This window comes from Fringilla coelebs (genome assembly GCF_963513975.1).
Source record: "Fringilla coelebs genome assembly, chromosome: 8".
Lineage (NCBI taxonomy): Eukaryota > Metazoa > Chordata > Aves > Passeriformes > Fringillidae > Fringilla > Fringilla coelebs.
This window is the reverse complement of record NC_140066.1, coordinates 20,501,146-20,573,234: the sequence shown is the minus strand read 5'-3', so window position 1 is coordinate 20,573,234 and position 72,089 is coordinate 20,501,146. Positions and strand designations below refer to the sequence as shown.

Here is a 72,089-nt window from a genome sequence, read left to right as displayed (position 1 = left end):
GGCATTGAGGACATAACATCTGACTTAAAACTCCATGAGGAGAAAAACTTGATTCTGGGTTTCCCTCAGCCCTCCGCTGACTACCTGGACTTCAGGAACCGTCTGCAGACAAACCTGGTCTGCCTGGAGACCTGCACCCTGCAAGAGAAGGTCCTGTCAGGCACTGTGAAAGTAAAAAATGTCAGCTTTGAAAAAAAGGTTCAGGTTCGTATTACTTTTGATACATGGAAGACCTACAAAGATGTTGAGTGTGTGTACATGAACAATGTTTACAGTGATTTTGAAAATGATACCTTCTCATTTGCCATTGATTTTCCTCCTGCCATTTCCTCTGAAGAGAAGATAGAGTTTTGCATTTCTTACCAAAGTGGAGAACATACCTTCTGGGACAATAATGAGGGGCAGAATTACAAAATCGTACATGCAGAGTGGAAGCCTAATGGAGTTCGGATACCATCTGCCAAGGAAGCCTATGTAGATCTTCAGACTTCAAGGAGAGGCCAAGAGAGAGAACCTGACCAGCTGGGCAGTCCAAGGTTGTCCAGTGGCCTGTTTCCCCAGTGGCAGAGCTTGGGTCAGATTGAAAGTTCTTTACCATATTGGTGATCCAGTATGGACCACCACACTGGGGAAGAATCCTTCCATTTGGCAACAGAACAGTGCTAGATTTCTGGTTCACATGTGGCATGGTGAAACCACCTGGCAGGTTTTGTTTGCTGTCTGAAAAAATCCAAGTTCATTAGACTGTGGGACTTGTTAAACCATATTATGCTCCTGAAGTTCTTAGCCAAACTTTATCCTTGGAAGGAAAGAAAACCAAGGTGCAAATCATGTGTATGCTACATACTATAGGAGTAGCTTGCCTGTATCTCAAGTATGTGCTGCTTTCTTCCTGCTGTCAGCTCTCCTGGGTCACTAGGAGAGAGACTTGTGAAGTAGTATGGAAGTATGGTGTCTCAGCAAGCTGTGGTAACTGTGTGCGAGTATGTGTGTGCACAGGGGTGGAAACAGAATGTCACAACTCATTTTGCACCTCTCAGGAGTGCAGTGGATGCTGTCAGGAGGCTTGCTGTGATCCTCTGTGTGCTTGTGGCAAAGGCAGGTAGGGGTGCATGGCAAAGATTTGTGGCTTCAATATACATGTTAAGAAACTTGGAGAGGATAATGGACAAGTGGGAAATGGGGAAGAGGTAGGATGTGCTACATAACGTGGAGATGTGCAATGTTCTGATTACTTCTTTCCAAAGCTGTTTTTCTTAATCTCAGAGAAAGATCTATGGGATAAAAAGAAGACTAAAGAAAATGATGCAAAGTGAATAGTAGAAGTGACCACTGCTTTAAGAAGTCATCTCTGTCCTTACTGTCTTTGTGAAGCCTTGCATTTGATAACAAATGTAACCTTGACTTCACCATCCTACTTATTTAGCAGGCAGATGGTTGCCTTTCAATGTTAAAAGAATAATGTGCCTTTGAAAAAATTTTAAAGCCACCCTAATATGACAAAAATAGGGTTAGGCAACAAAACAAAGTGATTTGTGAATTTCCTACTCTATAGCGTCCTTAGGTGATTCCACTGATCACCAGATCTAATCTTAGAGCATCTGATGGTTGAGTATCTTGCTCTTAATTGCAACATTAGCCATGACTTTTCACAAGTAACAGAGGCAAGGTCCTTCATATTGAAGACAGTGAATGAGCTGCACTTTGTGAGAGCTAATTTCTTTAAAAGAGCAGAGTTGTTTTTCCAAGACTGAACATAGGCTTGCACATAGAAAACTGTTCTGGTTTACCTCATTTTTATAAGTTTATTTGTTTTTAGACTTTAGTAAACTAATATATATTTTGTATCTGTATGCTTATAATTTAGCTTTCTGAGCTGTCAAACTTAATATGTTATCTGGGTTTCATGCAAGACTTGTGTGAGAAATTGTCCAGTACATGCTCAGCAGGTGTGAATGCTGGCACACCTTTTAGCTATACAGAAATGGTGTTAACATCAAAACATAAATCACATTTTTGTCCACGGCTAAGAAGTATAATAGCCTGAGTGTGAAGCTACTTGCAGTGCAGCGAGATGTTAAGTACTAAGGTGAAATAAGCCTCCTCCACTAATTGCACTTTTCCTTATGTAACCTTTGCTGTTGTGTGTAAACTAGTAATTTTAAGAATAAATTTTATTTTGATACATCTGGTTCTCACTGTGTCAGCTTAATCTATCTATTTTCTCAGCTTCTGTAAAACAAACTTAGCTGTGATACAAGGTACAACCAGTTTGTTCTGTGCCATGGGATCTGCTAAAGCTGGCTGTGGTATGGCATCTCAGATCAGAAACTGGCACCACCCTGAAAATGAAATCCAACCTCTTCACTAAATGAGAGTATTCACCTTGCAAGTTGTATCATTTTAAGAAACACTGCATCTCTCTAAATTTACCTGGAGTATTTTCGTTTGACAGATTTAGTCAAGGATCTTGCTGTGCTGTGGGCAAGTCTGGCAGGAGCGCATCACAGTCTGGGGGCCAGACTGACCTGCTGAGCTAGAGCATATGTGATGTGTGGATGGGTGAATCTGCAGAGCAGCACTTAATGTTTGCTGGCTTGGTTTCACCTGAACTCGGCTAGCTGTGCTGCCTCCTCAGCTCTGCTGCTGTCCGGGGCAGTGGGAGGTGGTACCCAGGAATTCACGGAGCTGCCACCAGTCCCAAAGGACTCGCTGTGAAATAAAGTGTCTGCTGTGAGGCAGCCATGCCCTGCTGAGGCTGCAGCGTGGCCTCACGGGCACTGAGAATGCAGAGGAGGGTGAGGGTGGTTTCCAAGGGCCCTCGTGCCCTGGGCTGGGGGCAGAGGGCATCCCTACTTCCTCCATGGCCGTGGGCAGCTGGACAGAGGATTTCTTAGTACGTCAGCTCACTGACGAGATGCAGTTTAGTTCTGTCTGCTGCACACAAAGTCGAGGGTTTCCAGCAAGAAACCTAGCTTTAATTGTGAAAAAGCAATTCCCAAAAGGCAGAAGACATGAAGCTAACAGCAAATGGCTGACCTAAGGAATTAATTTAGTGCTTCCACATGGCTGGACACAGAGCCCACCTACCAATCTCAAACTCAGTTACTAAGTACACTGGGTCTTAGTGGGCAGGAGCTCTTATGTACTGGACCACCCTGCTCTAGGAAAAAAAAAGGAACTAAAAAACTAAGTGACTTGAAGGCTGCTCTGCCACAATGTGAAATTTGGCTTCAACTACCACAAAGCTCCGGGGTGAAGCAGAAGCCCTCTAGCATCAGGAAAAGAAGCATTTATCCTCCAGCCAGCCCAACTGCCCTGCTCCTGACTGAGACATAAATCACTTAAAAATACCAGAAGACAGATTCCTTTGACCAAGCCTTGGCTTTAAGCCAGCTGCTTTGCAAAGATGCCTTGCAAGGTCCTACTTGCCCAGCAGAGAGGCAATGTGGTACGGCAGCCTTGCTCAGCAGCTTCAAAGCCCTCCCTCAGCTGAAAGGAGAAATCCTTTGCCCTTTCTCCACTCCCTACCAAAGCAACACAGTTTCATTCTTTCCTCTTTTAAAACAGCTCATGTTTCACGCTAAAGCTTGCATCCATCAGAAAGGTAACAGGCTCCTGGAGAAAAGTATTAGCAACACTCAGGTATATTAACTGAGAAAAATACTAGGCTTCCAAATCTTTTTATCACTCAAAAAACCATCACCATTGGAAAATTGTCTAGCATCTTAGATGCTGCCTTTTCAGTTCCAAAACCTGAAGGTGTAAAGCAGATGTAGTCCTTGAAAAAAAAAGCTTGTAACCTGTGGCGTTGTCTCATTCTCTTAGGAAGTCACTTTTTCAGCTGCACTGTAGGTCTGTATTTCCACCACTAATGTGACAGCAGTGAGTAACTGGATTCACTCCTATACCTTTGCAGTGTCTGACTTTCAGTTATAGTCTATGGGTGGCACAGTGCTTACAGACTTTATTCTTTAAACACAAGTGTTTTAAGTTGGGTTCCTAATAGCTGTGCTCACTTTTGAGAAGATAGATCTAATTTTGCCATGCAAAATTAAATTAAATTTTGCTGGTGTTTTATATTAACAAAGATCTATCACCCTGGAAGATCAGTGTCTGAACATTTCCTGAGAACATAATTAGAATTTTCATGGGCAATTAGTGAATGTCTTTTTCTGTAGTCAAATATAGCTAAGCAAATCACCACAATTTATATGGTAAATCTGGTATATTAATGGTAATGTGGTAGACTTTACAGTGCTAAATATGCTTAAAGCAACAACTCCCATCTCTCTCAGACACTTCTGAAGTTTAAAATGAAATGTAATCAAGAATAAAATAATTCTGTGAGGCTAAAAATAAAGGAAAGTAAGAATGTGCTTAATCCTCTTGAGAGGTCTCTGCTCCTGTTTCAAGAACCACCTGTACTTCAGCTTGTCCTGGCTGGTACTCCCTTCACCCATTCTTACAGCCCTTCAGTGGTGGTGGCTTCCAAATATTCTTTCCTCATTTTAAGAGTCTCCTCAGGTTCTAGCCTGATTAAAACAAAGCTCTTAGCTTCTTGTTTTATTCTGCATAGGCAAGAAAAAACATCTATTTCTTTCTTTTTACGATAGCCTGTAATGGCTTGAGAGTAAAGAACAGCTCTCCCCCCTCTCACCACATCCCTTCTCTGGCTATGTAAAACTTCATTTCATTAAAATCAACATTTTGACTTTCTATCCTTGTTTGGGAAGAACCTGTTACAGCTTTGTGTTTTCCTTAAAGCAGAAATATCACTCTTGACTAGTCTGGCAAAAGCCTCATGGTGTGGTCTTCAACCTCACCAGTGAAGACTCAGCACAGCTCAGTACCCATTTTTCATTGCTCAGCTGGCTTCATCTATCTCATTCAGCAAGGCCTGGGGAATGTACAGCTCACTGCAGTGCTCGAGAGCTGTCTGTGGAGATCATGCCAGCTGGGCAGATTGAATCACTGATGCACTCACTGACCATTTATCCTAACTGGTATCCTGACCATGATTCTAATGGCATTTCCTCCATTAAAACCGTTAGTCTTTTTCCTGTCCCTCCTCCCTATATCACAAGGGTGCCACACAAAGAGATTGGTCTGCAATTTACTATATTGTAAACAGAAATAAATGGGGAAGAATTAAATAAAAGTATTTGCCTCAAAGGTGTTATTGGGGAAAAACATCTGCTATCTCTCATATTTCAGGCCCTTGTAATGTTTTATATGCTTCAATCCTTACTTTCAGGAACAACATGGAACTGGCTGTTGCTACAGACTTGGTGGCAATTAGAGTGAAAGGGCAATTCCCCTTGCTTGCAAAAATGGGAAAACAAAACAAAAACCTCCACACAGCAAAACTCCAGCCCTAAATAGTTCCCTCATTCCTGAATCACACACACAGCAGTAGTTAACCATGAAGTCAAATCTATGAAATTGTTATACCAAAAGCAACTATCTCAATATTTTATTTTTCAAAAAATGTTTCTTATTGATAATCCCTGTGACAAAACAACATTTTAACAGACAAATTCAGAGTATGCAGCAACCATCATTACCTGAAATCAGCAGAAGGTCAGGGTGAGGGTTTTCTTGTGTGTGTTCTTTTGGTTTTGTTTGTTTCTATTTTTTTTTAAGTGCTTTTCTTCACAAAGCTTCGTCTTTTTCTCCTGCCTTCCCACTCACAAATCCCCTCCACTTTTCCTTGCCTGGAGCTAAATCAATATTGAACCAGGAGACACATAAATTCTCAAAGCATCCAGCCTTACTTAGGCCTAAAAGTGAATGGCATTTATAGAGATATAGCAACCCTCAAATACAAACCCACACCAACAAAGTGAAAAACCAAACTCCCAGTTCTTGTTCTTAGTTTAAAGCTAATTACACACTACAGGTCTATCAGGTGAGGCACCAAGAATGTTATGGCACAGCACAGACATCTTTGATTTGGCTTGGAGCACCACAGCAGATCCACTGACCCCAGGAAATAGACCTGTCCATAAACTCAGAGCTCAGCCACAACCATTAGCAGCCACCCCTCTTCTACCCATCAGAAACTCAGGTCACACACTGATACAGCACAGAAACCCACAGGGCCTGCAGAGCTGGATGGGGAGAGTTAAAGGTGATTTTTGTGTTCAGGTGACACAGTCATATGTCAGATATTGATACCCTTCAAACTCTCCATCTAGTAAAGACAAGTAATGGAAGACCTCATAATATTTTTTGCTCCACTTTTTTATTTTCTTGGAACACTCACATTCTTCCATAGTCCAAACCAGCCCATGGTCTCTGTGTCTGCAACTATCACCTCAGCAGCTGCGCCACCAAAAGCATTTCCCTTTGCTCTGCATTGGGAAGTCAGGAAAAATTAACTTCCAAACCACACTCCCCAGCCCTAGAGTTTCTTTACCTTTTTATCAGGCTGTAAAATCCTCCTTTTCTTACTGCTGTAATCTTCTGAAAGACCATGGTTGTCTGAATTTCTGGAAAATTCCACTTTCGGAGGTCTGTCATGATTTTTGTTCAGGAAGGACACCAGGCAGGATTTAATCCCAGTGCAAAGGAATTGTCTGCTGGTGCAAAAGTGACCCCAGCAACTGAGATAGGTGGGGTTAGGATCAGTCATAGCTCCAAAGGACAGGAACCAAGAGCCACTTCCAGTGGCAGGAGATGGAAATGATCCTTTAGGCATAGCTGCTATCGCTGAAGGAAATTTCCTGCAAGCTTGATGTCATCCTGGGGGTGGTGGGTGAGTGCTGCATTGGCAGCACCTGGGAAAATGGGCAAAACAGGTGCTGCTTGTATGGCACACCTTGTAGTTATTTGCTAAATAACAGAATTACATTCCTCTTCCTCCAAATCAAACTTTTATCATGCTGAAGAAAACCAAAAGGAGTGTTTCACAGGCCCCTGTCTCTGCATCCTAGGTGTACTGGGATCAGTTGCCCAACTTTGTGCATTGAATCATGGTGAAGTCAAGTCACCAACAGAAAGCAGCTGGGGCTGTGCTGAATGCAGTGCATACCCTGCTGGAGTAAGAGCTGTGGTACTTGAGCATCTCTACTCATCTGCAAGAGAGCAATCAGGCACTACATTACATGATAAGAGTCTGCTCCTCTATTGCAAAATCCATGAGCAGCTGAATACTGAAGAATTCAACTCCAATATTCATTTTACCTAGTAATTAGAAAAAAACCCAGTATTTTTTATTTTGGTGAACTGAAAATGTCAATTATTGTATTATTATTCTCAAGATCAGTAACATAAATAACATTGCATTTTATTCTATACAGTGAAAAAAATATGCTACCTCAAATATAAAATGTCATACAAATGCTACAGGTGTACATCCTGGGCATGTGCAATTTAAGGTGTCATGTAGCTACTCATGCATTGTACTGTGTACTATTTATTTTGTTTTGACCCAGGAAAAGCAAATGCTACAGCCTCAAGCAGCTGACTGACAGAGAAGGTTGTGCTGGATTTCTCCGATCACGTTTCAGTCATTTTTCAGAAGGGGGGAAAAAAAAGAGGGATGAAAAGTGTTTCTGAGATCACATCCTGCTAGCTATTTATTAGAACTCCCATCTTTACTCCTACCAGCTCCAGGAGAATGCCCAGGGCAGGGTCATGGTGGCTGTGAAGTCAGTCACCCTGTAGTCTTTCTTCTCTCTTGTGGTAGTGTGGGAAAGAGTTACTTTCTGTCAGCATGGCAGTGATGAAGAATGACAGAATCAAAGAGAGGTGATTCTGTCACAGAGTCAAAAAGAGAAGTCTGTGAAGTCATTTTGTATAGTCAGTCACCTTTCCTGGACTAAAAGCTCCTTAGAGAAGGAAAATTTTACCCCTTAGGACCTATGGTTCAGAGGTGTGTACTAATGCCTTCTTCAGCCACTGGTGAACGATTGCACTGCCTTTACAAGGAATAATTAGGCAATATATTAGACATATATTTAGAGTTAATTATCTTGTTAGGGCAGCAAGAGCAGAGTGAATTCCAAATGCAAAATAAAGGCCCCCCTTCCTTCCATATGGATTATATTAGCCTCTCTGGTGTTTGCTTATTCCTCTTGGGAGCCTTTTCAAAGATTTCTCAGCTCTGAGATTTAATGCCTGGCATTGCTGACGTGCAGAATTAAAAATGTAAAGCGTATTTACTGCCTTCTGTTTTTAGATTAGCAACAGAGAAAATGGCCCTTGACCTGCACATAAAGCCAGAAGGGCCCAAGGGACACAGCTGCAGTGTGAGCAGAGTGGTGAGAAGAAGCCCATTGCAGGCAGCCCGGGGGGGCAGAAATCCCTGTGGAGCTACAGGAGCAACTGGAGGAGAGGGAAGTCATGGAGAAAAGCCCTATCAAATGTTCATGGCTGGCATGGGGATCTGTTGAAGTGTTATTTCAGGAGACAAGAGAAGAGTGGTTTTGTCTGTAGGCCAGGGAAAGGATTGTGCTGCAGCTTTTCTCATATCTGCAGTTAGCGATCAAGTGGTTTGAGGGAAGAGTAAAACCCCACGATTTTCACTGGATGTACAGAACTAAAAATCTTTAATTAAAACAACAAAGAGAATAAGAAGAGTGTTTTTTCCACTTTCAGTGGAACATTATTAACAGTTCTAGTGTTTGCTTTTTGAAGTGGCCTACAGATAGTTTCCAGACATCATTCTACCTATTTTCCAATTTGTCTTGTTTACAGAATATTTTTTAAACCCTGAAGGCATAACTATTAAATCAGTACTTACAAAAAAGTTTCTCATTACATTTTTGAAGTATTTTCTCAGAAAACAGGGTTACCACACCACCCTTGCATGACTAGAAACTAGAATAAATTCCTAGTATTTTAACTCTATTTTTATACTGTTCTTTTGGTAAATAGAGCAGTGTCATTCACAGGTACATAGCTTGAGACTTAGGTGCCAGAGGCTTATTTGCCACAGCTTTAAAATAATCTTGGGACAGTGGTGGGTTTCTTTCATCTATGGTTTCAATTTTTGTCAGAGCAATTTTCTGCCTTTCCTGGTCTGAGTCACAAGTTTGTGAGAACAGAAAGCATCTCCTGAAGTAAATTTACATAGGGGTTTATTTGTGTGCCTTTCTAGAGACAGCGCCCAGTGCTTTGGGATGTGTTCTTTCTCAGCTGAAGTTCTGGCCCCCTGCAAATAACCTTTCATGTTACTATGAATTTGCTGGGTTTGTGACTACCCTGGTGAGGGAGAAGTGTCAGTAGGGCAGTTCCTCTGAAACTCATGCCAGTCCTGCTGGAAGTGACTTTGGCTCCTTATGTTCAAGCACCTTTTGTTCTCCAAAGGGCATTCCTTTTCAACACCATGAGCCCACATGATTTCTTGGACAGTTCGGATTTTCCTTGGCATAATGGTGCAAATTAAGTGCCTCTGGCCTTCAGTAAAATTGGGATATGTGTGACTGCCTCTCAAACTGGCAAGAAGCACAAAAGTGAAGAAGGACAGCTCGTGGACTGAAGTCCCTGGATGTTTTCCACCATCCGGCCATAGCTCCTCACTTCCCACGCTGGCTGCCAAGCAGAGCCAAGTCAGCTCCAGACACAGGGGGAAGGGGAAGGCTCAGCAACTGAGGGCTGGGTTGCAGCTCAGTGCTTCTAGAGGAAATATTCCTCTGCTCTAAGGAGATGCTAAAATAGCTGTACTGCCAGCATCTGCTTCCTCTTAGACACCTATTTTACTCCTACATTTGACAGATGGACCAGTGAAGGGGAGATGAGTGCCGAGAGCCTCCTGCTAATTTCACTGATTTGGAAACAAAACTGAGAAATACATGTATTTTTATCTCTCACTTCTTTCAAAGGCCTTCTACTCCTTCATTCAGCAAGGCCGGAGCTACAAATCAAACGTGGATTTTGTTTAGCAAGGAGTGGAGTAGAAGATGGAGGTGTGGCTGATCTAAACCATTTCACCTGTTTCTGCAGGCCTGAATATTTAAAACACAATTTAAAAATATATTCTTGGTGCAAAGATTCCTTCTGAAGTAGAAGGAGCTATTTTTCAGTATCCAGCTGAATTTCCAACTCTATTCTGAACATGCAGTAAACAGTTAAGATTTTTCTTGGATAGCTCTCAGTTCTGTAGGTCAGGTGACACAATAATTCTATTGTGCTTGCCCCTGTTCTTGGGCTTCCTGCAGTTTTTCCTGTCATACACCCTCGACTCCCAAACTTGCTGTGGATCTATTCTCACCTCCTGCCCTGCCTGAAATTCACAGGCTGTGTGTGCTAGAGTGAGTCAGCAGTAATTACACTTCATCTGTAGGAAAGGCAGCGGAGAAGGAGTCGGAGGTGATTCAGCGGAACACATTATTGGCAGTATTGCTCTGGAAATCACCACACCTGAGTCCTCAGGTTGAGGGCTTCACAGTCATAGATCATTGTGTAACAGACAGCCATCCTAAAGGCTTTCTGCAGCAGTGTGAAATTTGCTATCCCATTATACTTAGACTGCCAATCGAAGCACCATGGCAGGGCAGGGATAGCGCCTAAGTGCTGTGAGCAATTTCCCATTTGTTCTCCGTGTCAAACGTTCCCACAAAACACAGCCCTGGAGCTGGAAGTCATTTGAGTCTGATGAGTCAGAGCACACAGTATTATTCTGGCACAATGGAGGCACTAGCAATTAAACCTTATTCTCCAGTTGTTCTGCCCTTTTAATCACTGCCAGTTCTCATGTGTTTCTGGCTTATTGGTTGCTTTGAAGGAGATGGAAGTGGACAGCTGATCAGGTATCACAGAGATGTGCCATACTGATGTCAGTCTAACTGCAGAGTCAAAATCTACTGTCTGATCAAAAATGATTGGATTTTTATAATGAATCCACCATGGGATTACGTTGCCACATTCATTAAAACAAGAGCAAAACAGCACTGCATACCAATATTATAAAAGGAACCAGCAGTTAATTGTGTGATTGGCTTAGTTAATTTTTGTTATAAATACAGTAATTAGCTGTGTAAACCAAAGTCAAAGTAATTTCTGCCAAAATGTAACTATTTCTATTTTTTTTAACACTGTATGGCTGGGAATAGCTCTTTATGAGGCTGAGGGTGAGCCCTCACTGGACTGGGCTGCACAGAGCAGGCTGCTCTGTGGGACGTGTAAGTCTGCAGGTTCCTCCCCAGCCCTGCCAGCACTCTAACCCTGGGTGTGGTGTCTTCCTTTCTGGTCTCCCCTTCCAACCAGAGCCTAGGAATTGCATGAGAATTTGTACAAGACAAATCAATAAAGGATCAACACAAGAACAAGAAACTCCTAGTTTGTGGCTTAAGAAATACAGCGCTTAGCATATTTTTCCTATAAGTATTTTGCAGCAATGACATGCTGTCCTTGCAGTGCTTTATAAGGCCAAGGCAAGATTATCTTTCCTTATCTCCTAAATATGTATAATACCCTGAACAGCATTTGCAAATGCTAATAAAGACAGTGTATTTTATGGATGCTCTAATTTTACAAAACCACGTTTTATTATTTGCTTATTTAATATATTCTCCAAATATTCTCCTTAAGACTGGCAGTATTTTGAACACATGTCAGAACTGTAAGTACTCGGTGTTTAATGTCAACAGAAGAGACTGTGTGAAGGCCAAGTAGGGAAAGATGTGAGTGGAATGAGAGCACTGTGGCCATGCAGGGGGGGTCACATTCAAGAGCAGATGTGAAAGCTGCTAAGCCTATTACTGAATCTAAAACATGCAACAATTTTTCCTTAAATTCAGAACTGAGACTTCTCTTCCTAAGGGGAATAAAGGCATTTCAGGAATAATTCTGTAAAGGCTACAAGGTTATGGAAACCATTGAAGTCAGCCAATATGAAAGTGTGTGTTAAGTCTTGCTCCTTTCAATAACTTCCTTCACGTTTTACTAAATTGTACTTCAAAATTTTTTCATAATTCACTGCTGCCAAATGCTTTGATGCTTTTGGTTTTCCCTTTTTCCTAAAAGCCTGAATTAAAACCTACCCATCTCCTTCCAAGATTCCCATTTCTGTCAAATAAAAGAAACAGAAAGAGGGATATAAAGATAGCAGAGAGAGACTGAGATTCAATGGAAATAGGATTTTGGTAGCTTGGCTCTGATAGCTCCATCATTTCCTCCCTCTTTACAGGCACTGAACCACAAATGAGCCCCTTGCAAGCACAGGGCTACTGAGCTTCTGCTCAGCACTTTTCCTTCCTGCAGGACTCTGACAGCACTGCAGGCACCCAGTGCTGTAAGGAGCATCCACAGGCACAGAGCCAGTCAATGCCCTCATCACCAGCTCAGTGCTGGCCCTTCACTGAGACCACATGGAATTCAGATGGCAACAATAATTCAGATGCCTCAAAATAATTCAAACTTGCCTCATGGAGCACAGGCTCAGGGAGCTCCTGCAGCCACTGGTGTCTAAAACTCTCATTTTTAGATTGTCATTAGCTACCTCAACACCACTACAGGACATCCAGTTTGATTCCATTTCAAATCTGAGAAAACTAATAAATATTTTCAAGAGGCATCTCCTGCTCACAAGCTAATGTTCCCTTTGGATCTAAGTGAAAATGCCTGGAAACAGCATTTTCAGGGTATTGCACTATGTGTTATAGTAAAAAAGCTTCCTTGCATGCAATTAAAAAAATTAATATATCTTGACTAATTTATTTTAGTCTACTGTTTGAAGTATTACCTGGCTTGCCCTGCCATATGAATACTTAAGTATTTTTAAATTGCCATTGGATAAAATGCACAAGCAATTCCTGAAGATGTTCAGGGGAAATATATTCCTCCACTTATCCACAACAGGAGGAAAATGAGGAAAATGGTAGAATCCCTCTCTCAAATTCATACAGTATTTGCCTTTTCCAGAAAAAAAAAAAAAAACCAGACCAGATTTCTTTATATGGTTTTGCAGAGTTCCTATACAGTTCTTAGCTATGAAAAGTTACATTTTTTCCAAGTATTAATTGAGCATTTAACAGTGGCTAGAAACAGTCAACACTGAAGCATGCATCTGAGCTGTAGATAAATACCTTGTTTAAATGTAGTCAAGATACCACAAAATATTTTCCCTAATAGGAAATAAAACACAGTCATCAGTTCTAATTTCAGTGATGCTGATATAGCAAAACATGTATTCATCAATTCACTTTATCAGAGAGTACTATAAGGACATGACTACCACATTTCCAAGGAGATCCCACAACAGATCACATTTAAACAATGTTTCAGCTTCATTTTCAAAGAACAGTATTTTCTTTTTGACTTAAAAATGAGACATGATCTGAAATGTACATACCCTTACTCAAGCTGTGGATTAATGAGGCCCTGTCTCCAGCTGATGCCTCTGTTATGGACCTCATAAGAGAAAGTGTTTTATGCTCACCTGAAGCACAGCTTTGCCTACTTTTGGTTAAAGCTCTTCTTTTTAGAGAGCTGATGGCAGAGGTGAGCTCACTCAGCCTGTTCTTATTGCCTCATTTACATATTTTTTATATCATGATTCTCTATCTAGATTATCCCACCTCACCCTTTTTCTGAATAATTGAGCAGTGGGTATACAGCAGAATTGGGTAATGGAGAAGAACTTTTAACTTACAGCAGAGTCAGAAGACAGATGTATTTATAGCCTTAAATATCTGAAAAATGAAGGGTATGAGGCCTCTTTGTCTGCCCTCTGGACTCCATGTGCTTTTGGGATCTAGCAGTCATATAATATCTCTGAGAACCTGGAACTAAGTGAACCTTAAAAAAAACCACAAGAGCAATTTAAGAGGTGAGGAGAAATGCCAGAAGTGTCAGTGGTAGGTATCCTGTCCGACCCCCAGCCTACCAGCCATGCTCAGTGGGAGGCTTTCCTTGCTGGAGCTGCATTAAAAACACTTTGTCCTGGACCTGACTTCTGTGAGAAGTACTCCACATGCCCATGCCAGAGCTTGGCCCCAAGCTTACATTCCTACTGTCAGAAGGTACTCTTATGCTCAACACAACTTGATTTCAACCTGCAAACCACAGACAGTTTTAAAGTAAAACAGGGGAGATTTAGACTAAATATAAGAAAGAAATTTTTATGATGAGAGTGGTGAAACACTGTATCAGGTTCCACAGAGGGGGTGGTTGTCACTCTCCCCAGAGGCATTAAAGAGATGTGTTGTTAAGGGACATGTCTAGTGGAGGACTAGACAGTGTCATGGTTATGGTTGGACTCAATGACCTTAATGGTAATTTCCAACCTAAATGATTCTGTGATTACTCCTGAAATCCACTGTAGACAGCGAGTCCTGATTGCCCCTTATGCTTCCCTCCCCTTCTAAAAAATTCCCCTGCATATACCTCAGCTCAGGGCACACAAGTCCAAACTCTTCCTCCACTCCTTTGGATGCTAGAAAACAAACAAACAAAAAAAGAATTTCAAAAACAGTGTTTCTTTTAATAAGGGAGAGAGTTCATGTGAAAGCAATATGCTATGCTGTAAGAAACTCATTTTCTCTACAGAAAATGAAGAAAGGACCAGTGAGACAGTGGCACTCAAGAAGTGCTTTTTTAAAATCCTGTGCTAGCCTCATTGCTTCCTGAGAAACATCTTTCTGGGTAGTTCTCTGAAGAATTCATTATTCCACCCAGTGACTTCAATTTATTCCATATAAAGCAGTTATATTTGGAAAAGTTGCAGTCAAAACCATATGATGCCATCACTGATTTATGTGCATAGCAGCAACAATGAGTAATAAAGTTAAAAAGCAATAAGAGAGGTCTAGCAGATGGGCAAAGCATAAAAATAAATGTTCTGTTAAAAATGCAGATTCAGCAAACCACCAAGCCCAGCAGATTCTTGGGAATTGGCTTTATTTGGGTTAACTAAGTAAATTTGCTCAGAATGTTGTTACACTATCATAATATTAAGGCACAGAGCATAGCCAAGGACAGTGGAACATAATCTGGATATCAGATGAGGATATCAGAGAGAAAAGGCAGAACATACTGTAGCTCAGTTGCACTTTGCCCCCATCACATAAACTTATAAATCCTTCTAGAAGAGCTGCCCTTTCCCACAATCCACGCCACTAAAACTAGATGCAGCAGTGGTATTTGTGTACACAAAGCCCTCAGCTACTGTTCCCCACATCAAGCCTTCCCATTTTGTATGAAATTGCTTTTATTTCAGGAAACTAGGCTCAAACTCAGGGAAGAATGTACAATAATGCAAGTGTATAAAATACTGAACCATCGAAACGGGACAGGTCAATTTGGCAAAGAAATTCTCATTAACAAGGTTTTGGGTCAACTGGGTTCCTGTTTCCTGCATCAGGATAGGAAATATTAGTTTAATAATACTTTTGTATTGGGGAATGTGGCTTCATTATCACTGGGGAATCCAGTGCCATTGCCTGTAGTGCCTTGGGAGAAGATTCTGAAACTCAGCAACTCCCTTACTTCCCATATCCAAGAGCTTTGAACATGCTCCCAGACGGCTAACCCCTCCTTTTGATCAGAAAATGACAGTCACAGGCTTTACTCTGTGATAATGAAAGATGATTTTTAAGTGGACAGCCCTGCTGCACAATCCATTGCAATCAGGAAGTTAAATGGAAAGATGATGAGGAGCATGGTTTTCTTGTATACACAGCTTCTGTACAGAACTAACATTTAATTATATCTTTTTATGCTAAAAAGTTCTGAAAGTAGCTTCCAACTGTAATTATAACCTGAGGATGGTAGAACATATTTCCAGAGATAATCATCTCTTCTGGGCAGATAATGAGATTTACATGGCCTGAGACCAAGATAGAAGTTTAGAATCACTTAGAGAAATAATTTCTAGCATGATGATTTCTCAACAACTCAAAATCAATCCAGCTGTAGGGTGCATTTGCCCTGCCATCCTCCACTGCCTGTATGTTTCCTGCCTTGTGCTGGACCTGTGGAATCAGACAGTGGCAGGAGCAGGACACTGTGAAACTCATCTGCAAACCAGGCTCTTTCTCAGCTTTCTCAGTTTTAGTTACAGCAGTGCTTTTGAGCCATGTACAATGCCAGCAGTTCTTTGAATGCTATAAATGAATAACCTGGTTTGTGCTGCAGCAGCAGCAGCTCAGGAGGATGGGAGCTGCAGCGTGCTCACCCCAGCCCTGTGTGATCCCTGGTGCCCAGAACTTGCAGCCTGGAGCCCTGTGCCCACCAAGGGACTCCCAGCCTGGGCAGAAACCCTCTGCACGACTGGGAGCAGGGCTGGAGGACCTGCCTTCTTGCTGCCAGCTATAATCTCTGGCCCTGAGCAAACTTCCCAACCTGAAAACTCACAATGAATAGAGTGTTATAGAAAAATATGCCATGAAACTCATATAAGGAGGTTTAACCAGAAAGAAAGGCTGAATACTGTATGAAAGAGGAAATTTTGGTCACAGGAGACTGTAGAGCACTTTTCTCAAATATGCATTTGTTGGCTATGGCTGCCTCAGTCCATCAATTCAACATTTTCTAAATTAGGAGGGATTTATATAAACAGAGCACGGTCTCTAAGGTGCTGTTTATGCTCTGTCTGGTATAAATATTTATGGTCATTCTAAAATTAGTGATTTTTCTAAAGTGTGCTTTTGTTTAATACAGCTCCTGAAAGTCTCTCTGGTAAATATGCAGTTTTGTTTTTTAGGAGAGCAACAGAGGCAACAGAGAAACCCGCTGAAAATACTGCTACAAAGGTGGCTAATCAATGGAGGGTCGTTCTCAGCTGTGAGCTGCAGACTCTGCTGTCTGAGAAGAATTCCCTCCTACACACTTTTCCCCAGGGCATGCAGTCCTTTTCCCACGTGCCAGGCAAACCTACCCATGCCCCGCAGGAATATATATATAGGAACAGGGGGCTGGGAGGAAGTGCTGGAGCTGCTGCCTCCTGCAATAGAACACGTGTGATCACACGGAGTGCATCTGCTTACTCAGATCTGGTGTCAGAATGATAATTCATGTCCTCTCTGCAGAAGTAAAAATAAACTGGGTTCAGGCTGAGTTCAACAATCTAAGGTTGCATATTAGCAGTTGTCAATCTTCCTGGGAGGTGAGGCATTTTTCAAGTTCCCACTAAGAGGAAAGAAACCAGATAAAAGCCTGGTGCATGATGAGGGGCACGGTGCTCACAGTGACGTGACTCATACTCATTGGTCGTGACTTCAGTGGGCTTTTGTGAGCCATGACTACAGCATCTTTGAGCAGGATTTCCTTGAGTCACTGGCCTGTCTATTACAGATCTATAGATCTGTGGAACCTGAGCAAGCTCACAGAATAGACTGTTCCTGTTCGTGTACTGCATTATGAATTGTAAAGTGCAACTGTGGGTAGACTGTCAGCTCATTTCTATCTTAATCTCTCTTTTGAATAACAAAGCTGTATTAAAAAGTTGTAACTATCTCATTGCCAGATCTTGCAAGTAAAGTCTGCTCTTAGTAAAGAATCACCAAATGAGATTAATAAATGACTGAAAATTATTATGAACTTCCAAATTCAGTCATTCAAACAGTGTCCCTTCTTCCTCTGCTTCTTTCCATTCTCACTATTCTCCCTTGTTACAGAGCTAGGAACATGGATTTCAGAACAAGAGTTAAGCAAGTTTGCTATGGTCCTCCACTTGAACCACTTCAGCAAATCTCAAACACAGAAAAAATTTGAATTCATTTATGACAATTTACCAGGAAGATGGAAAACTGGCAAACTGTAAAGAGGACAATCCACTGCTATAATTCAATCTGCACAAGCTGACAAGATGAATGATTAATGTACTTTTGCAATTGGGAATAAATTTTTCCAAACTCAGAGAAGACAGGCAGTAGACATTGAAAGGGAAAGAAATGGGTTCTACAAAGAATTTGAGGTCACAGAGAATAATTAACTGAACATTGTATTGCTGTTGATAAATACCTGATAATTGTGGTGAGAAGAAAAGAAGAATGAGTCAGACTCTTCTCTGCAGTGACAGGACTGTGACAGGACCAGAGGCAATGGACAAAACCTAAAACACAGAAAATTCCCCTTAAACATAAGAGAACACTTTTTCACTGGGGTGCAGTGAAACACTGAAACAGGTTACCCAGGGAGAGTCTGGAGTATTCACCCTTGAAGATATTCAAAGCTGGAGCAGGCAGACAGCCCTGGACACCAGCCCTGGCTGCAGCTGCTCTGAGCAGAGGACTTGGACTTGACAGCTCCCAGAGGTCCCTGCCAACATCCACCTCTTGTGATTCTTCTGTACCTACACAGAGATCAGAAATATGAGAATTGAAAGACCAGAAACTTATCCGTGGGACAAGATTCAAGAAACAGGAGCTGATAATAAATGCTTCAAGTTAATTGCGAAGTTTTGACCATTTGATTTGCTGGAGCAATTTGCTAAGGACTATTGTGGACATTCCAACAATAAATACCAACTTTAAAATCAAATTAGATTTTATTCTAAATATAGTGATGGGACAAGGTGGGTGGCTTTAAACAGGAAGAGGGTCTTTTAGTTAATGATTTATTCTATATAAAGTATATTCTTATACTTCATAAAACACATTCCTGAATGGGACCTATGTCCCAGTGAATTTAAGTATCTTGGTGCATCTTTCAGGTCCTGATTTTTATTACAGTCCTTTGGCCTCAGAAAATGGAAAAAATGCAGAATATATTCTTTTGCATAGCCTTGTAACCAGGTAGAAAAACCCTCCAGTGGGAAGACCAGTGGACAAGCTTTTTGAACACCATAAATATATTTTTAAAGAAATAAAAACATCTTTGAAAACGAAAATATAGCAAAAGAAAACTGTATATAAACATATTTCTCCCTGGATTGCCCTGAAGGATTGGTCTTTGCAGGGAGAAAGTATTGGTGTATCTCTTAAGCTGAGGTTTTAAAAAGTCTTTAAGAAAAAATCTCCCAAAGTACAGCTGTAACCATGATGCCCAACTTTGGTAATACTTGTAAACTTGTGGAAGATGTGCCTACTTCCTTCTGACTACAGAGGATGGTCAGGATGATGGGCACAGAACTGGAGCTCACAAAGACCTTTTGTATTCCAAGCTAGCTCAGAATATGGGAGCACGTGCACCTGAGCAGCACAATTTCTAGCTCACTGTGTCACTGGGACAGCTGCCAGTGCATGCAGCGTGTGGCCTCAGTTCAAACATTTATCTTGTAGATAGCTCCCTGCTTGGGTCTGTGCAGCCTCTTTCTCCAGCTACAGTGCGCTGCAAATGTTCAGGTTACAGCACCCATTTTGCTGCATGTCCAGCTTCTGTGAAAAGCAGAAAATCCTTCCCATCCTTCCCTTTGACTGTGGCAATTTTCAGAAGGGAAGGTGGTTCAGCTTGTCAGCATTTTCTGCAGAATGGCTGGGTAGTGCCAGCCTGGGCTCCACACTGGCATGAGGCAGACCAAGAGGGAGCTGGGGGCTGTTTTTCACAGCCTTCTGTCAGGCAGCCAGACCAAATCCCTTCCGACACAAAGAGGGCATTTTTAGAATAACTAATGTTCAGACAGTGACAAGCTAGATGTGTTTCAGAAAATTGATGCTCGAGAAGGAAGATTGGAGAAATCAGGGAAAGAGGATTCTCAGCTTTACAGAGCCATATTTAATATGTGCTAAATCTTTTAAAATGAAAAGAAGTAAAAGTAAGTTGGCTAAAACCACCAAGTATGTTTGACCTTTCTTTCCTATAATCAAAATCTTAGAGTTGAGCTGAGGCTTCCCTCATATGAATAGAAGAGACCTTGCTCCCTCTGGTATGTTACCCCTTTCTAGATATAGGGAAGATGCCATTTGTAATCTACGTGTTTCCAGCCTCTCACCCTAACCAAGAGACCTGCCCACGAGATGGGACTGCATGGCAGATCCACCTCCCCACAGAAAGCAAAGCTGTGCATTGCCAATGCCTTGGAGCACTGTGGAACAGCCCTCTGAATCTGCAACAACCAGGGCTCAGAAATGCCCGAGGCATCTCACCAGCCTTCCCCTCTACCCTTCAGCTCAGCTTTGTTTAACAGAAAACCAAAGATGTCACGGCCACACAAAGAGAAATATGAAGAATGTTTCTCACAGTTCCAATTGCAGGGATCCCTCCCTCCCCAGCCCCCAAGCAGAAGTGCCTGGAGAGGCTGCAGCTGCCCTGGCGCAAGAGTGCAGAAAGGGCACAGCTCGCTCCCTCACGTGAGCAAATTTCTAAATACCCACTGTGAGTAAATTAAATATCAACATCATTTGCTGGGACTGGTGCTTTGTTTAAGTGATTTGTCCACAGAGTGCATTTTGTAAAAGAAATGCAAATAAGCACTGCCATTTCTTTTTTAATCTGAATCTGATGAGGGGCAGAGTCTGTGCCAGTTTCCTGGGCTGCTGAACAGTGGGTCACCTGCCCAGCACAGAGTAAAAAGAGTACCTCACAACTTGTACAAAATGATTGTTGTTGTTCTTCTTCTAAAAGAACACCATTCCTTCCTTCCAACCTCCTTCCTTTGAGGAGTGGAGAGGAGATGAAAGAGAAAAAGAATTGCTAACTTATAAGGTTTGCTGTTTTTTTCGAAATGCACCAGCATCTCACAATCCATTGAAGATGAAACCATTCAAATTTGTACTAAAAAAGTTGCATTTAAGTCCTAGGGGAGATGAAATTTTTTGATCAGCCTCCATGTGTTTACTAATGTGCAGATGTCTAAAAATATGTATTTACCAATCAGAGGTTACCCAAGTTTAACAGATCAGACAGAAACTGCAATGTTTGTTAAAATTTAACAGTCTTCTTCTAGCTTGTGTGGCTGCACACTCTGAAGCCATGGCCAGAATCAAGTAGGAGTTCTCTGGGACTCACCTGATTTGGGCACAGTTAGAGGGTAACCTTTGAAGAACTGCCAATACAAATGATCCTTCCTGATAACGTCTGCCTTGAGCATGATGAAATGGCTCTTGGATCCAATTCACCTTTCAAGTTAAAAAAAAAACACAAAAAGGATCAACAAAAATCCCATGGGATTTCAATGAAAAGTTTACCCTAATGATAGGTCTAGATTAGACCTAAAATAGGATTGCCAAAGCACTTTTCATGCTTTACTAAATAAAGATATTTACTCTATAAGGATGCTCATTAATAAATGTCTGATGGGCTGATTTGGAGACTTCGTCATGGGACAGAACAATCAACAGTAGAGTCTCTTCTCATTTAGTTTGCAGGTGCTGCTGAAATCAGAACACTGCCCCAGCTCTTCTAGGATGAATTTAGAGCAAAGAAGGTTGTTTGCAAAAACAGTCAGTTTTGCTTGCTGGAGCTGGGATGTAAAGGCACTGGTATTCTCATTCCCTCTTCTCCCTCCTTCTCCAATACAGTGGCACAATTTCTTAGTATGCAGCTTATGCTGAAAGTGCCACAGAGCCCAGATGTGGACAACTACATCTATGCAATAGAGAATTTTAGTCCACACAGCTTCCAAAGTATCTTTTTGGTAATACTTTGACAAATGGGAACCTGAATGTGCCCTGTACATACTTTGCTTTGCATCTGGGAAGGTACATATTTTTGGTCCATTATTCTTATTGCTTCTTCCAATATGCAGATTTAAGAAGGTTTTGTCTGAAAGTCAATAAAACCATTTATCTTCAATTGTGGCAGGATTTCCTAGAATTCTGAAGGCTGATCCTCCTGCTTCAGGAAAAGGAGCAAGGTCAGGCACTTGGCAGTTCTCCTGTGTGCCCTGCGTGCTTCCTCCCCATCCCCACCCTGACCTACTTTGGATAATCCTGAGGCACGTCACCATTGCCTTGGGCTTTGTTTTTTCAAAAACACCACCTCAGATTGTCCTTCAAAAAATGACCCCCTGACAGTTTCTCTTTAATGCCTGTATTTTAAGAGGTTACTTGTTTCCACTGTGAATGTCACTATTCACCCCATCTATACTTTGACATAGATCTCTCCTGCTATCCTATTAGCAAAGTATTATCACATTTAAATCAAATTATCAGTACTTCAAAAGACAATCAGCAGTGAAAGCTCTTCTATGGTTTTAGAGGCTGGAAATAAGTGTCACCGGTTCAACTTTATGTTTATTTTTTTATAATTAGGTGTTGACTTTATTCCCAGGACTGAGAGCATGAACTTCTATAGCTCAGCCCAGGTCCCTAGGCATCACCAAAATGTTACAGGGATCTCAGAAGCCCTGCAGCAAATTTCAGACTCTCTTAGAGATGCCATGGAGCAAACTTCCAGCAGAATGAAGAACCTCTGCCTAATGAAAATTAACAGCTACCACCAAATTGTGTTAACGCATACATAGTGCTTCAATTCCACCTGCCTGGTTCAAAAAAACTTGGATTTTAGGACATGACACTCAAAAGGCTGATGTAGGCATGTAAGTAGGTGGTAATAAAGCTCTAAGGTTTTGTTGTGATCTCTGCAACAGAAAGCAGAGATGATTTGTCTGGTTATGGGAGAAATACAACACCTGACAAAATCTTGTGCCATATATGAACTGCAGGAAATAGTTCTGAAATGTGAGAACCTTCTTTTTCTTAATATATTTTAGAATACATTCTCCCACTAAATCTTCCATAAACACACAGGACAACTCTGCTGCAGCACAATTTCTTGTCTCTGCGCTTTTTGTATCAATGCCCTTTCCTGGATTCTGCTCTCAGCTCAAAGAGATGGGTTGTTTCTGCGTTTAGCAAACAAAAATGCAAGTACTCTGAAGTTTAATAAACTAAATTCATGTCATGAACTAGAGGCCTTCTCTTCCTCTCCTGCCTTCTCAAGCAAGCTTTTCAACTGGCCTCTATGCAAGTGTTTAAACTTCTTTAAAAGCAATACAGTAAAAAAATTAAATCAAAGTGGCTTTCACTTTCTCTTAATACCTACTAGCTATTACATATAGAAATACCCTGGGACTAATTTTCTGACAGGAAGTTCTATTGTCATTTCAGTCCCCTAAGAATATTTAAAGTTTTTTCAGTCTAAGAACAGTAAAGAAAACCCCAGAAACAGGTTTTGTTTAGGAAAAGTATTTGTATGTTGCTTAAAACATTCATACCAAGTGTAGGAAAATAAAAAAATCCTCCCAGCTGATATATTAAAATTATTTTGCTATGACCCATGAGGTAAGGTGCTAGAGTTTTCCAGAAAGCTAGCATGTGGACCAGTAGATTCATTTTCTGGATAGAGAAAACAAAAACTCCCCTGCAGACAGTTGGAGTGCTGCCTGGTGTTGCAGACAACCTCGCTCACGTGATGCAGCCCCACAGCTCTCCTCCACTGACACTGCAACCAAAACCAACTCTGGGTAGTTACACTAAATTAAATCACACTAAATAAAACTTTTCTATTATGTTTAAGCAATGAACATTTATATCCCAGAGCTAGACAGCTGTGATATGAACTCAGACACAGAGAGGATCCACACCACCACAAACACAGACACTTCAAGTGATACTGCTCTGGTTCTGGCTCTATTAAACCCTCCTTAGGGAATTCTGTGACTACAAAGAGGGAATTGGTGTGCCAAACTGTGCAGACCTGACCACACCTCCCTAGGTGAAGGGCTGTTGTGGTAAGGAAGTGGTGGCAGGCAAAATGCAACTTGGTAAAAAGGAACAAGGGCAGCGCTCTAGCGCCCAGGCACCTTGCTTTCAGGAATCACAAAAGTTGAGGCTGACTGCAAGTTTGTGGCATTATTATGCTGTCTCTCACAGACTCAGGAAGACACCCTACTTGCCCTCTGCATGAAGAAACAAAACAGTCCTGAGATTAGTTGTTTTTTGCTACAACCAACATATCATATCTAGAGACATAGGCTGCACTTTCTTACTCTGCCAATGCAATGCTGATAGTCCTGGAGACTATTGTCCTGAGGAAAACTTTCTTGGGAAATATGAACACCCTTCTGCTTAAATATGGTGAAGATTTTGGTAAATAATGATTCCATGCATAAATGAAGTCTGATGTTTTAATAATGCTTTTAAAGAAGATGAATATGGATCAATCTTGGGGGAAGGTGATCAAGAACATATTTCTTGTGAGTGAAGGTGGGCTGCTCTAATACTTGTCAGCATAATTCTTTATTGATGCTATCAGCTTTCAACAACTGACTAGAAGTCGTGGGTTTAGCACCCCTAAGCATAAAAGCATCAGTGCCACACTCTTTCAAGAAATTGCAAAGGATACCCAGAAACACAAAGTTTTTCTTAGGCTGTGATGACATTATTGGGAGTAGGCTGAGCTAGATGCAGAGAAACATGAAACAACCATATAAAGGCAAAGAAAGTCTGTTGTAATCACTGGCTGAGTTAAATCTGTATTTGTAAGAAGCATGTCAACTCAGCCAACAGAAGCTGGCAGCTATGTGTGTGCAGCTAGTTTTTCCAAAGGAAGGCCAAAGCAAAACTAGACTCTTTATTCTGGCATCAAGACAGTCTCACCCCAGCTGAAATCTCAGCTCTGTTTGTTCTAAGTTTAGCATTATCTTAATTCTACTCAGTGTGTTATTATTCCCTTCAGATACACAGACATTCTTGAAACAAATAATAATCTCCATCCAGAAGGAATGTTTTCGGGGAAGGTTAGTTCTGGTGAGGTCACCTGACCAGTCAGCAAGCAGAAAGGCAGCCACAGTCTGCTGTCCTTCAGTATCAGGAGCTTTTGTAAGACCCTGCACTGCTCTCACTTTTTTATATGGAAAAACTGAAGCATAGGGAGATCATCTGGTTTACTGTAGGGTCCATAATTACCAAAATTGTTGCACCCTCATTTGAGAAAATTGACAACATACCATAATTCCCAGGTAAAGGCTATTGGTTTTCAAACCAGAGCAGTAACAAAGCACACCAATGTTTGCAAAAATCATGTCACACACAAACCATGCAGCTCAGGAAATAAGTTGGCTGTACTAAACCCAAAAAGCAAAATCATCACATTAACCTTATCAGAGAGAGGTCTGTGGCTGCCTCCAGTTACGCAGGCATTATCTGGAGGAGCTGACTGGGATCTGCAATGAAATGGGAAGAGCATCACTGGAGCCTTGGAAAGAGCTGTGGAGAGTGAGTGGAACATTGCTGTGGTTGGGCTGAGTTCTTGGGAAAGGGACAGAGCTAAAGGGACCCCCGTGCTCTGCTGAAGGTGGGTGGGTGCTGCTGTGTGCAGGCTGCAGGTGGTGGAGGTGACACCTGCCCCAGGAGCCGTGGCTCTGCTCACCAGACAAACGGGCTGGGCAGGCCTGTGGGATGCTGGTGACTCTGCCTAAACCTGGGTGAGCATCAGCTGGGGTCACAGCAGGAACAGCTTGGTGCCCCCAGGCTTGACCAGGACTGCTCCTGCACCTCCTGGCTGGCAGACAGGGATAGTGTGGAGCCAAGCAAGCTCTGCCCAGAGCCAGGCTCCATGGCCAATGTGCCTTGTCTGCTCCCCATGCCCGGCAGGGTTGCACCTGGGTGCCAGCTGCTGCCTGCCCTGGATCACACAAAAGCTCTGATACAGAGCCAGGTGCTCTGCACAGAAGCCCTTTCCAGATCTCTGGAGCTTCAGGCCAGTTCCTTCATCACAAACCCCCTTCATTTTCCATCACTTGTACTTACTCTCCAAGGTGTATGACTGTCTGTGAGAAGAAAAAAGAACAGGAAAAATATCAAAAGAAACCTAAAAATTGTAATTACTTCATGGAAAAATCTCACAGAATACAAAAATGAAGCCTGAATCTTATAGAAAGAGTCCCACAGAAATTATAAAGTGAAGTCTAAAGAATTTTATCAAGAATTATTACTTGTTCTTTTCATCTAAACCTGTATTCAGGCTAGAGATTTCTGCAGCAAGCCTTAAAAGTCCACTTATAAAGCAATACATTATCATTTGGACTTTACATAATGATTTCCAGAGGAATAATTCCTTCTGCAAATCAGCAATTTCATATTTGATTGAGAGTTCACCTTGAACATTCATTATCGTTGTTCTAAGTGAACAGTTTTACAAAACATTCTTTTGGTACCTTGCAAAGGCACTTCAGTGAAGAACTGCAAGACAGGAAAGATAATTACCTTTGGGTCTTTATATGGCTACCTATTAATGGGAATGAATGTTGTCATCTAAGTTCCCACAGACATATTTATGCCTCACAGCAGGAAATGAGTTACATCCAGAGCTAGATTTGTATCTTTATTCATAAAATGCCAGCTGTGATGAAAGTATTAGGGACATTAGTAACCAACTGCCAGTCCCAACATACCAGTGGATGTAACAGCCTACTAACTATTCCTAGGTGGAAATTAAAGGGCCTGCTAGGTTGACATAACCACAGAGTGTCTAGCTGCTGGAAAGAAGGACTTTGGTACCTCAGTGGTTCACAAGAGACTCATCTCCCAGAGAAGGCAGACACACAAAATGTATCAGAGCCTGAGTTTAAAATATGATATAATTTGTAAATTGTATTATCCAGACTTATCATGCATGTATCAGCTTTGAATTTAATCTCAGCATTAGCTGACTATTCCCCAGAGATGTACCTTGCCAAGAAGATGTACTTTCATTGCTTTCCTATTTGATTTTTATAATACTAATCCTGAGGCAAGCTTGAAAAAGCAGAACAGTGATTAAATCCCCATCTGGTTTTGCAGAAAGTTTGTGGAGGTTGGAAAAGGGCTTAGGAAAGGATAATTTACAACAGATACATAACTTTCAGATCAGATTTAGCAACATGACCGGCCTTAGGGAAACAGGACAGGCCTTGCTACTGTAATCCTTGCAGACATTGCTGTATTCATGACCTTACAATTGGCATGAGATGCTGCCTCTTGCCATCAGCTGCTCAAGATGCTGATGCTCTGCCCCCAGCAGCAAATTGCCACCAGAGGGGTGAGCAGGCTCCCATGATATGCTGTGGCTCATGTGGCAGATGAGCCATTTCCATTTAGTAGTTTTGGTGGGGCTTTTTGTTTGGTTGGTTGGTTTTTGGTTTTTGTTTGTTGCTTTGCTTTGTTTTGTTTCCTAGCACCTGAGAGGTGAGTTGGCTTTTGTAATCTTCTGAATCCTGTGATCACTTGCTGTCTTACTGATCTGGTAACAACACAGGACTTGGGAATGCATGGGGGAAGAAAGGGTACTTTACCTTGCCTGCCATTTGCCTTTTCCTCTGCCTGCTCATGTTCAGAAGTCTGACCACAGCAGAAAGAACTGTGTGAGGAGTGGGCTCAGCCAAATACACTTTGCTCATGGAGGCTCAGAGGCAGCTGCTGTCACAGACAAGGCCTAGTGCAAACCTAAATTCACAAAGTCAGAAATTTTGGGTAAAATGAACATAAACTCTGGTTTCTTTTGCTTCATTCCCCATCTCTTTGCAAGCTGCTGTGCTCACCTTTAAGAGAAGTGTCTGCGATGAGACATGACAGTGAGAGTATTGGAAAGGTGCTCAAGAATAGTCTGAAATACCATTTTGACTTGCCTGAAGCATGCCTGTGATTGCCAAGTCATGCTAACACACTACCCCAGAGCCTCGTTACTGAGAGGGCAGGCTGCTAGCTTTGGCACAAGAAGATTTTCCTTCAGTTGCAAATCCAGTCCAGCTCACAAACAGGCTTTGTCTCCATCCTTGAGAAGCAATGTTGGGTCCTTTCCCTGTGGACTGTTACCAGAAGACCTGAAAGAGCATAAACAAGGGAAATTATCTCCTTCTCAAAATCAGCAATTTCACCCTTGAAGAAGAGAGAGCTCACCTTTAACAAAGCTAAATTAAATAAAGGTAAATTACACTATAGTTCCACTTGAACAGCTCTGTGAAACAGTAGGACTGGGACTGAAGGCAGAGCCCTGTAAGGAGAAAGCTCCTGCTGATGAAACCCACCCAGTGGCAGGGCCAGAGCCCACAAACGCAGCTTTGGAGAGCGAGTGCCAGACACCAGGTTACTCTAAGTAGTCTGATGTCCACAATGCACAAAGGCCATGCACAAATCCCAGCATTAAGTGAAAACTCTACTGTGCTTCAAGAATGCATTATTGAATTTAAAAGGTAGAGATAATTGGGTGGTGAATTGGAATTAGATAAAGAAAACATTTAACAATGGTTAAAAAATGTATAGCGCAAGACTGTGTATGCTCCTGCAGAGGAAATTCTTCCAGGGTTTTTAAGAACAGATTTTTTTTTTTTTTAAACATCCTATAGTGTCAGCACTCTTTTGGGCAAACACTCCATCACACTGAAGTGAGGATTTATGTGGAGATTAGGCCTTAGAGGCAGATTTCTGCCTAGTGTGAACTTGCACCTTTAGGATGGAGGATGGCTCTGCTTGTTTGAATAGATGTCTTTCTGCTAATACTCTGAATCACAGCCCTTGGTGCTGACAGTATACATGACTCCAGCAAGCTCTCCACATGAACTCCATGCCAACCTATCAACAGCAGTTCTTGCCTTGGACTGACTCAAAGTTCTTCAACATCTCATCTATTGAAACAGAGGGCAAAACAGCAACAGATCAAGTGAGTATAGGACAACCACCCAACTATTTCAGAATAAATAAAAAAAACCAGTTAGACTGGAAGAGTAATCTTTTTGTTGTTGTCTTAGAAGTATTTCCAAAATGTGACTGTGATGAAGTTAAAGGTCATGAGCTGAGACAAACAAACCCATGTTGAGACACCAACACAAACACCTACCTGCAGAAATTGCAGAAGTTAAACATTCTGGACAATGATTTATTTTATTCATTCACCCTCATAATTCCAAACTAAACATTCAAAAATGGTCAACAGTTTTGCAAGAGTGTTTGTAAGGAAGGCACTGCCTGCAGATCAGTGCCAGATCTGTACCCCCTGCAGTAGCCACATCCTCAGGGCAACTGCACCCAGTGATGCAGAGTCCTGGAAGGGAATGGATGGTCAAACTCACCTCAGGCACAACTTCATCTAGACCAGTGGAGTTATACTGGAATGTGAGTGGGCACAGTTAAGCCCAAACACAGAATTTGAGCAGCTAATTTATGATACTATTAATTCTCAAATTAACAGGATGCATGTAAAAATGTCAAAATGTATGCTGCATAAATACTCATGGGAAACAGACACAAAAGTGCTCAGGCTGTTTTTCTTTTTTCTTCATAGTATATTCAGAGCCACAGTGTTCCTGCAGTCGATTATGGTCTCTCCCACAGATTGGAGAGTTATAAGCCCATTTCAATCTACTTTCCTCGTCTTAACAAAAATCAGTTCACTAAAAAATTGAGAGGTTCCTTGAGAAATATGCATAATATTCAGTGCAATAGTACTTCAAGGCAGAGGGGAAAACCTACAGGAATGCTATTTACCTGAAAACAAACACCTCCTCAATTAAAACTGAAAGTATTTGTGTTTCAAGGATTTATAAGAAGTGACTTAATAATAAGGCAATTTAGGAAAATACAGAGGGAATAACAGCTTTCTGTGGTTTTGGTGTGCTCTATGCTTTATATAAACATTCACCAAACATACAAGTTTGATAAAGGGGAGAAGTATTAGAAAATAAAGACTGAAATATGCCTTTTCATTGTGCAGACTGCAATTCTATGCACAAAGTTAGGATTTCCATAAATAAGGAAAGAATCATGAAGTTGTTAAGTTTGGGGAACATATTTTGTAAACCACTGAGTATATAAATAGTTGTATTAAAGTCTTTGCCAATCAAGTTGTCAAACTGAAATTCCTACAGTCAAAACTTGAGTTCTGTAATGACAGCATTTTTACAAGTTGGCAAGTATGGGATTCATCCAAAGCCTTCTGAAATCAGTGAACATTTTCATGGGCTTGAATAAGTACTTTAACAGGATATGCTCCATAATGCAAATGACACTGCATTCTCAACACCTATCTCTGCAGAACTGCTCAAAGCTTTATAATAAAAATGGATTATTTTCAGCTTAGAAATTTTCAGCATATTAAAAATTCAAAGTCTTATTGAAGCTCCAAATGCATATTTTCCAAAACAGTATTTTTCAAAGCTTTCTGTTTCTCATTTACCCAGATGAAAAAGACCCCAGCTAGTGAGTAGAACAGAGAACCAAAAGTCATAAAATCCAGGTTGGGTTCAAATCTAAACATGATTTTGTGCAACAGTCGAAACAGTTCAGTGGTGGAGTTTCAAAGTGCCATAGGCATGCTCTCCTCTAGCACTTGAAATGCACAGATTTTTCTACTAACAAAATCTGCTAAAAACAATTAAACTTCTTTTTTCAATTATCTGCAATTCAGTAGAGAGTTTTGCAGAAGAAATGGCCTAGAAAACATTCATAAATTTTCACTGGCTGGTATGGTTCTTGCAAATACCCATTAAAAATCGTATATACAAATCCCCCCATATGTTATAGAAGTGGAAATTTTAGGATGCCTTACAGAATTACTATGCAGTGTGGGATGTGGACTTGAATATTAAAAGGCAACAGGAAGAATTGGTGATAAGGCCTCTTTCACACAAGAAAGCAAACTGGCATGAGGAAATAAATCCCACACCTGATGTGAAGGGCAAATGATGGGATGCAGAGGTTCCCTGCCTGCTCCACTTAGTGGCTATTGAGCTCACAACCTGACCCAACACCAGAGCTCCCCGGAGAGAAGGCAGTTCCTCCAGAGAAAAGAATCCTTTCAGTGCTTCAGAATCCAGGCTTGTTCAGAGGTTTATGAAGGCTTGAAGGCCAAATGCAGCCTAGAGACTGTAGTGCTGATATAAGGATAAAAACATGCAATTTTCAGAGTTCGATAATAAAAAAAGAAGTTAGTTCTCTATAATAACTGGACAATTTTCCAGGATGGCTTTCACAGTATTCTCTGTATTTTCAGCTGATAAAGTATTCCTGGCTTGTTACTTTTGCACATTGCTCCGGAAAATTGCACACTGAGACATGAAGAAGAATGGTAATTTAGTTTTCAGACTTACCAGACTTCCCAGAATACTTTCCCATTCGTCCATGGTTCACACCTGGCTTGTGAGTAGGAGTGAGGGTTTCAGGCATGACTCCTGAGCATGATTAATATTTGGCTCAGCTAACAAACCATAAGATTTACAGGAAACAAAGATTATTATCAAATCACACAATCATACAATGGCTTTGGTTGAAAAGGACCTTAAAAATCATCTAGTTCCACACTCCTTGACATGGGCAGGGACCTTCCACTAGACCAGGTTACTCATAGCCCCATCTAACCCAGTCTTGGACATCTTCAGGGATGGGGAGCCCACAACATCTCTGGGTATCCCATTCCAGTATCCCACCACCTTCACAGTGAAGAATTTCTCCGCAGTATCTAATCTAACCTTCCCTCACTCAGCCTAAGGCCAATTCCTCTTGTCCTGTCACCTCATACCTTCGTCAAAGGTCCCTCTCCAGCTGCCTTGTAGCCCCTCAGGTACTTTAAGTCTTCCTGGCACCCTCTCTTCTCCAGGCTGAACCACCGCAACTCTCTCAGCCTGTCTTCATAGGAAAGGTGCTCCAGACTTGAGATCAACTTAGTGGCCCTTCTCTGCACTCACTCCAACAGGTCAATGTCCTTCTTGTGGTGAGACCCTCACACCTGGACAAAGTACTCCAGGTGGGGTTCCAAGATAAATCAAAATAAAAGTGCAGTGGGGACTATTTAATTTTCCTGAGGTGACGAAGTAAAAGACCGTGGTTCCCACTGAAGCAGAAATGAAGCTTTTTTTCCACTTGGAGATGTTTAACAAGAGCAACTGCAGAAGTTAAAAGCTCACGCAGCACTCACGACGGTGGGAGAACCCTGTTCTCTGTGAGTGACTCAGTGTGCTCACCTGGAGGAGGAGAGGACCAGCCTCCTTCTGCCTGATTCAAACCACAGATTTAGGAACTCAGGGGTTACCAACAACAAAAATCCAAGTCCTGCCTTCAGAATGCCAATTTCCCTCCTCATTGGTAAATGCTCTGACCACCTGAGTGTTGAATGGGACAGATAGAAAAGCACTGCACCTTCCTCACTTTGTAAATCAAATATTTCTCCCCACAAAGTTCATCTGTTGAAATTAGCCATTAAATTTATCAGCAATTGTGGATTAAATGAAAACCTCTAGCTTTCTAGAGGTTTTCCTCTGAATGCACAAGAAATAATTACTATAGGTTTGAATAGCTGCAAGTATGAAAAAGCCTGTAGCTGTACTTTATGGATGCTCTATTTATAAAATGTAAGTTCTGATGTACATTGTGTATCTATCTGTTTTTATCTTACTGCAAAAATCAGACACCTTTGCTACAAAAGTAAGTCACTGGTGAAATAAGCACTTACACTACTGGCTAGTGGTAATGGGGAAGGTCAGGAGCAGTTACAAAGTAGAACATTGCCCTAGAGTTACCCCGGTGTTTTATTACCTTCAGCCAAAGCCAGCCTGTGCCCTGCTTATGGGCAGTCTGGGAACCCCACCAATAAATGCACTGAAACAAAATCCAAATCCAAAAAACCTGCCCTTACATACATAAAAATGAACAAATCTTTTCTCTTTATATGCAAGTTGCCAACATGTGGTTTGGTATTTTCTGTGGTTCTGTCTTCACATTCTGCCTATGCTAAAATAGTGAGGAAGATGTGAAAGGCTGTTACCCAGTTTTACATGTTATAATGGATATATAATGCCCAGCATGTTAAGATAATATCAGACTACTTTATTTAACTGCTTTGGGCCAGTAATATTCAATAATTGTGATGAAACTCTGATCTTAACAATAAATTTCTACAATCTTTTTATATCACTGCTTTTAGGTTTGATAAGCTATCTCAAAAATTCTTTGCTATTACCACTAAAAAGTTTTAAGATGGTGTTTGGTGCAGATGTTTTGCCTTTTAATCTGCAATAATTGAGACAAATGAAGCAATGATATCAATGTTGCACATTTCCAAAACTGTCTTGATTTAAAAAACTCAAGAAAAGTCACCAACCAGCTGGTTGATAACTTGGTAGTAGTACCTGATCCATCCAAAACACAAGCATCTCCTGCTTCCTGGTTTTCTCCTTTGACCCTTGACCTGAAAAGAAACTGAGGTTCGAATTGAGTGAAGTAATAACAGTGATACCTATATGAACCTAATTAGGGAAGAATGCTAATGGCAGAAATTTAGCACTCCAGGGTTTTGCATTTAGGGTATTTTACAGGACAGCTCTGCAGTCACATACTACAAAGCATGAGCAAATGAAACCTAAAAAAGCTTTTAGATGGTGGGGTTTTCTTAATAATTATTTTCTTCAAAATAAATGGCTACTATTTGACCTACTAATCCTATCAATTTGGTAACAAGCCTACATTTCAAATTTATTTGCTCACCTCCACTTACCGATTTCTAGCAAAACCTGTTGGAAAAAGATTGAGAAATCATGAATGGAATAGAGAGCCATGATACCCAGGGAGCTTCAGCTGTGATCTAGCCTTCATTGACTGAGTGACACAAACAAGTGGCAATGACTTCTGAGTGAAAAACTGGGAAGCATTCAGAGCTGAGGGGAAGGGCTGAAGCTGGCTTGCTGCACTGCCAAACCCTGCTGCAGCCTCTCTGCTGGCTCAGCAAACTAGGTCTCCCACCAGCACTGATCAGGATGGCTTAAAAACGGGTCCCTCTAGACAGACTTGAGACAGATACTGTAAAACTTCAGCTTTCTACACGTTGTTGAAAAGGCTGGGATGTCATATGGTCTTGGCTTCTTTCTTACTTCCTAAGTGGGTCTCATTTGCTCAATTCTGACATTCAAAGCAGGAGAAACCCACTACTAATAGAAATTAGGTAAACATGGGCTACAACAAGGTCAGTAGAAAAGTACACATCCCCAAGGTAATTCAAATAATAAGCTAGTGGCAACAAAAAGGAAGAGCAGATTGAGTTATAATGACTGATCTGAAGCTTGTCGTGTTATCCCTCAGGGATTTTTGTTCCAGGATATCTTCAGTACGTAGTGTCTGTCTAGCTCCTCAAAAATGAGAGAACAGCACAGCAATTCTCTCCACTTCCCTCTGCCACCTTGAACCCATTGTTTTTAATCTGCCTTTCTTTTTCTTCTTAAGAGGCAGAGACACATTTACAAGTTGCACCCAAGAGACAAAAGTCATTATCCTTTTGCAGCTGCTTTATCTATGTGTTCTTCCTCAATATTAGAATCACTTTGAGTTATGAAGATGTGCTGCAAATAGAGGATTGACATTGCATCTAGCTAGGAAAAGGACAGACAAGCCAAATAACTCATGAGTGCAAGTGACAACTCTGTTCTAAAATGCCTGCTAAATTTCCCTAAATTACCCAGTGTTTTGAGAAAATACAAAATAAAATCCGATACCTAGTGAAGAAAAAAACCAAAAACCTAGAAAAAATGGTCAGAAATAGCCAATGGGATTGTTTTTAATCCAGGAAAATTCAAAGTGAAAGCCTCTATTTCTTTATCATTCTACAATTACATATCTACTGTATTATGAATGACAGCAGATCTTGAACATGGTGAAAGGCAGCAGAACTATACAAAGAATGCAAATTGTTGCTATAAGTAATGACAGGAGAAATTAATCAAGGATTGGTTATGCTGCGTGAAATAGCAATTTCATCTTCCCAGTACACCTACAAGTATGAAAATGCTAACTGAATGTATGATTAAGCATAGCAGCTGTGCTTATGTCACATAGAATTAATAAGCCCTACTAATAAAACCAGCAACAAATAAATTGAGAAGAAATTCAAGGGCAAAAGATAAACTGAGACTACCTTTACACCATAAAATAGAAAAGCCTTGATGCGTCAAGGTGCCCTGAAGAGGGAAGAGAAACACAGAAAGGTCATTTTTTCTTTTGATCAATGATGTGAAAAATTATGCAAGCAATTACACCTTCAGATCCTCTCCTGCAGTGTACCCACTGCCAACAGTTACAGATGAAAACCATACACAACTACAGCTACCACATGAGCATGTAAGCAGAGACATAAAAAAATGCCAGTACTATCACTTTCCCGTAGAAACTTATTCCTAACACATCTCCCATGTTTTTGTTACATGCCTACAGCAGTTTACACAAAAACAACCAGGGAATGAGGAACAGAAGACACAGCTGTTGATGTTGCATCAACACCTCTGATTATAAGATGGTGTTTTATGTTTAAAATCCAGTATAGGAAAATCGAACAGTTTCTAAACTAACTTCATTGAGATTTTAGTTCTGTACCTGAAAGCTCTTGGCCAACATTATAGACTGCTGAGGAAACTGACTTCCCTTTTTGAAATGAAGAATGAATGGGTATTTAATTGTCAGTATAAGAAGTACATAAGAAAACACCCCCTGTAAGGGTTTGAAACCCATCACCAGCAGAAACTGGGCCAGCCATGTGCTGGGGGACGATCAATAGGAAGAAAGCAAACATCCCCCTGGTAATTCAAACACAGCTTGGTTGTAACACCCCAGGAGATTTCAGCCCCTATCTGGCAACTAACAAAGCAATTAACTTCTAGCAAAAAACAATTATTAACTTGGAATCCTTTTCACATATTTGCTGTAACTTCCAGTAGCACATGCTACTGAAAAGAGAGTTTTCACCTTCCAGAATGTGCCATTTGATCTAACAGCTTAATGTATTTCAACCAATGTGCAAAAATATGATATTGAATAGATTCTGGATCCTAAAGTAAAACCACCCAAACCAAAATGCAATGAGCTTGTTAATATGCAACAGGAACAAATGTCTGTTATTACTTCAAAACTTTCAGTTTGAATGAATACTGCTTTCAATGTTTGGGAAAGCTTTTCTTTCATGATAAAAATTGCCAGAAATGTTGGAATTTCAAAAGAAAAATGATGAACACTTTCTTGATATTAGTACAATCAGACAATGCAATAAGCAGTACACATAGGTACATGTGGAAAAATGTGTACTGTACTCAAAGTTTAGCTTTATCTAACACAGTTATTGAATTACAGAAAGTATTTTCAGCTCTTAAGCTCTCTAAGATATTCTACCCTAGAAAAATTTAACCCAATCAGCTAAGGAAATAATATTAGACTTCTCCAACTATAAAGCAATTTCATCAAAATACTAAGGAAGTAAATTTCTTCTATTCTGCTACTGTGCTCATCTCTATTTCACACAGGTCACATTTATCTGCTAGGGTTAAATATATTTTCTATTAATAAAGGATAAAGAATTAATATGCATTTAATATACAAAACATGTCTTGTCAGGGTGTTCAAGTATCTGAGCAAGATACTTTCCATCTTGGAAACAGAAAGAGCTGGGAAAAGACCCCTCTTTAAAGTAGTTGAGCAAGATGACAAAATTAAGTTCCTTCTCTGCTCAGTGTGGCACATTACCACTAATCAAGGCCAACTATGAAAAGCCCCAAGCAGTACACAGACTTTGGAAATCAGGAATGTGAGGTTCATAAATTCACCAGAAGACAACCAAAATCAAGATCCACATATTTGAGTTCAAACCCCATGGCTTTCAAAAATGACTGCGCATTAGCTACTTTATATCCAGCTGGATTGATTTTTCCAGAGGACAAAACACAGTTCTTGACTTTCACAGTATTGCTACTGAAACTAAACAAATAGCAAAACAAATTCATGTTCTAGTTCTCTGCTAGAGCAGAGATTGAATGTACACTGAGTAAACTCACCCTTGACAAGAGGCTTGAATTCCATAAGGTAGCTACAAATAAATAGTTCTGTTCTGGTAATGCCAGTGGAGGCTGGATTGTTATTATCCATAGTATGGCAACAGCCAGAGATCCTGGTGAGAAGGTAACTAATGACCCTCTGAGAACAGATTCATCTCTCTTGGTTTATAGAAATCATGTTATAGAATTAAAGCAGCAAATAAACAAGAAGCCCTTAAATTAAACCTGAACATCATATATCTAGAAAATCTAGAATGACTCTTATGGGAAGAAAATACTGCATCAAAAAGTATGTCTCATTCACTACAGGTACCAAACATTAAATTGATGCCAAAAAGAAAAATAGAAAATGAAGCCTTGCTGTAGTAGAACACAAAACACACAAGACATTCATTGATATATCCTTTCATTATGCATAAAGGTATTACTTAACTCTTATTAACTCTAGTACTGCATGAGAGTCCAGAACTGAACTGAGTTTGCCCAACTTATCCGAACCTCTCCCACCTTTCCAGAGTCTAATGAGCAACTGCATCACCAGATCATCAGAAAAAAAATCTCTCCATCTTCCATGACCTGTTGTGTTTTACATAAAGGCACTGGGGTTCAAAGAGTTCAGTAAGAATTTAATTAACAATTTGAAAGGTGCAGATCACTGGGGGCCATTTTTGCTCATTAATTTAACAACAAAACCTACTTCACTATTAATTAGAACATCTCTAACACAAGAGAAACAGCTGTGGCAGTCCAGGCCACCTCATTATTTTCTTATACACATGAATATTTAAAAGTGCAAAGAACTTCAACAACACATAGCCCAGTACAGACCCTCAAAAAAACCCAACCAACCAACAAAAAACAAACAAACAAACAAAAAATCCCCAAAAAAACCCAAACAAAAAAAAACCCCAAAACAAAAACCAAAAATAACCCATAGAAACCCCCCAAAAGCAAAGCAAAGCAAAACAAAACCAAACCCCCGAAAAAGAATCCAAAATTACTTGACCCAAACAAATTCATTAGAAGAACACCAGGGGCTCTAGAAGAAAAAAAATATTATTGTCTGACAGTCAGGACATGAAACCAGAGGCTTTGAGGGACCTTTCAGATATTTTCATTTTTTAAAGAAGGAGCTCTGAAAGAATATTTAATACCTCAGCTGTGAAGATTAACAATGGATATAACATTTGCTTCTGGAGCAAGCCAACCAGTAACGACACCAACTGCTTCTACCGAGAAGGAATCTCACCACTTCTGGCCAAAAAATCAAAAGGAAATAGAGCATTTCAATTTTAAGCGCCTTCTGATCCCTAGCTGAAACAAGACAAGGCAAGCCAGGCTTTCTAATCTCTTTCCAAATATCAGTCTTGAGGCTACTGACTGGTGAGAGATCAGGTATAACCAACCCCCTGTCTGTGGTTTTGGCAGAGTCTTTCATTAGTCCCAAAACCACATTAGGAACTCTCACTGAAAAGAGAGGACACTTTCAAAACCCAGCACTAGATTCAAGAAGCTGCTTCTCCTTTCTCCATCTTTGTTTGCTATAAGTCAATTTATATTTGCTGACTTAGCAAATTTGAGATTAACTGTGATATAAATTTTTAAGACATCGCTTTGTTCTTCATTATGTGCATTTATTATATCTACTGTTAGCTAAGAGGAAAGTCTGACCTCTAATTAAATTGCTTCAATCTTCATCTTTGCTGCCATCTGTAGGTAACTTGAGTGGTACAAAGGTAACATTTCTGTGACCAGGACCTGTGTCCATGAGAAAGCACAATGTTCTTGTTACCTGTCCGTCCTGACTCTGTTCAAATTAGCCAGAAAAACATACAGCAGCTTGTGGCTTTGCACCTCCTAGTAATCTTGAAAGTGAGGTAGTTAAAAAAAAGGAGAATTAAGTTAGAATCACAGTATCATAGAATGGGATGGGTTGGAAGGGGCTTTGAAGATCACATCGCTCCAACCCTCCCGGCCATTCACCAGATCAGGTTCCTCAGGGCTCCATCCAGCCTGGCCTTGAATACTTCCAGGGATGGGGCATCCACAGCTTCTCTGAACAACCTGTTCCAGTGCCTCAGCATCCTCTGAATAAAGAGCTTCATTCTAGCATCTCATCTAAACCTGCCCTCTTTCAGTTTAAAACCATTTCTCCTTGTCCTGCTGCCATCTCCCCATATAAAAAGTTCCTCTCCCCTCCTTTTCATGAGCCCCCTTCAGGTACTGGAAGGCTGGAACTGATGTCCCCAATGCCTTCTCTTCTCCACAACATGTCCTCCATGGAACAATCCCAGCTGTTGGACCCATGATGAGGATCCATGCTATTTTACAGCATTATTACACCACAGGATGCACCAGAACACCTGTAATTTTGACTGTAAATATGAAATTTAAGTCTTGATGTACGTCTGGTTGTTGGAACTTAGTTTCTTCTCAGTGAGCCATGCAATGTTTTAGCAGAACTGTTATGGTAAAGAAAACTTCTCAAGAGAAAAATAAACCAAAAGCAGAGAGGTTGATCATAATTTTATACCCATTATGACCAATTTTGGAAATCTGAAATTATACAAGTGAGGTCAGCATTTGAAATATTTGATTTAATGACTGGACAATTTTGATACATAAAAATAGATACTTAGTAGTGAACAAGTTAATACAAACAAGATTTCTTTTGTACAGTACAAAACAATGATGGAGATAAAAAAAGATTTGCTGGGTTACAGGGCAAGACACAAGAACAACAAAACACCATTGAATAAATTTTTTTAAAATTATCAGAGGCTTATTTCATAAATACAGTGTAATGCTTTCATTTAACAAATACAAAATTTACTATTTAATTTATCAACATCAGGAAATATATAAAATGTCTTTGAATGACAATCTGATTTAAAAACTGATGCAAATACAATAGCATTTTTAGAATTCTGAGGTAATATTACACATTATCTCAAAAAAAGCTTCAATAAATAAAACTGAACAGAAGGCAAAGTGCAATTCCGTGAAAAGGAGAAAAGATAAAGCTTTTATTTTAACAATAGTAGATAAATAGTTATTAAAAGCAGGTTTAAGCCTTAAAAAAATATTTTGGCTAATTTGCCATGTTTTCAGATAAACTGTATAGCTATTTATTCATAAGCCAACCTTTCATGAATCCAATTCTACAAAGAGAAGAAAGGTAGCAGGTCTTTGTTTCCAGGTTTCCTACTTACATCCACATTCAGGTGTTAGAAATTTAACATTGCTTGCAGCTATCTAGTTCATTCAGTGCAACAGTGAAAGCTTAATTTTTTTCTCAACATCTGAAATCCTGCAAGTTAAAATTCATTTTAAAATCTCCATTTGGGAGATACAATGAAAAAATGCAGAATTTTTCAGTGCTGCTTTTAGCACGCTTCGTGCTAACCTAGCACAGTTCCAGGCTAAAGCCAATGGAAATTTTATTACTGGTTTCAATGACAGCACTATAAATACAGTGTCAAATATTCTAAAATATCCTAATATTTATCTCTGCCTTAATAAAACAGTAAAATTACCAGTAACTTTTTTTAGGAGAAATAAAAAAATAAAATTTACACTTAGCTATTGAAGAATATCCAGAACAGCTTTGAAAGCATGAATTAGATAATGTGTTAATCCTTCGTTAAATCTGTTGATTGTATGTAAATAATACAGAGAAAGAAAGAAGACTAATATAGTATTTGAGTACAGACACTACAAGATAGATATGCATCCATGCCCCAGCAGATGTCAATGGGGAAAGCTGACAAATTAGATGCCAAAGTGTCTCAAATGATCTGGGCCTTATTCAGCTGAAAGAAAAATCTACAGAACACACAGTAGCTGTTCATATTTAAAACTACTATACTGCATGCTGACAAAGTCTTTCCATTTAATGAATAAAACCCAGACTTACAATTATTTCAGTATTTTAGAACCATTTTTCCCCAGCTGCTAATTTACTAATTCAGAGCAGACAGACCAAGAATTCTCTTCACAGAGTTTGTGCAGTGAAAAACACAAAACATTTTTAAATGCTGGTCTCCAAGTTAATGAAAGTTGCAACATTCTTCAGAAATGTTATTGTGTTCACTTCTGTCACAGCTTATTTAAGACTTCCAACAAAGTTGCTGCAAAAAAATGGTACCATAGTACACTTTATCAGTTTTCCACGGGTTGTGGATATAATTCTCTTCCTAAAGCATTTCACCAGATGTGGAATTTTTAAAAAAAATCTAGTTTTGTTTACTATAATGCTACAGAAGATCTGGCTAGTTTGCTGTTAAGAATGAACATACAAATTCCTTAATACTTGCAGCTTGAACTTGAATCCCCTCAAGCTGAAAAAATACCTTTTAACACTCTTGTACAGTCAAGTGTAAAAGCTGAATATACAACATCTAAAACCTCTTATTAATAAAAAATAATCTTTTAGCAGTAAATGGCACTATCAAAACCCTATTTCTTCACAGGCAGTTATTTACATACTTCTTAGACAGCTGGTTTCACCAAGCAGGAAAACCAGAAAATAAAACTACATACATTTTATAAAGACTAAAATTCCTATTTGCATTTGTGGGGAAAAAAAAAAAGGCTACATGCTGATGTTGTACTTTTTCTGCCACTGGGATTAACCAATAGAGAAATAGTCTGTATATTTTCTCCCAGTGGGATACCTTGATGTAAAGGAATTATGATTAATAATAAAGTGCAATAAGAAAAACCTAACACTTGGGAATTGTCTTAGTTGGGTTTTGTTTATCAAACAGATGAGCTTTTTGTACAAAGAAAGCTACTTCTGTGACAAAGCAAGCAGCAAATGTATTGCCATTCAGGAAAAAAAACCAAACACTTCATATTTAATTTAAAAAAATTATCTAAATGCGATAAAACTGGCACAGTATCAAGAGACATAACAATGAAAAGCTTAAAGGCACAATCAGAAGAGAGTGAATGCTACATAAAAATGCTGTTCTTGGAGTATTTTATCTCATTCCAGACCAAAGCCCTCTGCATTTGAAATTCCAATTATTAACTTTTGCCTCAGTTCCTTCTTGTTCTTGTAAGGAGGGAGACAAAGCTGGTTGAAGCAGGTATGTGCCACAGGTAACCTAAAATAATTTAAAAACACCCAGCAAAACACATTTAAGAACAATGTCATAGAACCAGAATGCTGCCAATTGCCCATACATTTTCAGTTAAACATTTCTTAAGTAAGAAATCCTATAAAAGAACATTTATCCCAATCTTGGTTCAAGTTCTGTTGAATGCAAGTAACACCACTGCTGGTCAAAAGTACTTCAGATGAGTTTGTTTGCCTGCAACTCCCTCCTCCCTCTTTATTTATTTTTTTTTCCAAGTTGGAAACATCTCCTTCCAGATTCTGGAAACTCCAGGTACCACACAACCTCTCTAAACACAAAATCTGGGTACAGTAAGAATCCACAACATGGAAAAGGAAGGTGGGTCCTGCAGTAGGTACAGACACCAAGAAGAAGCAGTTGTGTGTCTGTGAGGATACAGAACTCAGGGTTCAGCCTGGTAAAACAGGTCCTTACAGACTTCAGTGGGGAGCTCTGAAGAATTGACTCAAATGCTGGAAAAACAACAGTTGACAAATTCTGGTCTCAGCTATACCAACACTTCCAGCTCCAAGTTTTTTCTGAGAGAGAGCTTGAATATATGTATTGCAGATATGGCTAAGGAAGGCCTGACTGAAACACTGGAAACTTTGTTTCTCACTAGAATGGATTAATCTGACGAGCCACAGGTAATGAAAAGCTACAGGAACTTCTTGGCATTTAAACTGTCAAGGTCACACTTGAGGATATATCTGATAACTTGGGGGGGAGACAGGAGAAAGGCAATGAGCTGCAGCTCAACCTGCCATTTGGAAAACACACTGAAAAATGTACTACAGTTGGACACACATATTTTATTATGTGACTCAAAAGCCCTCCAGGTCTCTTTTAATTTCATCCCTCAGTCTTTTGAACGGCAACAACTTGGCCTTTGATCACTGGCAAACATGCTCAAAAGGAGATGGAACCCCCAGATCTGGAAGCCTGAGTTACTTTTCCCATCCCTGATTAAATGATCAGCGAAGATCTGCTAATTGGACTGGAGTCATGGCTTAAGAATTTGGAAAGTTGAGAAGTTTTTATTAAAATTGCCAATTCTTATTGCTATGACATTCTTTGATCCTATTGTGTGAGCAATATGATGACGGTGTCTACATTTATCCCTGTGCAGGCAATCTGACAGCAGCAATTATCTTGCAAAACATGGACCTAGAGCAGTTTAAAATGCAGACTATTTTGAAACACATTTTCTCATTTTTAAGAAAAAGAACAATTAAAGAAGGAACATAAAGAGTGATTCAATGTTGACTGATTTTTCTTCATTTTTCATCTGATCTTCATGTTCCTTTAATGTTACTGGAACCAGTTATTACCTCATTGAGAAAAGCATTAGAAATATCACAGTAATGAGATAAATTAAATTTAAAACAACTTCAAAATTTATTATGTTTATGCCTTTAGATCAGCTCTTCACAGAAAACTCAGCAGAATTCAGACTTTGAAAAATACAGCTCCATTTAAATATTTTGATCACTCTAATTGTTTGAGAAATCTAGGTAAAGCCATTAATTATTGCTTCACAAAGAGCTTCAGAGCAAGTTTTTCTATACAGCTTTCAAATTATTTAAACTGACTTTTCCCTGTCTTAGGAATTAAAAAAAATACTAAATGGCTTGCTATAAATAATGACATCAAACTCAAAAAATTCAGAAAAATTAATGGTAGTTCAGCTGTCATGTTAGGAATGATAAAAATAAGTACTTTATTTGAATTGAAAACATGTAAATAATCTCTATAAATAATTAACAGCCTCAAATGTAAACACTGACTGGAAAAACAATTTCCTTGTTTTTAAAATTCATGCAATCAATAAATGGGTATGACATTTTGAAGGCAAATTAAAGGAGTCCATGCAGTTTCTTCCTTGCACAATCACTTGCTCTTCTGTAAAAAGACATTCAAGAGCAAAAAGGGCTCTCAGGAAAAAATGTAATGACAAAAATTTAAAAAATCCAAAACACGACTTACCAATTAGTGGATGTTTCACTCCTTGAAATCTTGAAATTCAGATCAGCCATTCCTCCCACAGGTACCCTATCACTTCCTGTAGCAAAATGTAGCAGCTTCTTTTGAAGATCCAGAGAAAATCCAAGTACTACATCCCAAAAGTATCTATGCTCAGGGCAGAGGGAGAAGAAAAAGTTGCAAGATGCAACATCATAAAAAAAATAGTATGAAGATGATAATATAACTACAAGTAATACAGGATGATTATCACTTACTGAGAGTTTAATTAATATAATCTATAGGACATCAGCAGTACTCCAGTATACAAGGTTAAATTCCCAAGGAATTGACAAGTACAATATTGTATTGATTTTGGAATGATGTCTTGCCAAATGATCTATACAAACTTATCTATACAAATAAAAATGCCTTCTGTTCACTAATATAAGTGTCCTTGGTATCAAAGAGAATTGAGTAAAAGAAGTATTTTTAGAAGATACTGAGATTTCAAATGCAGGATTTGGAGCTTTTCTTTTCAAACTATTCCACTTCAATCTGTTCATAATCTTTTAAGGCCATTAAGGTTCTAATTCTTCCTAGTTATGACAATTTCGTAGTGTCTCTGTCTTATTTAGAAATAGGTTTCTAAAACTTCAGTCATTCTCAGGTTATCCTTGAAGAGATTACTGCTGTAAGACTAACATTTCATGACATTTTAAACTCATGAAGTAGAATAAAACCCCAGGCCTACCGTATAGTCAGATCAGTTTTTTGGTAGCCCTCATATTGGGTACTTCTCTGTAAAGCAGACATGTCCAGTTCAGGACTGCCACAGACGAGAATTTCAACTTCCTCTGGACGAAGTAGCTGCCAAAAATCAAGGACAAAATATTTCATTTTTTAAAAAAGATGAGAAATTATGCTAATAGAATAATTTTTATTTTGTCATTACAGAAAAATTAACAGAATAGCATTCAACATAACTTGGATACATACTGATTTTAGAAAAATTAATTGCTCATCACTTTGAAGAATCTCTTACTGCCATATATAGTAGAAAGTTAATTACAGGATAACACAATATTCCAGCATATTATGTTCTTAATTTCTTCATCATTCTTACATTTATTACACTGACTTGCCTATGATGTGATCAGACTACAAATGGGTCAGGAAGAAAATTAAGTTTATACATATGGAAATCTGAGGGAGAGTCCTGATGTCAATTTTGATTTCAACTTCCATTTCATTTGCACTGACAATTCCAGCATGTGTAGCTGAGCAGCAGAGGCTGACAGAACTTAACTCTCAGTTGTACACACTCCTGTGCAAAGCAAATACTTCTAACAATAAGCCATGCTTAATATCCACTAAACTTACACCTGCAAAATCCACTTATTCATTTACTACATCATCATCAAGTTCCATGGAAGTATGCCATGGCATTTCAATGGGTTATCATGGTCCTTCCAGAACATTCCCTGTGTTTGGGCACACCTCACTTTGCTGCAAGGTGTCACAGCTGGAATTTAGAAAATCCCTGACAAATTGAAACTCTCTCTTCTTTCTCAGTGCAGAAGGGATGTTGTAAATTAAAAAAGTCATTTCAACAGCCAAACAGGACTGAAAATAGAAGAATGTTTAATCTCAACGTCCCTGAGTGTTCTTCCTGCAAAAAGGAAGATATGTTTTCAGAGGAGGAGCACTCAGGAGCACTCAGACACAGTTGTTCTGCAGTTCCTAAATGTGGAGAATACACAGAAACCTTGTAAACATTCGCTGGGGAGCCTGTGATGTGTCTGTAAATACATAGTGATAAACCTGTCTTCTGAAGCTTTATTTATTGCTTTTCAATGAAACACTACAGAGAATAGTTGATTATCTGATTAATTTCTTCTACTTATGTTGGATTAATCAAGTCTATAGATCAGTCAAGATTCTTTCCAAATCTTAAAATCATCCAGTGCAATTTAATTTAGATAACTCACTGTCAAATACTTGAAACAGAAGTGAAGAGTTATGTTTCACTTATTCTTACCAGTAATGCATATGAAGCACAGACACTATGAAATCCATAATAGAAAGCAGCAAATTGTTTGTAGATCGATCTATTGAGAAGAAAATCAACATAGAGCTGCACATATTCTAAAAAAAAAAAATTATTTTGTTACATTACAATAATTTTAATCAATAACTCTGCCCTCTAAAATTGTAGTAAATATGAAAAATGAATGCATTTAGTTTTAGATACCATTAAATTGGTAGGCATACCAGAAAGAACTACAGCCATTTCATTTTCACACTCTGTTTATGAAAGCATAGGTTTATAGAAAGGAGAAAAAGGACAAACTTAAATCTGCAAAGTATATGTGGTTCATATATGTCAAATTACCTTTCCTATTTCGATTTGTGACTGGAATTTTATCTCCATTTGGCTTTAAGTTGTAAGATTTTATAACACCAAATTCTTCCTGAAAAACCTACAGAAAAAGAGGAGCCAAGGTCAGCACTGGAAAATAAATTAGTATACTTACAAATGACAAAGCTTATATTGTGTCATGTATTCCCTTCCTCTCTTCAGCACTTGCTGTAATTCTGAGGGTTGTGAGATTTTTACAAGTTAAATAGTACAGTTTTCAACAAATTGCTCAGAAAATTAGTATTCCAAGAACAAAAATTGACCCTGTTACATAGTGGCATGTCAAACTGACCTGTAGGCTCTGGAGCCATAGAGCTTTTCATACAAAAGAATAGCACAGGAGCAGCAAACGCAATTAAGAAGGTACTTGCTCTGCTGTAGCTCCCCTAGGAACTGAGTACCACCAACATGAAATTTCATTAACTCATATGTGTGTTCTGAAACAATGAGTAACTGAAAAAGACTTTCCTGACTGAAATAGCAGTTACAACACACAGGTCAGGCAAAACTGTAAAAACCAGAACAGGCTATTGCTAAAGTGAGATTTCTTGGACAAAGTGCATAAAATAACCAAGTAAACTGTGACTATCTTCTGGGTTAGACAGAAAAGCAAAGAGCTGGCAGTGCACCAGCAGCTGGCCAAGTGACCCTGGTGGCGAGCACTGGGATCACCTACACTGTCAGGAACAACAGCTTGGAGTGTCACCACGGAGCCAAGTGCTGAACACGCAGCGGTGCTGGGCAGCGCGGCTCCTGGAGCCAGCTCTGATCCCGAGCAGTTCTATTCCAAACAGTCAATAAACCACTCCACTGCCATTCTAACATTGGGAAAAATCACTGAACGAGCTGAGAACCACTTAGGGTTGTGCATGTAATGACCTGAAAGGTTGAATAAAAATCCTCTTCAACATTGCCTTCATAGGACAGAAGTTCACTTAGTCCATGCGCCAATTCCTACAATATGAGTAAAAAACTCTTTAGTAAATCTACAAAACTAAGTGATGCATTTTGCAAGGATATGTCAGAAGCATTGTTTTATACAGAAAGTATCTTGGAAGAAGCTGTATTTTTAAAATGCATGCTATGCTAGAACACACAGAGATCTTCTGTTTCCATCAGAAGAAGATGTTATCAGCCTGTGCTGAAAAAAAGCTGTTTTCAAACAGTTTATAACGCAAGCATTAAATATTAATAAATTAGGTTTTATATCAGTAATTTTGCCTCTTAGAAAATGCAATACTTACAGGCATAATCTGAAACAGGTCATCTAATGTGACACCACAGATGCCTACAAGTGTGTTATGATCACAGGGAACAATGGGAGGACTCAATAATTTCTTGTAACAGCAAGGTGGGAAACGAATATCCAAGGTGATACTGTTATATACAGCAAGTCCCATAAGCTATATATGTCAAAAGTTAAGGGCAAATCCGACACATCATTATTATAGATAAAATATTTTTCCCAAGCTACAAAAATACTAAGATTCATGTTCAACAAACAGAAGGAAAGTAAATTATTTCATTGTTTCTGGACTGACAATTTAAATTTAAGTTCTTCATCACAATTAAGCAGTGGTTAGCATGGTCAAATGATGCAAATTGACAGAATACTTGAGAATCTTCTTCAATATATTCTATACAAGCATTTCTACAATAAATTTTTCCAAAGTATTGTTATGAAAAAGAGAAAGACAAATATGTATTTTCTAGTGAGAGATCAATAAAGCAATGTTTCTTTTAAATAAATCTAAAAGCATTAAGACATACCTGCACTGGTACAACAGCTCATCCATTAGCACATTTATGTGCATCCCATGAAACAAATTTGAAACTATCCCAATTCAGCTTCTCACAAGAATAGAACAGATCTGTTAGAAAAGACCTACAACCACCATCTGATCCAACTGCAATCAGTTAATGGACACTATTACATCATCTCAGTAGAGTGATAAGCATAAACTATCATAAATTGTTTGTCCAAGATCTTCCTTTATAAGCACAACAGTGCTCAAAATAGCATGTGGCTTCCATTTTGTACTAAAAAAGGCAAAAAGCCACATACTGCTCAATGGGGACTTGAATGAACTATCAATGGACAGAGGCACGTTGATGATTACTGAAAGAAACTCGGAGGCTTAAAATTACAACTTACACACAAAAAAATTGTATGTTTATTATTGACTTTGCATTTTCTGACTGTAAAATGTACCATGTACCCCCACACACCATTTTCTTCCTATTTTTAGTTCCCTTGCTTGAACAATATTTAAAAAAAATACAATTAAAATGGAACATAGGTGTAAAAACAACCTTTGAAGGAGTTTGAGCCAGTGCCTTATTTCATCCCCACACCAGCTCATCAAAAGTCGTTCGGAACGTTCTAGCAGACATGAAAGGATACAGCTCCAACCAGTCGGAATTCTGAGTAGTTGTCACATTTAAAGCTGCTGAACCAATGGCACTGCGAGTCCTTGTGGTAGGTGAACATGCCTGGAGAATGGCAATGTGACCCTTAAAAAGGCACTGAGCTTTGTAAGAACTCGTACAAAGCCTCCTGTCTCTTACCCCTGCACCCCTGGAATGCTCCTGGCGTGCCCACACCCCCGTGCTTGTTCTCAGGACCCTGCTCCCACCCACGGCAGGAGCCTGCAGGCAGGTGCTTGGGAAGGAGCACCAAGGGCAGTGCCAAGCCTGAAGGAGGCTCAAGCCCACCAGCCCTGCTTGGTGCTGCCGCAACACGTTCTTCAGGGCCTCCAGCTGTGAATATTTTGCATATTGCCTAAGCAATCTCTTTTTTCATTGCACTCCAGCATCAGTACTGCCATAAATATTAAATGTCTAACCAAAAATTTTGTTACTGCGATGTAAACTCCCTTCCTCTTTTTCTAGATCAATAGCGGATGACAATCCCAAAAAATGCTGGCATGAATCCCATGAAACAAATACCATAACTTTAGCTTCTTAGAGTAGAAAACTGTAAATGGTTTATGTTATACACACACTACCACCAAAGGGATATGTTTCATATTTTCTGTCAAAAAATTGTACCAGAAAAGTTAAAAAAGCCCCAAACCACACGTACCTTAAAAAAGCCACTCATGGGTCTAAATGACAAGCTAGATCCTACTGAAATCATGACTATAGATGAGTTTGACTGCTATTTGCATTGGATACAGAACATTCTGTTTTAAAGAGTGACAGAAAGTAAAAACCTACATAATAAAAGCAGATAACAGCTCTAAAATGCCTAGGAAGTACTGCTCAGAGAAGTAAGAAACACTCCACATAAGCATGCTCTAATGCAGAAGTAAACTGGATAAAATGTGATGGCCTTTTTGAATTTGCTGGGATTGAATGGGCCAAGCTTATTGTCGTTGCCATGGTGTGCACAAATCAAAGCACCGACTAGTTCTAAGCACATCTCGTATGCAATAGCTCACTGTATCTATGTTTGAAAAAAAATTTGGTGAAAAATAATATTTAATTAAAAAAATAAATAACCCAAAGTCCTTTTGGGAAAAAAAAAAAAAAGGAATGACAATCCAACTTTTCTCAGGGACATCTAGTTCTTATGATAAATCACAGGCAAAAAGCTGCCTTCCCATTTTTCCCCCCACTCTCCTGAACAATTTATCTTTTGAACTCCAGCTCAAAAAGGTGCTTATCACAAAAGGTTTAGACACTGCCATTAGACATTGCCAGAAGCAACAGAACAGCTGCATGTCAGGCAGAGTAAGGCTCCCATGTTAAAAGATTATAAAGATGTTGAAACAAAATTGGTTTTGAATCCCATTTGTTAATTGTCCACACCAAGATAAAAAAAGCATTGCAAAACACACAAGCAGACAGCTGACTTAATTACGAGTTTTTAAATTCCAGGAGTTAAACCTGAAGAATCAGTTAACCTGGAAAGGGTCATAACAGTGATATTTTCCCTTCCAAGCTTCTGACATGTTATTTTCATCTTAAACATTAAAGACAGTAGAGGATACAGTCCCTTTCCAAGGGACAAGAATATTTCTGAACTCCTCCCACACTTGGCTGATAGTCGTAACAATGAAAGAATTTGCACTTTAAAGTAAGGAAGCCTGCCAGAGATAGTGAAAAAATAAATTACTGACTGTTTCCAAACTCATCAATTACCAAGCTCTGCTGACAGCTTTTTTACTAACGAAACTGTCAAACTTACAGAATGCTTTCTGCAGGATAAATTGTTTCCTGTTAAGGTTGCTATCACCAACGTCATGTCTTCACACAGACCCCATTTTACTGGAAAAGGACTACAGGCAAACAATCTCAGCAGATATGACGACATATTTATGACTTAAAATTCTGTACCTTTAGAATTAGTCCTAATAACAATAAAGGACAATGATTTTAAGGGACATGAACACTTCCAGGCAGAGACAGGCAAGCTCAATGACTATCAGGTGCTATGCTCAAGTCCCTGGAAATCAATTTAAAAGCCATCCTGGCAACACCTTGATGCACTAAGTCATCAGTAATGTATCCATTAGAGGAAAGTTCATTAGAGCGGTGAATAAAACACACCCAGAGCCATCTGCATCACTATAAAACAAGTGGATGTAACTGCTTTTTATGACTGCTCATTCATGTCTAACTATCTCCTGTTTAATCAAAAAGCCTGACTTTTTTTCCCCTTGGGCATGAAATGCCCTTATAGGCTCACAAGTCCTGGTAACAGCAGAGTCAGGCTTTTCCATTCAGGCTCACACCTGCTATACTGTCTCTGCTCCTGACTGAAGGACCTTTCTTTTCTGAGATTACCCCAGACCCCTTTAAGAATACAGACCACACAGATACCACAAACAGAACATATGACAACAAAGATTCAACTAAACTCTACCTATCCTAGTCACAAAAATAGTACTAAAATGAGCAGGCACTCTCAGTATAACTATCAGCACCAAAAAAATCCCCATTGATACACGGGAGGCCAAGGTTGGCAGTTTGCCAGAACTGAGCATAGTAACAGCACCCAACTGTAGCTGCTGACAAAACCCAGAAAAACTCCCCCCCTAAACTAGCAATAGGACAACCCAGGGCAGAAAGACAAAATGCAGCATGTGAAAAAATAGGGAAGGATGGTAAATGATAAACCAATACATTTGGCCTTATGTCCACTTGAATATTTGCTAAACCATTGAGTTGTTTTGGGCTGAGATAATTTCCTTCATAGCTGATAGCTAAGCTATTAGAAAGTTTATGTTTTGGATTTCTGCTGAAAAGAGTTTATAATGCAAAGACTTTTCCATTATTGCTGAGCAGTGCTTACACAGAATCAGAACAAATTCTCACAATCTGCTTAGGAATTATGAGGACTCACCATAATCTGGGTGAAAAATCTGCCTAATCAAAAGCAGAAACCATTCCTTTGTCAGGCCACCCATATCAAGACCAGCTTCTCCTACAAATGTGACTTTCAACTTCTTTTTCAGATCCGCCTTCTTCCTTGCTAGCTATTGTGAAATAGGTAAGGCAGAAGAAAAAAACCATTTAACATATTATTCCTACCACTAGCCATAGAGAACATGTCTCAGCCTCTGCTCTACTGCTCTCGCTTCTCTGAAACCATTAATCTGCATAATTTTCTACTGATAGGTCAAAACTATATTAAAACAATGAGAAAGACAATTATGACTACTTGACATCATCAACTATTTTGCACATGTTGTCACTCTCTGGGCTTGAAAAGAAAAGAAGATAGGTAATGTACAAACAGGCTTAAAAAGCAATTAGATATAATGAATTGAGTTTGTCTGGAATATTTCAGACCTCCATAATTTTTTACCTTTTACAGAAGATGCGCTACCAGGAGGAAATGACAAGTTAAAAAAGTACTTAGACATAATTTGGAAATATTTAGAAACAGGGAAGGAAGCCAACGCTTTCAATATTTGGACACCATTCGGTTCTGTGTAAGATGCCTGCCAGCAAGTATCAGCTGCTTTTCAGATCTGTTTTTTAGACAATGGTAACAAGCACTTTTCATTGCTTTGTTCTAAGAGATAGCATTTCATGCAGGTACACAAAAAATCTGCTAAGAATTAGATTACAGCCTTTTACAATTAACAGTGATCTTTCAGACTGAGTCTCTATACAAGCTTCCTTTAAACCATTAATTACTGTCCAGCTCCAGAGAGACTGTTTAAACCAGCTGAGAATATGCATGTGCTAAAATAATCTCCATGTTGTTAATTGCTCAAGTAAATTCCTATTACATAAATTTTATAACTATAGGTATTTGCATTATTTGAAACAAGCTGTTTATTAGCTGAAGTGATTTTCCTTAGCAAATTTTTTAAACTTGAAATACAAGTAAGACATCTTCACTCTCCACCTGCCGTTCCCCATAAATTTGAAAATATGAATATAATACATTTGAACTCATCTCTGAGATGGGTAAAAGAAAACACTGGAAATAAACAGGAGAATATTTTGACTATAAAAACTTTTGAATTTGCTCTTGGTTATTTTAGCATGGCTAAAAAAATGACAATGCCTGAGAGAAAGCAATATTACCAATTATATTTCTTTTATCTTAGGAGAAAAGGCCAAAAATAGACAGGTTTTAATATAAGAAAATAAAGTTTAAACTTACATTTTATGACATGAGTAATCAGAATTTGTTTGATGCTGTTTTCACTACCTGAATTTATTTTTCACTATCATCAGGCTGTTCTCAGTGTTGAGAAAGAGAGGAAACTAAATTTCACTAAATAATGTTAATTAGCAAGGTTCAGGGGATACTGAAGAATTGCCTACTTTAAGCGACACATCCGTTTCATTTATAAAAAAGGAAAAATTACATTGAAGAATGTGAGGAGTTAGTTAAAAGACCCAAATTATTCTTATAGGATAGAGAAAGGAAATAATAAAAATATTCAAAGAATTAGAACAGAACAACCTCATTAGTGATTAGTCACATACTATTCATGCTGCTATCATGGAATCAAGTCCTACAGAAATTTATAATCGTGCACTGTATTTTTAACAGAAAAATTACAAATACAAATACAGATCATGTGCAAGCATGTATGTTTGTTATGAGTTTAGCCACAGAGCAGTATGAGCACAGGAAATTAATTTAAAAATGTCTCACCCAATCTGTTCTGCAGCACTACAATTTTGACAGTAATTAAATTATCTTTATTTAGTGTTGTGTAGTTATATTCCTGATCTCTTAGTGCAAGAGATTTAAACATGACTTATCAAATTGAAATCTAACAATAGCTACAGCAACACACAATTTAATTTGATGTTTTTGTTACCTCATCAAGTGAATCACTAACAAGGTGTGTCCTCCTCACTTTCACATTCAGGAATAACATATTCATGTCAGGCTTCTGTCTGCGAGAGACTTTATCCACAAGGCTTTGCTATTTGAATGAAAAAGAAACATCACACATGCAGTGTCTTCAGTTGAAGAAGGTGTCACACTTGTTAACTGTAAAAAGGTCTCAGTATGGTGTATTGAAGACATTTCCCTGACACTGTAACTGCTTCAGGCTTTTCCAGGAGAGGAAAAGAAATTTCTTTCCTACTGCAGATACCTTCTACACTACATTTGAACTAAAGTCTTGGGAGGTTGAACAAGAAGGTGGCACTTCCCAAATTGTTAAAAATATGCCCATAAGATTCTGGAAACTGGCTTATGCTTTGATTAGTTATTCACGAGGTGTATCCTGCAAGATAGGAATGGATAGGTGGTGGTGCCGCCACACAGGGCACTGAGGAAAAGAGTATCACCTATCACCTGTAGAAAACTACTACTGAGGGAGGCAGACAATGCCTCTTTCCACACAGAAGAGGCTGCTCAGAAGCAGCACCTCTTCCATGACCTGAAAGGATACAGTTGAATCTTGGTCTTCCATGACAACACACCTTCACAGAATAAAATACAAAACAGTTCAAAATTCTCATAGAATTTTTCTTCCTTAATCATCGTGTTAATTTCACATGCTAGCATGTTATGCTGGTTTCTCAAAAGAGGAAGTTAGTCAATACTAGAAGTTATTCTCTAAAACACTGCTCTCTATAAGGATCCTGAAACCAAGTACACAAAACCAAAAAAAAATACTCAGAGAACCCAGCATGGACATCTGTAGACTATTCATAGTAAAATGGCTTAAGTTCTTTTTCAGGGCAGTCAGAAATACTAGAAGTTGTAAAGACAGGTGTAATATCAGTCTAACAAATACTCATAAAGTACCAATGGATGAGACACAAACATTTATCATTCAGGGACTTACCCGTGCAATACTTATCATTTGTTGTTCTGAGTCCCTTTGAATAATAACTTTTTTTGCTGCTATAGAAATAATAAATGGGTACTGACAGAAAGAAAACCTAACAAGAGAAAAGAAAATTAAATATTTTCTTTCTAGCATACTATTTTCATTTTAAGAATATAGGAGTGAACTATCATTCAGTAAGTAATTCCTCCACAATAATTTGCAAATAGCTGCTGTTTTTTTCACTTTGTATATAGTGATACTTGACTCACTGGAACAAACTGTTATTTGAAAATACAGCTAGAAACTGAAATTAGTAATACTTATCTTTTCTCATTTTGGATTTTTGTGGTTTGTTTTGTTTAGTTGTTTTTTTTCCTTCTCAAGTAGAACATCAGGTATCAGACAGAAGAGTAGCCTGAAAAACCTGATTCAGTGGAGCAAATTATGGTCTCCAAGTTTTCCCCAACTGCTTCCGAAGGCAAGGGAAATGCCTATGAATGTACTGGAGGCTAAAATATGTCTGTAGTAAGACAGTCAGAAGTCTATGCCAATAATTATTAAACTTACTTTACTATCATCCATATTTTACATATTTTCTCTAGTTTGCAAAGGCAGATATTTATTTCAGAGAATCTCACATCCACACAGTAGCAAGTAAGTATTAGCTATGTTTTTACAATAAAATAATACAACATTTAACGTGGATCTACACAGATCCATATAAAAGGTGTGCATATCATATACAGACACTATATACTACATTTAATATAGATATACATAGCATAGATACAATGCTTTGAAGTACAACTCAACAAGAAACAATCAGTAATTTCTCTTACCTGTGAGAATTCCCATAGCATTGCCAGTTGTGATATTCTTCCATAAGATCAATATGATCAAGTGTAGAATTATAGAAATCCGTATATGAAATAATAGGAGGGCTAATCAGACTATTTGCAGCATCTGCAAAGAAAACACAAAAGTCTTTCAATATAATGCCTAGGTTCAGCACAGCTCATTTCTTGGCATCATGAGCGGCAGTGATCTCAAAAACTTTAAGCCAAGTTTAAAATAATACAAAAAATTTCTAACTTAGTTACAGAACTTAGCTCAGTCTTAGCTACAGAACTACAGCTACAACATAACACTACACAACATCACATAAATTGCTGTAGAAAACAATAAATCCCTAGTTCAGCCCATTTATGATAAGGGAACCTCAGTTTGACTCTGGTTTCCTTACTGACACACACTAAATTAAGGTTTTATGGATAAAGGGTGATATGTTCTGGTGAAATTGATGAAAAAGCAGTTTGATAAATGAAAGTGTTTAAGAAATCCATATAATTTCAAGCAGCTGTGGCTAGAAAATCTACATTTTTTCCAGTATACCATCTAGACCTGCACATAGATTAAGTACTTGACCAAAGGAAGAAAGCCAATTCACATTTAAGCTATCTCATGATAGAACAGCATTCATAAAATGTTAAACAGCTAGTAAGTTTTCTCCATCCTTCAGCATAATAGAATTTTCTCCATCCTTCAGTCAGACACAAAGTAGTATCTTTTGGTTGACTAAATAGCTCTTTTTCCAGAATTAAGGAACAAACAACTCTTTCATAGATGACTATAAACACATCTTGGGTTTAGATACAGGAGTGCTAACGTGCCTAACTCTGGACAGGCAGGACAGTGCCGAATACTTTTAAGTAGAAGTTTTAAGTTGACAGTGAAAACATCTTAATTCCAATTTTAATTTTCATGTGGTGGTTTTGTCTTCTCCTAAAACAGAGTAAGTGCTCTAATCACCACTCAGCAGCAGTTAAGAAGGTTTACATTTGCATTAGTCAAATTTGCTGTGCTCTATGTTGAACTGAGCAGGGATTGATTTTTTAAGCTGTAGCTTTGGACGTAAGAGGCCCATGCATTGCCTAACTTCCTTCAGACGAGAAATAGTTCTGGGGGGGAGGTGAGTTACAGAAAAAATTCTGGCAGCTACAAGTTTAAGACAGTTTCTTTTATAAATTGAAGGGAAACCTTAACCATTGGTTACTTCTGTGGATTTCTGCTTGAACAATCTTCAGTTGTTGTCACGGGAAAACTCTGCATAGCAATTATCCTCTACTGGAAAGCAAGTAGGAAGACTTACCAACAGAGGACTCTTGCTTACTACATTTCAGCATTTTATTGTAGTTTGTACTGTGCTACCATCATTATCAGTCTTCCCCAGAAGAGGAGCAGTAAAAACTCTCCTCTCCCAACATGTGTGTGCATGTGTATAAAACAAACGCTATATACACACAAATATACATATAAAAACATATACATGCCCACACAGTTCAAGAAAAATACCTACTAAATAAAGCCAGGACTTTTGTTGCTGATGGAATCCACCAGGTGCATTTCACCATAGGTGGAAACTCTTCAGGTTTTGCAGGAAACAGCCGTAAAGAAATAAATTGCAGTAACCTGTCCACCACCTGCTTGAACCTCTTCTGTGAAATCCTAAAACAAACACGGTGCACTTACACTGGAGTTTGTTATCAAATTTCAATGCTTTTAAAGAAATTCCCTCATTAAAATTTTAAAATTCTATTTTAATTGTTTAATTTTTTAAAAAATGCTTTTGTCCTGTACATAAAAACAAAATTCTAAACGTACAGTTTGAAAAAGCATGCTTTTAAATATTGACAAATGGTAATTCTCTTCAGTGCACCCCTAACAATGCTCTTTAAGTCTGTGGAAAAATAAAAACAAGAGCAATAGAATAATTATCTGTTCTTGACTATTAGTGAACAAAATATAAAAATCTTATCAATTTCATTCCACATTCTGAATACTTAGGAACTCTGATTTATTTTGAAATACATGGTCCTTTTAAATAAAAAGTGGTATACACTTCATATGCTTGTGCCATGTGCACATTTTAAATTACATGCTGCACCACTTCCATAATAGCACAACAATACACATACATGTGTAGACATGTGAAAATAGCCTTTTCTAAACAAGAGCTCTCCTATTTTAATGGTTTCCATTTCTAACACATGCTTTAAGTCTAAAAACATTGATATGTCTATTGCATCCTTAACTAAAAGTGGAAACCTCATTTGCAGTTCCAATGAAGTAATATTTTACCTCAATTTCAAGCAAATCTGGACATAGTGAGGGGGAGGGAAATTGAATTACCACCCTTACAGAGAAGAAAATCCTTAATTAAGATTTCCTAGGAGAATTGGAAATTGCAAATGGGGCCAAACATTGCTTTTACCTCACACAGAACTTTTTGCTCAGTCAGTACATGGAAGGCAATCTGCATACAAACTTAGGAGCTGCTCTTTGGGCGGTTACCTCCATATGACTTTTTTAGTGAGGTGCTATTAGAGTTATTTCAATTAATTACAAATCTAATGCCCTAACCACACTCTCCCACCACCTCTTTTGCACTAGGAAGCCAGGCTTCTAGCTCCGTTGTGGTTTCTGTATATTACAGCAACATTACAATATCTTTTACAATTTATGTGAGATTAAACTTTATTTAAACAAAGATCATAAAGATGCTTGTTTTAATAATACCATGTAAATATATAACTAAAAATTTACACACAAATTATTTTGCATATGTTATCAAAAATAACTCTGATAAGTAATTTTGTGATTAAGGCATTTTTGCAGAAGTATAATAATTTTTATACATTATGTACATTTTGCATCTATAAATCAGTATCACTTCGGGGACTATGTCCACGTATATTTGAAAGCAACAAAACCAATCTCTTTAGTCAATTAAATTAACTTTCATATAATTTATAAAACAGTCAACATCAATGGAAATACAGAACAATTGTAATCCTAGAAATGGAATTTGTAATGTGGGGGTTTGGTTTTTTTTTTTACTTTTTAGACCAGTGCACTAGGAAATGATGGTCAGCTTCTGTTAAGGCTGCTATCTGTCTTAGCAAGTGAGCATAGATGACATAAGTAGAAGTGTTACTAAATTGAGGATTCTGAAAAAGATTAAAAAAAGTGTTAGGTTAATAAACTGCATAAAGGGAAAAAAGTCATTAGGATTTTTTCTTATGTTTGTTGTTGCCAGTACAATTACACAAGAAAGTAGTTCACCAAACAGCTGTGACAGTGGTAAAACTATGGGAAAAAACAACTCACAACTTCTAGCCAAATAAAAAATACACAACTTCTGTATTGTAAAAGTATGATTTTTTTTGTCCCAAAAGAAAGCCCACAGGTAGCCCATAGGCAGTACTCAAAATTCTGGATTATTCTTTACATTGTAACACAAACTACACTCCTCTAAGTGATGAGGTTTTCATATCAGTAATACAAATTCCTATACCTCCTGTCTATCCCATCAAAATCCAAACTAATTTTCCCTCTATTCCATATGTTCACATATTCCCTTATTTTAGCAAGAGACATTCTTTTAAATTCACAGCTAGTATATACTACCCCAGAGAAGAAAACTATTGTATCAGTAAATTAAATTGCCATTTGATATTCCCAAATAACAGCAAAAACTGCTCGTTATGTGCAGAGATGTTAGGTACACTAGCAAAATATAAAGGGGAAATCTGACACAAATACAAGCCAACTATAGCAACAAAGGCAAGAGGTGACCACAGACAGAAATCAGACATTGTAACCAGTCAGACAGACTGGATAAAATAAAACACTGGAGAAAGTCACAGCAATATCAGAAAGTGCATATATTGAAGCCTTCTGAGTTACAGTATCCTAATACAGCAAATCTGGGAATCAGGACAACATAAGAACAAATAAATAGGTAAAATATTTATTCTTCCAGCCCAGGAAATGAAAGCAAACAATTACTTGTCTATTAGTGCATCGTTTTAAGCTATGCAACCTTTCCCCATCAACTGTCTTCCATTAGGCTCCCATTCCCATCATGCATTACACTTTTTCCATATTTTAGCACATTCTTACAACAGGAAATTGGATGGGAAGCATCTCAAACTATCTTGTTTGCACAGTATACTGGTTTATAGATTTTAAGTTAAGTAGTCACATACTTACATAAAAATACTGTATTTTTCTTACCTGTAAAAGTATACAATATGCTCTAAGATCATCCTTTGTTCGCGGCCTATGAACGAATGAAATTATAAACAGAACCATATGGATCCATAATTTACAGACATTAAGAGTCATGAAATCATGGACGATTTTATTTTGCTTTGCTAATATGTATAGAATACCATCTTATTTTGCTTTGCTAATATGTATAGAATACCATATTAAAGAACCTTCACTGCTCTCAAAAACTGAAAAGGTCATTTACAGATTCTGACAATTGTCTAAAAGTAGCAGGCCATTTATTATCTGTCTTCTTAAACATGACAGAAGGCAAAAAAAAGGTCAGAACTGAAGAGTCAGAGGTGGGAATTCAGCATTATTGTCTATCTCAAGTGACACCATAAAGGAGTTTATTTGCTTCTCTTGGATATTTCCTGCAAGAATTCTCCATACACTTCTACCACTGCAGCCTCTGTACTCCTTCATGTTTCTCAAGGCTTTTACATAACCACAAATACATGCAGCAACAGCACAAAAAAGCAGTGTAGGTTGGAGAAAGGGGCACCCAAGACCTGAGTCACATGTGAGCTACAACAAGCCACTGTCTCTTGCTCTACCTTTTAATAAATTACACTATGCATTCTCACTTCTATTACTTCATGCTAAGATGCTGTCATCTCCAAAAACCCTCCTGCTTTTTGGCTATCCCCTTCTGCATCTTGTACTGCTCTTTCTGTGGTGCTGCCTCACACAAACAGCATTGTGAAGCAAACTGTGGATCAGGGAACTGTCCTAGTTGCTGTTGGGGGATAGACAGTAAGTTTTAACCTATTTAAATTCCTAAATTCATCTCACAATTAAGAAGTCCAAAGAAATGCCCTGGCAACAAGCAGCTGAGATTTAATGATGAAATGCATGGCTGGGTATGGATCTGTCTCTCAGAGGTTCAAGGCCACCTTACAGTTTTCAAGATGTATTTCAGCAGATTTGCTAAAAAGAATTAAGTTCTTAGGTATCAAATAAGTTGCATCACATTTTCTTTCTTTGCCTAAAACAATAAAGATAAAACATATAGCAGATTTAAGTGCTGGTGCAGCACTGATGCAAACATTTATTATAATTACCCGGTCCATTCTTGCAGTAGACCATTAATTATTCCTTTTAGGACTGACTTCTGAACATCTTGCGGCTATGAAGAAAGGAGAGGAAAAACAATATCTGGAGTAATTACACATACTCAATACAAGGTATTGTACACACAAGCAGGTTTGCTATGCTTGTATTTCAAGACAGCTAAGAAATCTTTTGTGTTATGATGCTGAGCTCCTAAGTATCTTCCTCACAGATGTACTAGGTGAGTGTCAGGTTGTGCCAATGGTGCCTTTCAACATTTATACCCTGTAAATATAGTTTCTAAACTACTCCTGTCCTTTGTATACTAGGCAGAGGACCTACATTTTACTATTCCCATCCCCACATTTTCTTTATTTCTCACCATGCAGTCCCATTACAGCCATGTAATATCTCTAAAATATGCAGTCTTTAAGAACTATCACAATATAAACTATGCTTTACTAGAAGGAAAATTTTCCTCCTCTTTTACTAGAGAAGCTGTCAGGATTCTATGACAATTCTCATGGGATCATCTGAAGTATGTTTTGAGAGATTCTTCAGAAATCATGCCTATCTGGGAAAAACTTCTGGTATAAATGATATAAAACATGAATTCTTTTTCTCTACTTACAGTATTTAATAAGGCATCATAGACAACATTCACAAATTTTGCATCGATTCCAGAGTCCTCAATGGTATTAAATGGAGAATTGGTATCTTTCTGTAAGTTGGATAATACATGAAGCATTTTGAATATTTTATAGCTATCTTTGAAAATGTAAGTTTAACAGCAAGCACAGGAAAACATGTTCAGATATAAGTATTTCCTTTATCAAACCGTAAGAATATAAGTTTCCTTAATTTGTATGCTAAAGACAGAGCTAAACAACAGTAATCCTGCACATATTTATGCTGTCATTCTATTTTAAAAATGTAAGAGGATTTCAAATAATGAATTACACTGAACTTTCATCTTTGCTGTTGATCCATTACCAGACAAAGGCAAGAAAATTTTAAGCATTCGATATTTATTAAATAAGTAAAGGTCACAGATTATTTTGTCCAGGCTCAAATCCTACTATCCATATTAAATATCATAAGCACATTTTGCCACATAATAGGCAGGAAATAATAATTTAGCATGAATTTAGAAAGACAAATATAACAGCTCCCTAGGAAAACCAAGTATGACACCATAACACATGAACAGCTACAACAGAGCCAATACCACATCTTTTTTTAGGGGTGGGGAATTTCTGTTTCCAGATTTGTCTGGGCCTCTGCATTAGCATGGATGTTTTAAAACTGTAATTTGTGTAGAAAGCACCTACACAAATTATCTCAAACGATCTTGTTTGCACAGTAACAAGATAACAAACTACATACTGGAGTTTTAAAGATCCACAAACTTTAAATAAAATTGCTTAACTGGAATCAATAAATCAATGCAATAACAGATTGTCTACAAAAGGCAGGTGAGATAATGAAAAAATTATCTGAGTGGCCTTGAATACCTGGCTGAAAGCCTTTAACAGATATTTTTGGAAACATTTTGAAGATACAAAGCACTAATTACTAAATAGTATTAGGAAATATTTTCTACCTTAAATGCAGCATTTATCTCCAAGAAAGAATCAAATGTTGTAGAATAAAAATTATGTACAGCTTTCCAATCTCCCGATGCCTTCGACTTTTCCATATCATCCCTAGAGAAAATATATTCAAATACTGGTAATGGTTTGATCTTGCCAGCCACTTAGACCTTAAAATGCACTGTAACTTTAAGCTTTCTCACTAAGCACACTTAGAAGACAGACAAGTATAATATCAGTATGTTTCTAACCTCTTCCTTGTCATTTAAAGATCGTGGTATTATAAGAGAACAAAAGCATAGTTTGTGTTTGATACACCTGAGCAATGTCTTTTATTCAAAATGTTAATTCACAATGTCACAGTTCAGTGTGTTAGGACAAATAATTAGCAGAACAGAATTAAGCTGCAGCTACACTGACATGATAAAGTTTCTCAGAGTATGATGGCTCTTAAACTACTCAAATTCACTAGAATTTCTTAAAATGTTCTTTCTTTTAAAATTTTTCAAATAGAAGTTAATCTTAGGCGCAGGTGGTCAATCTTAGACACAAGTGGTCAATGGTGACAGTCAATGTGGCTTTACTAAGGGCATATTGTGCCTGACAAATTTGGTGGCCTTCTACAACAGGGATAGAGTGCTGGTGGATGATGGAAGAATGATGTCATCTACCTGGACTTGGGCAAGGCCTTCCTCTGGAAGCTGCTTCCTCCCACTTTGCTGCAGGCTGTGCAAGAAATCCTCAGCATGGGGAAATCCAAACCCAGCTCAGTGCAGAGAGCAGCTGCCAGATCCAACTGAGAAGGACCTAGCCCTGCCTGGAGGATGGCAACCATGGGAGAGGGGAAATGGAGAAGTGGTGGGGGCTCACAGCTGGGGATTCAAATGGACGGGACAAGGGCTAATGGCTTTAACCTGCAGGAGGGCTGATTTAGATCACATATAAGGAAGAAGTTTTTACAAACACTGCCACAGGTTTTCTAGAGGAAATAGTCAATAGATACAAAAAATCTGAATATGGAAAAAAATTCAGCTCTTTGGATCACCTGAATACCAGGAAAGGATCACCTCTTTGCAAATTTTCCTTTACACCTCTTTTTCTTTCCCACCAAATACACATCAAATAATCGAAAAGTGTTCCTTTTCCTCCCTAGAAGCACAAAATTTCAAACATGGAAGAGAGAAATAATTGCCAGCATAACCAAAACACCTAAGACTGCACGGGCTTTGCCAGTGTACAATAAGCCATACATATTCTTTTCCAAAACTAAACATTCACTGCATTTCTAATTCTGAAGTATATGTTTTGCCATTTTCTGTGTGGTACAACATTTCAACCCAGAAAAAATATCTTGATGGTTTTCACAGTAACAGAATTATCAAACCCACCATCATAACCAGACTAACTCCTTGGCAGTCTTGCAGAAACTCTTTCCTCATTTGAAATTAACAAAATCAAATTAATGAATTAGGTCAAAATGAAAAGAATTCCAAAGAGAGGAAGAAAGCACATTTCTAGGAACACCAGTATAACTTACTGAAAATCTTTCACAGTTTTGGTTCGAATTGGAAGGGAAGGTTCAGGAGGAATTGGTGCTTTCAGTTCTTGGGGTAATGTATCCAAGGACATGCGCTGCTTTTGCCGTACATCCAGGCAAAGAGATGGTAGGTCCTTCCCTTAAAAGAAAGGTAAAGAAGAGCAAATACAATGCATCTAACACAAATAAACTGGCACTAAGGAAAAAACCAAACACCAAGTGTTTGATTCTAACTCTGTAAAAAAAAGTATTTTTCTTACCATGTGCACATGCAGACATGATGGAAAATTTGGCTAACAAAAATAGCAGTGTTGCCAATAACTGTATTTCCAATATAGATTGTAAATTTTCAATATACAAACTGCAACACTGGTGCTCCTTACAGCTAAGAAAAATCTCATGCATGACCATACCAAAGTCCAACTATTGTATAAGGACAATACTTCAGTCAATTTTTCTACACTGCGATATAGAATTGTAGCTACAGATGACTGTGAAACATCTACAGCTTCCATACAGAATCTCTCCAAAAATTAAATGGCAAAGGCAAATTTTTTTGTCTTACAGAGAATTAGTAGTGAAACAGAAGCATCTTTGAACGCTTCTTTTTAACATATTTGGCTACCTATTCTAGTACAATTGGTAGTGCTTTGCCAAGGTCTTTCTATTCTACTCCTTCCTTTCTATTTGATCTGAGAATATTTGATTACATTAGCATGGCAAGACTTGGCAACAGCTACAGTGAGAGGAGAGATGAGGCTGCCTCTGTGTCCGACACAGCTCCAAAACACACCCACCACAGGCCAAAGCTGAGCCCAGCAGTGACACTGGTAGCACCCCTGTGACAATATATTTAAAACTGCACAGCAGCTGAGAGAGAGGAGGGATTAAAAAAAAAAGGAAGGAAAAAAAAAGGAAGAAACTAGAAACTACCCTACAGACACCCACATGAGTGGAAAAGAAAGAGAAGGAAGGAGGAGGTGAGCCAGGATCTGGAGCAGAGATTTCCCTGCAGCCAGTGGAGAGCCCATGCCTGATCAGGCTGCTGGCAGAATTGGAGAGAAGTTGAGAACAAGGGAAGGTGTGGTAAGCAGGGAAGGGGAAGGTGTTTTGAGTTTTGTTTCTTTTTAGTTTAACTGGCAATAAATTAATACCCTCAAGTCTGTTCTGCCTATGACGATAATCAGAAAGTGTACTCCCAGTCTTTATCGCAATCCATGAGCTTTTTCATCTTATTTTCTCCCCATGTCCTGTTGAGGAGGGGAAGCCACAGAGCTGCTTGGTGGGTGTCTGGCAGTCAGCCAAGGTAAGCCCACCCAAAACATGAAAAAGTATTTCCACTGCATTTACAACCCTCATTTTGACAGTGTCTTCACAAACATCCTCAAACACTCTTACACTCTGATTTATGCTGCTCATTTTTAAAAGCATTTACATGAATTATGACATATGTTTGGGATAAAAGACACTATATAAAATAAAAGTGTCCTCAAAAGTCATACATATTTAATGAAAATCCTCTATGAATTGTATAAGACCCCTCTAAGCCTTTCTGAAGATAGGTTTTTTTTTTTAATTAACTAAACATCAAAGTAGTATCACTACACTGCTGCCTACTCCATTTATCACAGCAGGGAAACAGATGCTAAAACAGTCCCATGAATCCAAAAGCAGATTTTTTTCTCTCATGCTCATGACAGAGTCATTGTCCATGTGACTTAACTCAGCCACCATTCATGAGATGACAGATCAGAGCTGTCCTCAATCCACTGAGGACGGCATCAATTCCTGATATGGAAACTTGTCCATTCTCACAGATGGAATTTTAGCTATTTTAAGATAAAAGTAGTAATTGAAAAAAACAAAGCTGACATACAGATAATAAATTAATCCAAGCCAAGGTGCCAAACAATCCAACCATGCATATGTTCTGCTATTGAATATCATTCTCCGAAAGCAGGATGGACTGATTTTAAAGAATCTAAGAATTTGTCTTATTTTTATACTCTGAGAACAACAAGTTTTTTGATTTAACTTTCATTCTGTCTTCTCAATTTTACATGGATTAAACATTGAGTTCTAACCAGCTGAACACACTGAAATCAGGAAAATATTCTTTCCACATCTGTAGAAGAGACATCTGCTGGCAGACAACACTTCTCAATTCAGTAAATTGAGGCTGTATGTGCTAAGCCGGTAACTTGCACCCTGTCAGCAATGCAAATTTCTTTGAAATATATGCAGTTTAATTTACATGTACTAAAAATGATTTTTAATAGTATCTTTAACACATATGGTCAACTTCAGTATGTTTTGTCATCATTCAAGTTTATTTGTACATAGATTTATTTGCTCTTCTGCCTGTAAAGAATACTAATTAAGATCCATCACTAGAGTTTCATAGAGCAGAAAAGGGAAATTTTAGGTATTGAGTTGATAAACAGCGATAATACAATATTGCAAGACAAGAAAAAACAGTAATTTCTGGCTTCTTGCCCAGTTACATCAAGTAAAGATTCAGCTGTGCATGACTGCTTAAGGAATGATCAAAAACTTTGGTGAAGAAAATCTCCTTGATACAAAGCAGAAAGTGTTGCAGTATAGTTAATAGGACTAATAAAAGATTATTTTAGTAATAATCGCATGCTGCAAGTTATAAACCACCTTTTTCTGTACAATTTTGAAACTGACAATACTTGTCAACAGTTTTGTTTCAAAGTTACACCACTGAGATCTCTCAGTGCAGTAGTCTCTTTCTTGCCTCAAACTGACTGAGTGTTCTAAAGACTTAGTGAACCACAGCACAATAAGCTTGAAGGGGACTTGCTCAGAGACAAGATCAATACAAACCTGACAAATGTTTGTACAGTCTTTTATGAAAAGTCCCAAATTACTTAATTCCTAACCCAAAAGCCTAATAAAAATTCCAGGCATAACCACAATATCATCTCATCTAGACTTCATTACTCTAGCCTACCATACTTAATACAGAGCTACCCTTTCTATCTTTTCATCAAGTATTGTTACCTCACCAGAGTACAACAACCTTCCTTCTCACATACATAGCCATTCAGAACTTAGTAATTGCTTCTTGTGCATTTTACTTTTTGCCATCACTGCCTTCATCTTCACTGAAAAACACCATCTCTCAGCAACTGCCTGCCTTATTATAAAAGTCTAATGCTTGCCTCATTCCCACCATCCTTCAGAGAGCAATAAAATAATTATATCCAAAGTTCTGACAATGTCTAGAGACACTGCCTGATTGCAGCTAGACAAAGAATATCTGCAGATAAACTGCTGAATCAGTACCTTTCTTTAAAATTTCAGACAGTTATTCCATCCATCAAATCTATTTGTTTTTTCTTATCCAACTTGTCTCTATGACACAACCTCCACTGAGAATGGGCTATCATATATCTCACTGCCTGTACAATGTACAACACAGCACAGTTTAATAAAATTTTGATTTCCAGATTTTATGGCACTACCAAAATACAAATACTGGCAGAAAACTGAGCACTTTCTAAACTTGGTAACTAAGTAACAGGTCTGTTTTTCTCTTACCGTTTTTGATGTTGGGTATAACAAGTTGCGTAGGCGAATTTCTGTTTCCGATGCCTTCTTTCTTTTGGTTGATAGTTGTGATGAAATTGCTGAAAGTGGAAAACTGATTTTTGGCTCCTTCCTCCAACCCCTGTAATTAAGATGACAGTATGCTCTACAGGGCTAATACATTACAGCTATAGTAATCTTTCTAGTGAGGTTTTTACACAGAATTCTTAAATCTTTTAAATCAGACTGGTAATAACTGAATAAAAGATAAGTAATGATTCTGCAAGTTTGTTTCAAATTGATTCAGAAGAGGTACCATAAAATTCCTTTCAATTACATTTAAAAACTCAAGTAATAATTTGCAGGATATGAAGATATCCTTGGATTTCCGCGAGGAAAACACAATACAATAAGGATGCTGTCAATAATAGTCTAACTTTCTGCATCCTAATGTCTACTGTTGTATTTCTCACGACATCCAGCTCAGTTTAAACACAACAAAGTGTCACATATTCCTTTTTCCAAATAGCCCTAATATATTCAAGTAGTTTAGACAAATTTCCCAAGACTTAAAATGTGGGGCCAAAAATTCTAACCTCTAAAAAAAGTTCAACACTGACAACTTGGGTAAAACTCCCTAATGATTCAAAATGGTCAGCATCTGCTGCCACTGAAGAAAGGCTTACCAACAAAATTTGGCTAACAAAGTGGCAGAAGACTCCCTGCTTGAGCACCTGTACATGCTGTCACCAAGGAGCCTGCACAAGTCTCTGCTATGAAGTGTTGAGCACTAATGTGTTTTAACAGCAAACAGAAGTGAAATCACACGTCAGACTTCCAAAGGATTGAGCCAGTCTGGTGGCTCATCAGCACTGGGTCCTATTAGATATATTACTACAGAATTTGCAAAGCACAGCTGGGGTTGAGAGGCTTGCCCAAAATGACAGAAATCTCATGATAAATATTTTAATTTTCATCTCAAGTCATCAAGTGATATCAGGAGAAGGTAGATCAACTCAAAAAAATATACATACACTTCCTGCACATCATGATTTTCAACCTCATGCTAACCTAAAGACTAATTTTCCTGATATCTGGCATCTGTGCTCTCAGTTAGAAAAATGTTTCCACACAAACCAAAACTTTAATTCTTCAAATGAGAATATACGTTCTCATGTAATGTCCTATCAAAATTTTTGAACCAGTACATTTCCCTCTTCCCTTAACAGAAATACATTTAGACTAAGACATGCAGTCAGAGTCCTAAGAAAAGCATTTCACTTCCACCACAACATCCTGAAAAAACACCAGAAGGGCAATAATACAGCCCATAAACCTACCACACCACAGTGTACGCAAGCTGGTACACTGCCAGAAATCTTAAATAACTGTGGCATATACAGCCATTTTTCCATGGCTCATAACTCACTAAATTGTACATTTGAGCAATCATCAGGACTTCTGGCTTTAAAAATATCAGACTTCAATTTCTAAAATTTGTATTTTTACCAAATTTCAATTTCTAGTTCCAAATTCCTTATATGCAACAAATATTCCAAAATAAAATGTAATTACCAGCGTAATTTTCAGATTAACATTTCATTTTAGTCTATAACTTTTGAGATATCATTAAGATGATTCTTAAAAATCATCTGGTACATGACTGGAGTAAAACAGACCCTGGACAAACATTAGTGACTGAAAAAGAACTTTTAAACAACTCCAGATCTGAGGTTAATCTGCTCTGTCACAAAATGTGTGCTCCAGGCAGAAAAGCTCAGAAGCACAGACTAGTCCAATCACAATTGACAAGGAATAGATAGCAGAGATAATCGAAAAAAGGAGTTTTTGTTAAATAAATTATTGTGACAGCCTTTTTGACTGACTTAACTTTCTAGGTTTTACTCCAGCCATGTCAGTGAAGTACTACAGGTGAACAGTTTCTTAAAAACTTTCTCCTTACTGCCATCTCCTTCAGCAGAGATCATAAACAAAATCTGCATCCCCTCTTTAACTCCATCATCCTGTTTCAAGTAAGTTCCAACAATATTAGACAAACACAGGGACAAAGGCTTTATTGGGAGGCCCTGGAGGGAAACTTCATGCTCATTAATGAGAAACTCTGACAAACCCCTGAGGGAGTAATGTAGGACAAGTGCATAGCACCATGTCATACTTAAAAATTTTGCATGAGGTCACTGAGCTTTTAGAGCCTAAGACTCTTACAAGCACTGCCACCAGAAAGCTGAACATCCACCATTCCCCACCCACCCACCAAAAGGAATGAGTATGCCAGGAGGGAGTAAGAGGACCAAAGTAATCTTTAGTCCTGTTTTAAGATCATAGTAATAACCCACAACTCTGCTGGCTTCTTAGTGGAAGTTTTCCAAAGCACTAAGCCCTCCGTAAGACCGGAGAGTTACTAGCATCATACTTTATAAAACTGTATTTTTCATTATTGAAGTTAAATGAAATGGTGAAAACGAGTCAAAACGTTTTGAAGAGCACATACAGACTCAGACAAGACAAAAGATCATCTACAGGAGCTTCTGGAAAATCCTGTGTTAGCCCTAACACTGCTTACTCAAGACCCTTATGTATATGGCAAGCAAAGACTACTGAGGATGAAAAGATTTTCTTCCCTGTGCAAGATGTGGAGGACACTCAGATTGCTCAAAGGCATCTGATAGTGCAACAGGCTGCACTAGATGCAGGATTTTCCCTTCCACTTGTAGCTTGAAAGGTGCAACTTTGGACTGTTTTTCCTTTACAGAAGTCTCTAATTGTTCCTGTTTATTAGGGAGCAAATTACTTAGCTTTCCACAAGTTTCTTTCCAGAATTTGAATGCTGACACCCAAACTATCACCTCTTTGGTCATAGTCTATGACATCTCTCCACAAAACTCTCTCTTTACCCCCCCTGTAACATGCTACTGAACCCCAATTAGGCTCTTGGTAAATTCAAACCCTGCCCTGCACCGGACACACAACCACACCCAGCCAGGTGAGAACTCCGCTGCAGGTCCCCTCAGACAGCTTCTGCCTGTGGCCAACACTTCACAGAGGTACATGATGGATGTCCAGCTACAAAGAAGTTCTCCTGATTCTTTAAGGTAGCTGGAATTCTACATGGCCATCCAGGCGCACACATTTTTCATTAGCTGAGATAAGCCTGACACATTTTAGGGCAGCACTTGTATCTTTATTCTAAGGGACTGGCTTTTACTATTAAAAGTCTAAGGTGGAGATAGTCAAAGGTAGAAAAAACTCCTGGGTAGAAAAATATTCAAAGGTAGAAAAAACTCGTCCATTACAGATTCCTCCCACCAAATCGGTATTTGAATCACAAGAATAAACATATTTTTGCACATCCTGACAGATTTACAAAGCTGAAAGTCTTTCAGAAGATTGGAACGTTTAGGCAAAACACAATTGGCAGAATTGCTCCAAGGAGTTCCCATACAATTACTCAGTTTAACATCAAAATTATTTCCTGACAGTCATAAATATTACATGTGCAATCTTTTAAATTCAAAGTATGAATTTAAATAAATGATAATTTAAATGATAATTTCTAATAAATCCAATGCCTATCAGAACTGCTGAACTGAAATCTCCTAAGTGTATTACTACAGAATTAGTAACATTTTTGTTCTGTTGTTGGACTGAAGTAACCTACCACAAATTCTAATGTTAAGCTATGTAAGATATCCAACTCATGTCAGGAAAATTTTGTTATAATTAAAAACCTGAAAAAAGATTTCTGAAAGGAAGTTATTCTGGCAAATATCCTTCCCCCATTTTTTTCTCTGCATTAATTCATTCATCATTTCATCAAAATGTTCTGTGATCTTTCCTTGAACACAAAATCCGGGAAAGATTTTGAAAGAAAAAGTTAAAAATACAGAAGTATTCCCCAGCTACCTCTCTCGCCATTAAGTATATTAGAGCTGAAACTCTCCACCCCCGAGAACCCTTAATGAACATTCACAATGCTGCAAACCCTCAGTCATGACTAACCCGACAGAGCAGACCGTTGTAAAATGTTAACTATAAGTGGATGGAGAATTTATAGCTTCATTATGTCATTGCTTACAGATGCACTTGTTATTTTTAAGAAACTTGAATGAAAGCCTCTCAACGGAAAGGAACATGAAAGAAAATGAAGACGACGATTCCCCCCTTCCCTTTCTCCTCCCAAATGAAGCGGCAAACACAGCAAACGAACACGGAGCGGCACAGGCGGGCCCGCGGGCGGCTGCCCGGGCGCCGACGGGACCTACCCCGGCAGCCGCGGTGGACGCCGACGGGACGGGCGGCAATTTTTCTCCCTCCTTTTCCTTTTCTTTTTCCTTTTCCTTCTCCCCTTCTCCTTCTTCTTCCTCCTCCTCGCCACCCTCCTCGGCTGACGGGGCCGCGGCGCTGCCCTGGCTCAGCTCCGCTCCCGGCGGATGCCCCTCGCCGGGGCCGGGGGGCAGCTCGGCGGCAGCCGGCGGGCTCTGCAGCGACATGGTCCCGCTCCCGGCAGCCTCTCAGCGCCGTCGGCACCCGCGACCCCGCGCCCTCCTCTTCTTCTCCCTCCGAGGAGCCCCCGCGGGCACCCTCAGCTCCGCCGCTCCGCTCGGCCGCCGCGGCACTGCAGCAGCCGCGCTGCTCCCGGGCGCCCAGACACCCCCGCACGGCGGGGCGGAGCGCAGCGCAGCGCAGCCCGGCCGCCCCCGCCGCGGCCCCGGCGAGCAGGGGGAGCGCGGGACGCGGCGCAGCGGGGGCGCCGCCGGAGCCGCTGCCCGGGAGCGCCCTCGGCCGCCGCGCCACCTACAGACCGCGGGCAGCAGGAGGGGCCGCCGCCGCCGCCATGCTGCTCATGG

At 38.9% G+C, this 72,089-nt stretch overlaps 2 protein-coding genes across 3 annotated transcripts in view; one reads left to right on the top strand and one right to left on the bottom strand.

Moving 5' to 3' along the window:
* The window catches only part of PPP1R3C (protein phosphatase 1 regulatory subunit 3C), a 4,091-nt gene extending 1,904 nt beyond the window's left edge, over positions 1-2,187 (top strand). The window contains exon 2 of the mRNA XM_084210074.1: positions 1-2,187. This exon is cut by the window's left edge and continues 340 nt beyond it. Within this exon, the coding sequence (XP_084066200.1) occupies positions 1-606 (606 nt within the window). The 3' untranslated portion in view covers positions 607-2,187.
* A 37,029-nt stretch (positions 2,188-39,216) lies between these two features.
* On the bottom strand, positions 39,217-71,875 carry HECTD2 (HECT domain E3 ubiquitin protein ligase 2). 2 transcript variants are annotated; one of them, XM_084209909.1, is made up of 21 exons: positions 71,505-71,875; positions 67,234-67,363; positions 63,667-63,805; positions 62,141-62,243; positions 61,169-61,258; positions 60,549-60,613; positions 59,449-59,494; positions 58,270-58,379; positions 56,729-56,877; positions 55,212-55,335; positions 54,388-54,484; positions 53,407-53,514; positions 51,462-51,594; positions 48,516-48,604; positions 47,356-47,514; positions 46,991-47,065; positions 46,085-46,172; positions 45,731-45,837; positions 44,444-44,559; positions 43,714-43,857; positions 39,217-41,715 (listed from the first exon to the last, which is right to left on the bottom strand). In XM_084209909.1, the coding sequence occupies exons 1-21, from the start codon at positions 71,730-71,732 to the stop codon at positions 41,595-41,597; spliced, it is 2,421 nt and encodes an 806-aa protein (XP_084066035.1). In that variant the 5' UTR covers positions 71,733-71,875; the 3' UTR covers positions 39,217-41,594. The 2 variants fall into 2 exon arrangements, with proteins under 2 accessions (XP_084066035.1, XP_084066036.1); XM_084209910.1 differs by lacking the exon at positions 39,217-41,715 and having other exon boundaries at positions 43,722-43,857; positions 45,731-45,800.
* Positions 71,876-72,089: the final 214 nt, after the last annotated feature.

Coding starts and splice junctions, on each gene's coding strand:
- HECTD2 (XM_084209909.1), bottom strand. CDS start 71,732: ATGTCGCTGCAGAGCCCGCCGGCTGCCGCCGAGCTGCCCCCCGGCCCC. Junction 62,244..63,666: donor AAAACTGTGAAAGATTTTCA/GTAAGTTATACT, acceptor TATTTTCTCTAG/GGATGATATGGAAAAGTCGA. Junction 44,560..45,730: donor GTGCTTCATATGCATTACTG/GTAAGAATAAGT, acceptor GATTTTTGGCAG/CTACTTCGTCCAGAGGAAGT.